A 72,089-nucleotide genomic window follows, 5' to 3' on the forward strand; every position below is an offset into this window, starting at 1 on the left:
GTGCTTTGTCAATTCTTGACTAAGTGCAGACTGTTCAAAGGGATGTGGGTAGGAAAGAGGATCCATGCGTGTGTGTTAGCGATCTGGGGTGTGGGTAGATGGACGTTCCTACTGGGGAAAGAAAGTGAGACACTGTTGACCTTGGTTGACAAGAATGAAAAAACTGGAAAATTTACTCCCGGATAGAGAACTCATATTGTATAACAAGTTATTCCACAAATTAGAATTCAAGTGAAGAGTTCAGAATTCAGTTTGATTTAGGTTCAGAGAAGAGCTATGCTGCCCATTCGAATGCTCATGCCAGCTCTTCCCCTGATGGTTCTTCCATGCCTTCTTATCCTCTTGTGGTTCTCACTGAATGAATGTGTGATTTTTAAGTAAATGGAAGATTCTTTCCTCCTTACCTATGAGGTTAGAAACTAACATAATTCCCTGAACCTGTGTCAAACAATACTGGGATGGGACATACTGTCTCTATGTTAAACAATAAGCAAAAATGCCTTATCTACTTGCTCCAGAAAATTAATATCCACTCCTGGAAGATAAGACTATGAGTCATGAAAAGAGCTTAACCATTAAGACTAACAGCTTGCTCACAAAAACTGGCTTCAAGTCTCTTGCTTCCTTGTGCCCACCAATCTGAAGCTATTATGTCGTAAAACTCTGCCCAGTGCCAACTGGTTTCTAAGATCTGCCCTAAAATAACCAATATCAGTTGCTAAAATCCTCTCCTACTTCCTTCTTCTGAGACTCTACTGAGACTCTTTAGAAGTATGGTCTCCTTTTCTGTGATACATCTAATAACTTGGCCTTTGCATGCGTTTCAGTTTCCTAGGCTTCTTAGAGCAGATACCATGAAATGATTTGATTTAAAAAGTGGGACTTGATTTGCTTATGGTTAGAGTCTGGGAAAATGCCCAAATCAAGGCATCATCAAGGCAACGCTTTCTTCCCAAAGACCAGCTGCTGGCCATCCTTGGCTACTCTGCCACATGGCAAGGCATGTAGCAGCATCTACTGGTCTCTCCCTCCTCTTCCAGGTTTCACTGATGTCAATTTTTTGCTTCTTTGCGTCCGCTCTCACTCGCTCGCTCTCTCTCTCTGTCTCTCTCTCTCATTTCTTTTATAAAGGACTCCAGTAATAGGGTTAAGATCCTACTTACAATGAATTTACACCCATAGGAATGGATCAGATTTAAGAACATGTTTTTCTAGGGTATATACATCTTCAAACTGCCACAATATGATCAACAGGTTTTTCTGATAGCCTCGTGATAAGCCAAGTTGATAAATAATGCATAAGAAAAGTGGGGTAAAGCAATGAAATAAATCTTTTTCTGTATAGTCAGGGTTATCCAGAAAAACAAAACTAATAGAAAAAAATATACATATACATATATGTGTGTGTGTGTATATATATATAGGAATTGGCTCACATGACCATGGGAATTGGCAAGTCTGAATTCTGTAGGGTATGGGAGTGGCCGGTGGGGAGGGAAACTAAGAAGAGGAAGGTGGGGAGAGGGGGGATAAAGACAAAGGAGAAAAGAAAGGACAGGAATGATGGAAAAAGATAAGAAGAGAAAGAAATAGAAGGATTCAGAGTAGAGAGTTAACATTTATTAAAACTTAGTGTGTAATTGGCAGCTCTTGGATAAAGCTCTTTCACACATGTGTTCTCTTAACTGTTACAGAGGCCTAGAAAATAGCATAGTATCTTCAGTTTGCAGATAAAGAAAGTGAAGCTCCCAGAGTGAACCAGAGATCACTTTTAAGATCTCATACTTAGTAAAAGATGTGGAAGGGATATAAACACAGACTAACCTGATTTCTAAGTCCATATATTTTCAATCATGCCACATGATTGAAAAAGGAGAGACAGAAAATCTGTGGACAAGGAAGGAATAAAGGAAGCAGCATATTTGGTTGGAAACTGAGTTGGAACCTTGTTTGGAAGCCACCAACCATGCTTTCAGATTCTAAATGGAAAAGGGATCTTGACTTATTTACTGCTTTATAGTTCTTATTATGAATACTCCACCATCAGCTCATGCCATCAGTGGTGTATGTCTTGGTGCCACTGGCTGGATTACACAGCCAAACATTCTTTCAGAGACTCTTAAGATTCAAATCATACAATAGAAGCTGCAAAGGACGGGAACAGTGGCACTGGCTTTCACACAACTCAAGGATTCAGCAATAGATCTGCATCACAGTCAGGTTGCTTCAAAGGCATTCTCCAGGACAGCTGAGGATCTGAATTTTTTTCCCTCTCTTTTGCCAAGAGAGAGGCACACTAGAAATTGCTCATAATATTGACATGTGACTACATTAAGCATGGTGAGTGAAATTTTTAATCACCCAAATGTCAGGAGTCTCAGAATGAAGGTTTGAGGGAAAAAAGGGAAGGAAGAACTACAATTAAGTGCCTGCTATGTGTCAGGCATCATGAGAGATTTTGCAAACATTTTTTCCCACAAATGTTATACGTTACTATTAACTATATCAATAGAAATAAAATGCCTGATTTTCTAAATTTTTACCCAATCTCACTGTTTTAATCCTCTTTTCCAAGGCGCTATATGGATCCAATTTTCTGGAAACAGGTTGCATTTTAACAAGATCTCCAGGAGATTTGCATCAACATTAAATCTGAGAAACAGTGAATGATAATCATTATTTCCCCGGTGTTGGAACAGATTTTTTACCTGTCATAGTCAATTTTATATGTAAATTTAGCTAGGTTATGGTGTCTTGTCATTTGGCCAAACATTGACCTGTATATTGCTATATATTGCATATATATTTTATTCTGTAGATGGGATTAGCATCTACAATTAGTTGACTTTAAGTAGAGGAGATTAGTCTGATGACTGTGGGAGGGCTTCATCCAATCAACTGGAGGACTTAAGAGCAAAGAACTGAGAGTACTGGGAAGGAAGTAAGAATTCTGCCTTAAGACCCTCTACTCCTTCTTGAGTTTCCTGTCTCAGGATTTTGGACTCAGGACCTCACCATCATTTCTACCAGAATTTCCACCCTCCGGCCTGCCTGGGGTAATTTGGACTTGCCAACTCTCATAATTGTGTGAGCCATTCCTTACGCTAAATCCCTTTATATCTATATTATACTATACCTATACCTATACTGCACATACATACATAAACATACACATAATCCTGTTGGTTCTGTTACTCAGAACCCTGATAAATATGCTACCCAGCCTTGAATAACTCCTTAAATTCTCTGTACCCAATGGTCTCTATCTACGCAAACGTATGTATTATTTAATCACCTACTGTTCAAAGATTTTGTAAGGATTAAAAATAACACCAGTGAACTCTAGAGGAAAGATCCGCATGTGTTTTTATAATCTGACAGGGAAATCTTGGACTATGTTGGTGGTAGGGTGAGGTATGAGAGTCCTGTATGATGTTATATATTTGTTTTGTAAGTTCACAACTATTACTGTACACTTAATGTTTATGTATGTTTATGTGTGAGTGATAAATGTCAATAAATTTTAAAAAACAACAAAAACACAAAACAAAAATAAAACACCTAATGTATACTAGGGACCATAAAAAAAAAAAAACACTGCATAGACAGATCTGAAAAGAAAATTCTAAGCTGGAATCTACAACTTTTCTCATGCTTACAGGTCTGTTTCTTTTTTTTTTTTTTTAAGAATGTACACACATGTGCAAGCTTGGCATTTGCTCTTAAAATCTCCTAGAAGACACTCTACCCTTTACAATAGAAAGCAGGGTGCTTTGTATCTAATGGGACTAATTCTTAGTCCAAAGATATGGTAAATGCAGAAAAACCTCAGCCAAAGAAGAGAAATGTACTTTTCCCCTAAGCCCTCTGGTCCTTGGTCATCTGACCTACTTTTTTTCTCCCATGCAGCTTGTGACAGCAGCTCCTGTTGCAAAGGCAGCTGCCAATTCCAGGCTGTTCAGGTTATCTCAAGTTTAACCAATAGCTGACTCATCTCCCACCTCCTTAACTGCTGGTAACTGGAGCAGTGACTGCGACAAACGGTTTCACTGACTAATGGGTGCAAGGTAATCAGGGTCCACTTTGAAAGGCAGCCTTCCAGTTTTGCAAGAGCTGATGTGATGGAAATGGGAAGGAACTGCTATTTGTTTAAAAGAAAAAAAAAGAGGAAATAACTCTAGTTACTTCTATATTACAATGGGGAAGAGATAGGCAAAAAGAAATGAGCATATTTAAAAAATAATAATAGGGTGGGTTGGGGGGAAAACACACCAAATATAAGATAGGGGCTATAATCAGTAGTAAGATTTTGACAATATTCTTTCATAATTTGTAACAAATGTTTCATGACAATGCAAGGTGTTGGTGGAGGGTTGATGTATGGGACCCCTCTATGATGTTATGTATGCTTGCTTTGTAAGTTCACAACTTTTACTATACACTTAATTGCTTATGTAAGCTCATAAATAAATGATGTAAAGATAATAATAATAGAGTGGGCTGGGGGAAAATACTTTGGTTAGCAGTAATATTTTGACAATGCTCTTTAATCATTAGTTAAAAAGATTTAACCACAATGCAAGGTATTGGTGGTAGGGTGAGTTATGAGAGTCCTGTATGATGTTATATATGTTTGTTTTGTAAGTTCACAACTATTACTATACACTTATTGTTTATGTATGTTTATGTATGAGTGATATACTTTAACAAATTAATTTTTTTTAAAAAGTGAGCAGTGTTTTCCACTAGAGAATTTATACTATGGTCCTTACCAATAGAGAAAGGAGATGCTTTCCTGGGCATGGTCTGGAAGAAGAGGATTACATTAAAAATAAATAAATAGTAGAGTGGATATAGCTCAAGTGGTTGAGTGCCTGCTTCCCACATACAAGGTCCTGGGTTCAATGCCTGGTACGTTCTAAAAATAAATAAATAAATGCAAAAGTATAGCATATAATGAAGCAATAAGTAATTAGGGAAATAAACCATTTGTGAAGCTTTAGAACTCAACAAAGTGTGAGAGGGCAAATGGGTCCTGGGGATAGTGGATCACTAACAAATAAAAATAAAAAAGTTCCTTGACACCCAGAGCAGTGTGGTAGTAGGGAAGGAAAAGCCCCAAATCTATATTTTGAGAACCTAGATAGTGGTGATGCCTGCTATCTTTACAAAAGAGTAAGTTATGTGATAGATGTTGGGTTTGTTACTTCTACTTCCCAAATTCATAGAGAGAAAAAGTCAACTAATGTGGTCTGGAGGGAATAGAGATGTCAGAATCTGGGACCAAATATCACGCTCTTTTTTAGAAAGTTGGTTGAAGAAGTGCTCCACCAAAATGAAGGAATAAAGAAAACATAGGTGGGAAAGGATGTGGCTCAAGCAGTTGGGCACCTGCCTCACACACAAGAGGTCCCGGTTTTGGTTTTCATTGCCTCCTAAAGAAGAAAAGACAGATGAGGGAATGATCTTGGGGGCAGGAGGAATAAAAAGAATTTTTTAATTAAAAAAAAAAAGAAAGCAGCAGATACATTAATAGTCAGTTGCCCCAGAAGGATGGAGGGCAGGCTATGGAAATGAGCACTCCAGGGGAGAAAATGAGTAGGATCTCGATAGTATATCTAATTGGTGAGAAAGTTTGGGAGGGAAATCGTGACTGTGATTATGACAGTGCAAAAACAAAAGAAAGGAAAGAAAGAAAGACAGTTGGAAACTCCAGGAAAGATTAAAAGGTAGACAAAGAGGAAAGAAAATCTTAATGATAAAATGAATCTTCAGTGACCAATTTTTACCTAATATAATAATGTCAATAGCACTGATTGATTCACAGCCTTTAGAATCAGTCTATACACAGTACATGAAGCACTAAGTTATATTATGGAAAAGAATGTAAATAAATATAAAAGTAAACAAATAGAAGATGGAAGGACAAGGACAGCTGAAGGAAAGGAGAGGGTTCTTAATATCTTCTTTTGATGATTAGGGAGTCAAAGATCTGGCCATAGTTGATGAGCAAAATGTTTATAAATTATTAAAGCTACCATCGTAACCTAACGAGAGACTATAAATAGTGATATAATTTTATATAATGGGGGAATGAAGAAGTGGGGGTGGGGGTAGTTGGAGCAGAGCTCAATAAACAAATTGGTAAGTCACAGCAGCAGTAATTTTAGAGTTAACCACGAGAGGAAATGACTAAACGAATAAAAGATGATTGCCTTCACAAGGCAGGATAGGAGATTAAAAGGCTATTGTTTTTCAGCACAAATATCTTAGTTCTACTTGGTTTGGGAAAAAAAAACTATCTGCCCGTAGTATACCTTGAAAAATATTATATTAAAAAATCTGGGGAAGTGGACAGGCTCAACTGATAGAGCATCCATCTACCATATGGAGGGTCCAGGGTTCAATCCCCAGGGCCTCCTGACCTGTGTGGTGAGCTGGCCCACGCGCAGTGCTGTAGCGGTGCCCCACACGCAAGGTGTGCACCCTGCAAGGAAAGCCACCCCGCGTGAAAAAAGCGCAGCCCGCCCAGGAGTGGTGCTGCACATGCGAGAGCTGATGCAGCAAGAAGACACAACAAAAGAGAGATGCAGGTTCCCAGTGCCTCCAGATAATGCAAGTGGATGCAGAAGAACACACAGCAGACACAGAGAGCAGAAAACCAGGGGGAAGGAAAGAGAAATAAATAAAATAAATCTTAAAAAAAAAAATCTGTTGCATGAATGAGGTTGACAGGATTCTTTTTTATTATTATCACATCCCTCATTTCCTTAAAATTAACTCCAAAATATATTAAAGGTGTTTATGAGTAGGCTACCATTTGTGTAAAAGTTGGGATATATACACTTGTACATGCAAAAAAAAAAATGACTGGAAGGCACATTAGAAAAAATAAAGCTAAAAACTTTACCTGTGGGGAGAGGAACTGGGTGTTTTAACTGCATACCCCTTTGTATTTAAAAATGTTGAACCTTGGAATTAAAAGACCTATTCAAAATATAAAATAAAATACATCTGTTAGTTCAATAAGGCTTATTATGTTTGATTGTCCACTAGTTGATATTTTTGCATTATCATTCCATAAGGAACATATGACTAAAACATAAAGTTCTGGAAAAGCAAAAAATCATCAAATGTGACCAAAGTTGTTTTTTATAGTTAACTTTTAATTTTGAAATAATTTTAGACTTACAGAAAAGTTGCCAAAAGAACAGTGTTCCCATAGACACTTTACGCGGCTTCCCCTTATGTTAATACTGTATATAACCATAGTATTAACACAATACCCAGCCCAGGAAATTAACATTAGTACAATATCATTAACTAAACTAAAAGGAACTATTAGCCAAAGTATGTATTCACCACCTCAATATCCACGTAAGAGTTTATAGATTTCTTTGATGGCTGAAAAAAAGACCAAAAGTGAAAAATAGGCTGGAACATTTCTAAACATGCCTTTGTCAATGGAGCGCCTGAAGAAGTTTCTTCAATTGTCTGGGATGGGGTAAGGATGAATTGTGCCATTTCTCTTGCTCTGCCCCCCCCCCCCTTTGCTGGGTGGAACCCATTTCCCAGATTTCTCATCCCTCCTCACCACAAGCACTTCCATGATTTAAATCTGCAGTTTGTGTCCAGCCCACTGGGGCTTCTGGTTTGAGCGCTATCCAGGCGTGCTGCTTCCTCACCCCGGCAAGACCCAGCCTGCTCTCCAAGGCCCACAGACCCTTCTAAGTCTATCTTCTCTGGCCAATAAATAAATATGAGACAAGATTTTGGTACTGGATGAATGTGTTGCTTTAAGGGGAATTAACCTGGAATTTGGGAATTGTGTCGGCAGAGTGATACAGTGGGATGGTGTTTGATGGGGGTGAGCACAGGGTCAGAAAACCTGAGTGTCTGCAGAACGGTCACTAACAAATGGGTGGCCTTAGCCAAGCTACTCAGCTGCACGGGGGCTCATTTTCCTGTAAAACAAGAGTGAGGCTAGATGCATACTTCTTAATATTCTTGGAATTTAAGACAGCTTTGGAAATGGGATGAAATAAGTCTGTACATCCATCCCCTCAGAAAAAAATGCACATTTGTGCCTAAACATTTCTGTCCCTCTCATTTTACCTTCTGAACAGGATTCTGTATTTGTTCTACTTTCCTCAGAACCTTTGTTATACAGATCAGGGTGATGTGTGGAAAGGAGAATTGGAAGTAACAGGAGAGGCTAGATTGATTTACCTTAGAGAGGTCAGGGCGCTAATGCAGAAGTTAAGTAAGACTAGATCTGGGGTAGATAAATTATACTTCATCAAAATTTTAGAAGTTTGAGCTTCAAAGGATAACATCAAGAATGTGAAAAGACAACTCACTGAACAGGAGGAAATATTTGCAAATTATATATCTGGTAAGGGAATAGTTTCCAGAATATATAAAGAACTCTTACAACTCAAGAATAAAAAGACAGATAACTCAGTTAAAAAGGAGCAAAGAACTTGAATAGACATTTCTCTAAAGAAGGTATACAAATAGCCATGAAAAGACGCTCAGTTTCCTTAGTAATTAGGGAAGCGCAAATCAAAACCTCAAGGTACCACTTCACACTCACTAGGATGGCTACAATAAAAAAGATGAACTAAATAAGAAGTACAAGGATATGGAGACATTAACAAAAAAACTATGCATGAATGTTCACAGCAGCATTATTCACAATAGCCAAAAGGTATAAACAACCCAAATGTCCAAAAACTGATGAACAGATAAACGAAATGTACTATGCTCATACAGTGTAATATTATTCAACCCCAAAAAGAAATGAAATACTGATAATGCCACAACCTGGGTGATCCTTGAGAACATTATGCTAAGCAAAATAGGACAGACATAAAAGACCGCATCTTATATGATTACATTGACATGAAGCATCCAGAATAGACAAATCCTTAGAGATAGAAATTAGATTATTCTCTGCCAGGCACTGAGGAGAGGGAATAATGTGGAGTGTCTGCTACTGGGTAAGAGGTTTCTTTTTGGGGTGATGAAATTGTTCAGGAATTGTGGAGTGGTGATGGTTACACAACTAGGTGAAACTACTAAATTACAGAACTGTGTAGTGTTGGGGATTGAATCATGTCTCCCACAGAATGCATGTTCAGGTCCCAACCCCTGGTCCTGTGAGTGTGAACCCATTTGTAAACAGGACCTTTGATGATGTTATTAGTTAAGGTGAGCCCAAACTGAACGAGGATGGGCCTTGTTCCAATATGGCAAAAGTCCTTGTAAGCAAAGGAAATTAGACATAGAGTAAGCCACTGCGAGAAGCTAGAAGTTGGAAATCAATGGAACCTGAAGGAGAAAGGAGAGAACATTGCCATGTGGTGGAAAAACCAATGAACCCCAAAGATTGTGGGCCAGACAGAAGAAACCAACCCTACGAGGAAGCAAGCCTTCTAGCCCCTGAACTAGTGAGCCAATAAATTCCTTTTGTTGAGGTAACCCATTGTGTGGTATTTGCTTTAGCAGTTAGGAAATTAAAACATTCACTTTAAATGGATGAATATTATGAGATGTGAATTATATTTCAATTAATAACAAATATATAGCTCTGGGTGGAGAGCGGGGAGAGAAGAAAGGAGGGAGACAAGAGAGCCAGCTAAGATGGCATTTGGGAAAGGAAGAGGGAAAAAATTCCAGGTACCTGCCTTGTTGTATGGATGTTGGGGAGATGGGTGGGTAAAAAGGATCTTGAGGAAGTTTGATGTGTATTTGGGATATATCCACCTCCCTCTTTTGGAAACTTATTCTAAAAATTCCAGAAAACACACATTTTGAAACAAACCTCTTGAAATTGGATTTGTGAGTTTTGGAGGATGTGACACTGAACTGAGACTGGTCCCAAAGTAATCCATTTATTTTGAGGTTACACAGTCACTGAGTCAACAAATGTTTATTGAGCAATCCCTGTCCTGTGGACAATGGGGTACAGTGAAAAACAAGACAGAAGAGGTGCTGCCCCCCTCCCCCAGAGTATATAACCCAGTGGGGTGTGTGCATATGTGTGTGTACTGGAGCTTGGGCTCAGATTTGATGAAAAGGTAAATATATACAATAGTTCCAAGTGGTGATAAGTGCTATGAAGAAGTGGAATGTATAGAAAAGCAATAAAAAGTAACAGAATTCTGAGGGCTACATTTTGGGGGTTCATGAAGTCCCTAAAGCTCATGAGTTCAGAAATCCCAGATTCCAATCCCTGGATGAGATCATATCTGAATATCCCCTTTATAAAAAAAAAGTTGTAATTCGTGGAATATGTGAGAGATGAAAAGTGACAAGCACTCCAAACTAAAAGTAGGTATTAAAATATGAATATTTTGAAATCTGCCAATTTGGAATTTGTACAAAGAGGGACTCGGCTGAGATTTAGATTTTTTTTTTATTTTATTTTTATTTTATATCTTCCCCCTCCCTCCATTGTCTCCCTCTGTGTTCATTCGCTGTGTGTTCTTCTGTGTCTGCTTGTATCCTCATTAGGCAGCTCCAAGAACCAATCCTGGGAACTTCCGGAGTGGAAGAGAGGCAATCATTCTCTTGCACCACCTCGGCTCTCTGGTCTGCTGCGCCTCCTATTATTTCTCCTCTGTGTCTCTTTTTGTTGCGTCATCTTGCTGCAGCAGGTCTCCAAGTGGGCCAGCACTCCTCCAAGGGGCAGTGCTCCACATGGGCCAGCTCTACACACAGGCCAGCTTGCCTTCACCAGGAGGCCCTGAGCATCAAACCCTGGACTTCCTATATGGTGGACGGGAGCCCAACTGCTTCAGCCACATCCACTTCCCAGATTTAGATTTTTATTATCAGTAAAGAAAGAGTTCACAAAGTAAACAATATTAAAGTCAAACACTTAACTAACTCCCTCAATCAACTATTAGGCATTAACTCAAAGGTCAACTGTGCCTATGGCATAGAGAAAAAACCTTCACCGATCCCCAAACTAGAAAGATCTAGATGGTCTAATAATGACTTCAATCCCTCCATTGTACAGAGGAGAAAACTGATATTCAGAGGCTCAGGTAACATGGCCAGGTTTCCACAGTTGGCTAGTCGTAGGGCTGGGATTACAGTTCAGGTGCCCTAATTGCAGGTTCAGTCAGAAGCATTCATATGGAAATGTTTGATATGTTAATGACAGGTTGTCAATTTACTAAAATGAGGACCTAAAGTTCCCTCTGAAACAATCTGTTTCTTCATTCTTCTTAGTCTTAGAACTTGTTAGTTCTGTCAAATAACAATAATGAAATAATATTTTATTTGTTGACTTTTTCATTTATTCAGGCTCTCCAACAACATTGCATTGTTTCTTACTTTTGACTCTATCAGATAACAATAATTGATTGGTTTTCCATTCTTTCACCACTGTGCTAGAAACCATTAAGATACAAAGGTCATTCCATTTCAGCACCTGACCTCAAAAAGCTAAAAGTCCAGAAAAGGAAATAGGACATGTTCACAAATAATTACGATGTAAAGAGGATCTTGATGACACCATTAGATGGTACCAGGTGTCACAAGATTCCAGAGGAACATGATCATTTCCAACTAGGGGAAAGGAAAGCAGAAAAATATATTCTGACTTTACAAAGCTTCAGAGAAATAGTTAATGGAAACTGTTCTTGGAAAAGTCTTCGGGCAACAAAAAGCATACAAATTACAAGGGAAAAGCAGCAATTTCCTTAAAAGCACCTAAACAAACTTTGTCTAACCACAGGGCATGTTTTTAAAATGGGTTTCTTAGATTTTTAAAACAGATAACCAATACTGCCAGCAAATATCTTGGCAACTTCATCTATAATTGCACATGAGTTGACCTCAGTTATATCTACCCTTAAAGTTAAAGTACGTTTATCAGAAATTCATCTCTCTCTAAATTGATAACTTTAGCCTTCATATTTTACGTTGGCAGCTGTGACTGTGTAAGGACCTACACAAATGACAATTATGTGTTTTTAATGAGGCTTATAGTTTTCAATGTAATGAAAGTTTTTTAAAAAGCTGTTTATTATCATTTATATACAGTAATATTCACACATATTAGGCATACAGTTCTATGGAATGCTCCTGAATTTGTTTCCCACAGTTAGCTATTAACATGCTAAAGAACTGCAGAATCAAATAGAAACAGGGTCAGTAATAACATAGAGCAAACATATCCACCTGCACTTTGTGCTCAGTCACCAGGGCAAGCCCTTTACTGAATAATTTCATCTGCTTTCACCAACCCTGTAGAAAACTTCCTTTTATAATCCCTACTTTATAGACAGAAACTGCAGCTTGGAAAGGTGAAGTCTCCAGGTGAAGTCTCCAGGTCAAGGTCACACACTCAGGAAGTGAGGGGATCCCAAGCTGAGCTCTCACCAGGCAGCTTTACTGCCCAGGGAGAATTATGCCCCTTTCTTCCTTCTGAACGAAGTGGTTTTGTGATTTGGGAAATTCATTCTGCTTATTAGGCTCCGTTTTCTTCATCTGTACAAAGAGAAGATTGGACTAGCCTTCTGGTCTCCAGGTTCCTCTAATTCTCTACCAGAGCCCCACATTATTGTTCACGGGTGGAAATAAAATGTCCTGACCAGCAAGGGCCCCAGAGCTGTGAGTCTTATACAAACATCACCAGAAGTTAAAGAAACAAGTAGAAATGCCACATGCACTTGGACGTAGCCCAGCCTGCCCCCACACAAACCCTTCCCTGTTTCCCAGTTCGTGCCGCTGGCCTGGAGGATGAGTACAATGCCATCTAGTGGAGTTCAAAGAGGCTAAAGAAACATGGTAGGAAGTTCACTGGGCCTCAGGCCAGTAGAACAATGTGGCCTCTGTCTTCTGTCCTGGCTCCTCTGGTCTTGTCACATCTTCACAGAACACAAAGATTTGAGTTGGCTGAGTGAGCCACTCTCAGTTCTTGTGATTGCCAAACCATCCTTACTTACATCACATCACCCCATTTGTTTCCTCCTCCCACCCTCTTTCAACAGTGAAAGTCCTCTATTGTCAAGCAGAAGGAAGCATAAAATGAGAATAGGGAGCTGAGTACAATAGGTGCGACTCTTCTCTCTGTCGCAGTACAGTAAAATGAGCATAGGGCCTGGAGTCCAAAGACCTAGTTTCAAAGGTCTCTGCCACCAAATGGCTGCACAAATTAGGGTCCTCCGTTGTCCTTTTTCTGAGGTTCAGGTTCTACATTTGTAAGATGTGATTTATAATACGGTTGGAATGCTGCTGTGAAGATCAGGAAAGCTAATTTCCATAAAAGCCATGTGTAAATTCCAAAGTATGGCTTCCTGTCCATTTTTACTTGATGGCAGTCAGAGTAAAGCATTGCATATGTATAGTAGATTGGAGTAAATGGACAAGGTGGCCAAGAGGGAGCTCTCACAGCCCCAAGGGCTCCAGCAGCCCTAGAAAGTCCGAACACACCAGTCTGCAACTGGTCACCCCTGGGATGAGGGGATGAACAAATATTTCACGACACCTATAATAGCTGTGCGTCAAGACACACCTCTTGAGAACTTCAGTAATAAACTTAAATACAAATGTACAGAGGTAATGGAGTGGTCACATCGATGTGCGTGAATCATTTTAACTTCCTTTATTCAGTTGCTGTAGGGGACACTGCCCATCACCTGGACCATGTATCATTTATAAACCAATATGATGACATCTTAGGGCAAATGGTGAAGGTAGGATTGCTTTTGGTTGAACACGACAGAAACCTGGATTGACCTCACAACAGGGAGACTTGAGTTAGTCACTGAAATTGGTTCAGGGCTTATTGATGCCAGGACTTTGGATTGTGTCATTGTATTCCATTGGCTTGCCCTTATGGTTGCAAAATAGCCACAGGGAGCTCCAAAACAACATCATCACACTGTACAAAGGTGGGACACAGAAGTCTCTCCTTGTGCACCAGCCCCTTATGGAGGAGAAAACTTCCCAGAAGCCCCTAAGCAGATTCACTTATACCTCACTGGTCAGAACTGGGTCACATGGCAACTCTTAGCTGAGAGTAAGACTGAGAAGCCAACTATGCAACCTGTTTAAGGGGAGGCCAGCCATAGAGAAGGGGGTTTTAAAAAAATCCAATCAGTAGTGTATGTCTCAATGCTATGGAAAGCATTTCTGTTTGTAACTGAAAGGGAAAAGCAAGTCTTCCTTTCCCAATATTATCCAAACAAGACTTCCTAACATTAAAATATGTAAACAAGATAAAAAATAGTGCATCTACAATTTCTACAACACCTGTCAATCCTCTGTAAATATTTGACAGCTTGGTCTATAATGGTTTTCTAAGACTTCTTCAAACAGGAATCTTACTTTCCCTTTTGAAATTTCCAAGGTTCTCTCAAATACCTTCACGTCTTAAGTTCATGTGTTCCCTTGTAAACTACCTTTCCCCCTGCTCTGTAAAAGCTACTCTTCTCACTAATTACTTAACATGGAGACTTCTTCTGCCTTTATATCTCAACATCTTATTGGTAAAACTAGTCTTTGAATACAATATTAATATTTTGTATTATTTAAAGAGATATACATAATTAAAATATATTTAAAATATAAAAATCTTTTTAAAATATTTTAATGTTATTATATACAATGATTATTAAGTGAAATAGTCCTGGTTTATAATGAAAAGCAGTGGTCTCTTGCCTCACCCATACCCATCCTCAATTCCCACACTCAGAGGCAATAATTTTCAATTCATTTAGCTTTTTCTTTACATGTTTATGTCTATACTTCTAAAGTACATTCTTAAACTGCCATTTCTGGACTTTCCTATTTTGTACATTATCTGTTGGCTTTCTTCTATACATTAGGAGGATTTGGCTCCCTCACATTTTCCTGCACCTATTTTCCCCATCCCCCATCATCCCAATATAGTTATGTCATTTTCTTTGCTTCTAAATGTTCCTCTTTATACAGCACTCTGTTCTTGTTTCACTGTTGCAGAATTATCTCTTATCTCTCTGAGGATATAAATGACCACTTTCCGAAGTTTTCTGTTGCTGTCTCTATCTCTCCCATGTCCTTGTTTAGTGATTCTTGGGTGTCCCTTACTGTTACTAGAAAGCACTGTGTCAATGGGCAGAGCTTGCTGATTGGTGGTCTCACTATATTGTGATAGAGGGGGACCCATAAGGATTGGAATCTGTGGATATTCTCTCTTGGGTTGGTTAATTTTCCCAAAGAGGTATCCTCCAGTCTCCTGTTGGGGAACTAGAAAATTGGCTGCTCCAGGATTCTAGAAACCTAGTAGGAAGGGAGCTGTGGGATTTACCACTCAAGATGAAGGTTTTAACTCAATCCTCTCTAAAGGACCTCAGCACCCATCCCCCTCAGTTGAACCTGGTGTTCTAGAACTCAGAGCTTCTTTAGAATTTACTTAAGTAGAGGATGGACTAGCTACAGGTCTTGGGGCAGGGACCCTCGGAGTCTGACTGCCCCTTAAGGAGACTTTTGCCTATTCATTGGTTTTGATCCCTTCTATACCTAACTTTCAGAGAAAGGTGATAATTTCCATGGCTCAGCCCCTCTGAGATCTGCAGTGGGAATCAACTTGTTTCTTATTGGACTCCTCCCCTCAACTTCCTCTGGCTTTAGGTTTCACTTTCTCTGCTCTGCCGACAGTTACTTCTTGTCCATCTGTTTTCCACTTTGTAAAATAGTATTGACATCACTGTCTTTTCTTACTCCTCTCCTGTTCTACTTGGCTTTTTAACTTTTTACCATTTTTATTTCTTTATTTTTATTTAGTGGAGTTTCATGAAGGGGTAAAGATAAATGCAAACTTCAATTTATCATGTTTAACTGAAAGTGACAAATATTAAAAATTTAGGTACTCAATTTTAGCTGGGCATACAGCTATGTGTGGATAGGTATAGATGTGAATGGGTTTCTTCAGAAAGTCAAGAAAAAAATAAATCTGTCATGTGAGAGAGACTAGACTCCCAAGCTTCTTGCACCTCGTTGTGGCATGTGACTAAGCTCAGGTCAATGTAATGGAAGTCGAAGTGCTGCGCCCTGGCCTTAAGCACCAAATCTGCTGCTTCTTGGTTCTCTTTCTGCTTTTTTCAATGAGCTGGAATGTGGATATGGCTACAACTCGCTTCGACTGTGCAGAGAAGGACAACCTCCTAGAGGACGATAGAGCAGAAAAGAGAAAAGGAATTTGGTCTCTGAATGAACCAAGAGAAGAACCACCCACTTTCCTGGACCATTCACCCCCAGATTATGATGTGAGAAAGAAATTAACTTCTTATTTAGGCCTCTGAAAATTTGGGGTCTCTTTGCTGTAGCAGTTTAGCCTGCATCTGAGTGCATCCTATTTCAGTGGTTCCCAAAGGAAGTCCATGGATAAGCTGCATATATATCACCTAACCCCATCCTTAGAGATTCTGAGTCATTCAGCCTGGGGTAAGATGCGGAAATCTGTTGCTGTTTTTTAACTACCTAAATTCTTCTTACACATCACCAAGGTTATGAACCACTGTTCTTGCCCAATTTACTGTAAAACATTTTCTTTAAATACCTGTAATTTCTCTTTCCTCATTCACTTTTTTTTTTTTGTCTCTCATATTCTCTTCCTGACTCCTTTGTTAAAAGTCACATGTAAATGTTATTGTATTGGATGCATTTTTTTCCCCCAGAATCCATTTACCCTGATATTCCTTTGGGGAAATATGCATCCTCTCTTCTCAGTCCATGAGACTAGTAAACCAGCCAGCCCCATAACACACCACTTGACCACACAGCCCAGCCCAGAGGCCAACTAGCATATTCCAACCAATAGGCCACAGTGATAGTCCAGGGGTGGATGTGTGACCTAAGTCAGTTCCCAACGAACCCAATTCCAGGAAAAAGCACAGTTGTTTTTCACAGAGGATGCTGACCTGGTCAGATGTGTGCCTGCAGCTGCTGGTGCCCATCTTACCACTGTGAAGGAAGTCTGAAAGTTAAGTCAGCACAGTGGAGAGAAGAGAGGGGAGATGGATTCAGACTGAGTTCTGCTGAAATCATTTGAGCATCTGGATACATACCTGAATCCTTGAACTCTGCAGCTACGTAAGTCAGTACTTTTTTTTTTTTAAGATATATTTATTTATTTATTTCTCTCCCCCCCCCCCCCCCACCCCGGTTGTCTGTTCTCTGTGTCTATTTGCTGCATCTTCTTTGTCCACTTCTGTTGTTGTGAGCGGCACGGGAATCTGTGTTTCTTTTTGTTGTGTCATCTTGTTGTGTCGGCTCTCCATGTGTGCAGCACCATTCTTGGGCAGGCTGCACTTTCTTTCACGCTAGGCGGCTCTCCTTACGGGGTGCACTCCTTGCGCATGGGGATCCCCTACGTGGGAGACACCCCTGCGTGGCAGGGCACTCCTTGCGCGCATCAGCACTATGCGTGGGCCAGCTCCACACAGGTCAAGGAGGCCCGGGGTTTGAACCGCGGACCTCCCATGTGGTAGACAGACGCCCTAACTACTGGGCCATGTCCGCAGCCCCAGTACTTTTTTTTTTAAAGGAGAGTGTCCTGACTATTAGAGTTACTGAAATTAGAAATTAATTATTTAGGTCAAGTTTTTCTTGCTTTTGCCAAAGGTCACTATGAGTTCTATAGAATAAACATAATTGTGTTTATATATGTTTATATACATACAATGTGATTATAAAATTAACTATCAAGTTCAAAGGGAACAGAGAAAGTTTCTAAGGGAATGAACAGGCAACATTTTAGAGACTCTTTTCAAAACGAAGAACCATTAGACCAACATATCTGGTATGCCACTATCCTGTTTTAATAGTACTTAGGGTAGTTTTATCTCTGAATTTTCAAGAATTCAAAGCAAACAGACCTTTCAACAATTCTATAAATGTCTGGGCTACAGTATTAATGCTGTCCCTCTTCTGGTGACAGGTCTATACTCATCCAGACTTTCTTTGTGAAAGGTCTGACCCAGTTTTACAGGCAGTACAGGGCAACTTAAAATAAAACATGTAAAATATATCAGTCCCCTGGCCTAGGAAACCAGCAGTACAGATTTTCTAAGTTAAAGGTATCTGGTAAACTCCAATTTGTTCATGACAAAGAACATGAATTGGGAGCAGAATTTTCTTGTTGCTCTCAGGAAATTAAATTGGCCTGATAGGTTGAGCTTCTGTTATCACTTTTCAATGTTCTATATCCAAGGCACACAACCTATTTATGGCAGCACTATTGGCTGGCCTCCCAAAGCTCTTCGTACACTTCTCTCACACTACAGGGCTGGAGTTGGCAAACTACTGGACAAATCCAGCTAGCTCCCTGTTTTTGTACACCCCAAGAATTAAGAATGTTTTTAATATTTTTTAAATGGCTGAAGAAAAACCAAAAAAATAATAATATCTCATGAAAATTATATAAAATTTTAATTTCCATCTCCTTGAACAGAGTTTAATTGGAACACACCTACATCCATCCATTTGCCTATTATCTATGGCTGCTCTTGCATTATAATGGCAGAGGTGAATGACTGCACCAGAGACCCAACAGCCTGCAAAGCCTAAACTATTTACTATCTCAGTCTCTACAGAAAAAGTTTTCTGACTCCTGCCACAAGAATGGAAAGTCAAATACTAGACTTCTCTAGCGATATTTGTAGCCAGGGGTGAACCATGTGGTTTAGTTCTGACCAATGAGAAGTATAGGCAAGTTTGCTAGAGGAATTCTGAGAAAGAACAGTGTCCTTCCCAGTAACGTAAAAGAGGAGAGTAGGCTTCTTTCTCCTTTTTCCTGCCTAAAACACAGATGTGATATCTGAAACTGTAGCAACATTTTTGCTACCATAATGAAACAAGCATGAGGCTGACAGCTTTCTTGAGTCTCAAGAATTAGAATTGATTTGAGGCAGTTTATAATTTCTCTAAACCTAGTCTTAACAATGGTCATGGGGAAGAGAATAATTTATACAGATGCTTCTCATGGGAAACTTTCGGTTTCTTTGGGAATTTGATTGTGGTCACATAACCCCAGACTCGAATGGAAGGGGGTTCAACCTCAGCCCAGATTAAATCTGTCAAGGTACTTGAGGTGGGAGGGATGTACAAAACAAATTTAAGAAGCTGTTTTCCACAGTTAAATAGTCATTTAACTGTGAGAATGATGCACACCATCAACAATTGCTAGCTCCTATTACTCAGTGGATCTTCTGTACAAGAAAGATGATTTTATTGATGTAAATGAATCCTCAGTTGGAATTTACCATACTTATATTCAATTCTCAGTTTCAGTAGGTTTCATAAATGGCAATTGAGACCATTGAGTCTAACAGAGCTATTCCACCTATGGTTCTTTTGGGAACAAGATGTAAATAAATAGAGTAAAATAAACATAAATAACAACATGTAAAAGAACAAAACAAAATGAAAACAGTACAAATGTTCTATAAAGATCTGGGCATTTCCTAACGTTACAGACCTGTTAAGTATATTTTGAGTTTTAAAAATGACAGGGTCTAAGCACCCCTTCATGGAAAATATTTTAGAAATTCATTAGAGGAGAAAAGTCTCTCCTCATAGAAGCGAAAGTCCAGAAAAGATGATCCCAGAGCAGACCTTCTCCGTAAGACCCAGACTCCGAGGGACTCGTTCACTGTAGTTACCTCTAAGACCACTCGAACAAGAGCATGCACGAGGGGAGACACACAACAAAATCTCAACCAAAGGGATGGAGCCCTTCCAGCCTCAAGCCTGTCGTTCACATTGCATTCCCAGTCATGGAAATTTCAGAGTATCAGAGGATAAACCACTAATTTAGAATTAGTGATTTTCCAAAAATTGTTTAGATGCTGTTCTCTAGAACAGTAAAAAAAAAAAGTCTCCCTACCATCTCTCCCAAAGATGGAGACCTGCTTGCTGGGCACTGGATGCCTTCAGCCCTAGGGTGACCAACTGTCCCAGTTTGCATGAGACTGAGTGGGTTCTAGGATGTGCACTTTCATGGCTAAAATCCGGAAAGGCCGGGGCAAACCATGACAAGTTGGTCACCCTATCCTCGCTCCTTTGCCCGAGTTTCCCTTAATGCTCACCTCATCAGCCTCATCTTTGCAAGCCCAAGGCAATGCCTTTTACTCTATGACTCTTTCCAGATCTCCCCAGCCAAAACTCAACTCTCCACGTGCCCAAAGCACGAGGTTGGCACTTCTCTTATGATACTTGGCTTCATGCTCTCTCCTATTAAGCACTTTTCTAAGTCTGAGCCTCAAGAGGGCAGCATACAAGTCCCATGTCTTGGTTCATGTCAACAAATCAGCGCTTGATCAAAACTGTCCAACAGAAAGGCCACTGGGAGAAAATTCAGAACTGGGTCCTGAGCTTCCTTCTCCAGGCTGCACCTGGATCTCTTGCATTTATTGGCAGAAACACACCTTGCTGCCCTGACCCAGACCCTCTTAGGGTCTTTGAATCACTGAGAAATGCAGGAAATTCCAAATGAATGGAGTAACCACAAACAAAGCTGAAAGTAATTCTTCAGCAGATCCTTGCCAAATAATGCTGGCAGAGAAATAGCCCTGATGGAACTCAGTGAATTAGCAGAAAACATATTACATACCCCAGATAGACAAACAGACTGAAGTCACTGTATCCCCACATTTCACACACAAAAAACTAGAGCCCAAAGCAAAGAAATCACAGGCAACATGGAAGAGAACTTTCTCCTTTGAACTATGGCCTCGGGGCAGATTTTAAGTCTATCAAGATGTGGAAAGGGAAATAACCTCTGCAAGAAAGATAGGCGAAAAGGATGTGGTAGCAACTTCAGAGAAATTCAAAAGTTCAATACTGAGAGTTCCTTATGAAAAGTGTTTTCTCTGGCCACAAACGACTGGTGTGTTGCAGCATACTGTTTTGCACAAGCTTGGTCTCTAAACATCTAAACTTAACATTTATAGCAGAGGCCTCTTGATGGTTTGTTTCATAGAACTCCCAACAACCCCTATAAAAATATATAGTTCTAAGGGATACATTGTATATGCAGATTTGAACGAATGCAATTTCATTCTTCTATTTTCACTTGCATATTTGATCTTTAGAATATTTAGTAGACTATCACCTGTCCACTTGGCATAGTATTGGGGAAAAGTTGGGATTTGGGGTCTCCCATAATTTTTATCTAAGATTTTCTGCTGTCTAGGTTAGAGACAGTGGAGTCATAACAATAATTGGGTCAACAGCAAAGGTTCTTACTATAGGGGCATGGTAAGACTAAGAAAGAATTAAACTGCTAAAGCAGGAGTCACTCTGCCATTAGAAAGATACACCTCTCCCCAACAAGAGGCTATGTATATCTTCCTTCAGCCAGGTGCCCTATCAGAGGTAAGATTTCTCTTAGGCAGCCCAGACGGGCCCCTGCTATCTGCGACGGAAATGACAAGGACACACACAAGCTCTTGAAATGTCAACAATCACACCAGGGAATGGAAGGTGAAGGGTCCATTAGCATAAAGCTCATTATGCTAAGATGTCTTCCTCTTCTCTTCTTCTGCCCTTCCTGCTTGTTGGAGTCTGGTCTCTTTTCCCTTCAACTCTACCCCACTTTCTTCATCCTTGACCTTAACCTCGGGCTGAAAACACAAGTATCTCAGTTGCTTCTTGCAATAGGACTTTCCCTGGTTCTCCTCTCTTTCTTTTAGTTTTCTGGTTCCCGAACTATTGACAGAACAGAAACCAATGTGAAGAGAAAAATTAAATAACAGAGAAAGGTAGAAAGAAATAGGAGGGGTGTGGGTGGACGTCTCCTCAAGGCTCTCCCTAATTGGGAAGTTTACCCATTCTCTTTTCTTTTTCTTTCTTCTTTTTTTTTTTTTTTCAGTTCTTGTTTTTGTTTTGTTTTTTACTTTTGCATCTTTTTCATTTTTTCATTTTTCTTTTTTGTTTATTTTTTCTTTTTTCCCACTCCCTTTTGAGATGGACAAAGTGCCCTAAGGCAAGGCTATGCTTGTGTCCTGTTTGAAACAGTAAAATACATTGCTTCCTACTGAGACATTGTAAAGTGTCAATATGTCATACCCCCTGTGCTTATGTATAAGCACCAAGTTCCATCAACCATACATTATTTAAAATAGAAATCAAATTGCACCTTTAAAATTATAGCTGGTTCCCAAATGAGGCACATTTTTATTTCCAGTAATTTAAAATTTCCTTTATCTGGGTATTATTTCAATAGCAATAAAAATATATATTACTTTTCTGCAGATCCTGCTAAAGTTCTTTGTTATGACTTAAAATTCTATGTTCATTTTATCTACATGTAGGCTGTATCATAAATTGGATTATTTAAATTAACCTGATATTACAAACTGTTATAAAATCAACCAAGCGAAGAGAGATTATAGCATTCCTTCATCTCCACACCCCACATAAAATGCCAATTTCAAGGTCAAACTAAAAATCGAATTTCCTTTCAATCTAAAATGTAGATAGCTTAGAACAGGCTCCCAGCCAGGCAGAACCACAAAGAACCTTAGCAGTCACGTCCCACCCTCCCACCTACTAGGTAAAAATTACAAGGTCACTTACCCAAGAGTCTCACGGCAAGGCAGTGACAGAGATGACACAGACCCACGGACTCCTGAGTCCTACACCCATGGGACCTGGCATCAAGTCCCAGCTGCATCAGTTACCTTCAGGGTCACCTCAGCCAAGGTCCTCAACCCCTCTGAGCACCAGTTTGCAGAAGGATAAAAACATAAAAACAGTATTACCCTTATAAAGTTGTTTGTTTTGTTTTGTTTAGGTACCAGGGCCAGGGCTTGAACCTGGGACCTCCCATATGGGAAGCAGAGGCTCAACCACTTAAGCCACATCTGCTTCCCTTATAGGGCTATTTTAAGAGTTAAATTACCTAATGTACACAGAGCACTTAGCCCAATATATGGCACATTGCAAGTTCTCAGTAAATGTTGGCTAATCTTTTTATATGATCACATTTACTAATCATGAAACTACAGCACTAATAAAATACTGGGAAAACTGAAATCAAATAGTATTTCACACATTAATAAAACAGCATGTTCTTTATGCAATGCTTAAAAATGAGCATTGAAAACAATTATTTAATGGTGTTCAGTATAAGGTCTCAAAAATCAAGACATAAACTTTGTATAATAAGCTGGCATCTAGAGAGACAATTTCATTCTTGACATATAAAAGAAGGAATTTTGTTTTTAGCTTCTGACATTATTTTAGCAATTGTATAATTGACTTGATTTTTCAAAGCAGCTTTGTTGAAATATATTTCACTTACCATAGAATTTACCCATTTGTACAGTACAGTGGTTTCAATATAGTCACAATTGTACAACTATTACCACAATCTTATTTTAGAGCATTTTCATCACCCCAAAAGAAATCCCATATTTATTACCAGTGACTGACTTCACTTGTAATCCATACATATTTTCCTACCAATATATGGAAACTTCAGAATCAGAGAAACTTCCCTCAGATTATAACCATACAAGACCATTCCAGTTTCTTGACTCTGATTCTTCCTGTCGACCGGTTTCATACCTGTATTATCTGTAGTTATCTGTCAGCTCAGCCCTGCTTTATGTTTTGTCTTTTATGCCCTCAAGAGAATTTTGAATACTGACTCTTCAGTATGAGAATTTCCAAAGCTTATAGAGCATTTTGTTGCCTTTCCCTTGCTTATTATATTCATTCCCAAGACTAAATACATTCAGCCTTGTCAGGGTGCAGAAAATGAGAACTGTTCTACCCAGGTTAAAAAAAAGCACATCCACACATTTATATCTTGGGCATAAAAACACATTTATTGTTCCAAACGTTACAATCTGGGAGCTTTTAAAAAGCACACAGCAACACTGCATACAATCTAGAAAATATAAAAATCACCGTCTCCTCTAAAGATTTTAACACATAATGGACTGTATTATTCCATGGTTTTAAATGATATAAAAGAAGAAGCCTCTTAGATAAATTTCTCCTACTTTCATTTTGAGAATTAAATTATTTCTTAGAACTATCATGCGTAAAATTCACTGTGACCCTCTAGAAATTTCAGTAGGAATTGTGTTTTACTTTACAAAGAAAGTGAGACAATCATCTCAGAATACCACGTTTCTGGACAAACAGAATCAAGTAACCATGGTAGAGAAAGAGGAAAGTCATCAGATAAATTACATTTCCAACTAGATGTCATTACCACCATCTAGGAAAAAGGCTAGACAGAAACCATAGTATAGATGGAGCAGAAGGGACTCTGGAGATCATTCAGTCTCAGCTTTTTACATATGAAGGCTCAAAGCCTTCAGAAGCTGAAAGCCACTAGCCCAGTCCCTTAGTGGAAGGGAGGGGCTACAGGACTATTTGAAACAGAAGCCTGGAGAGGAAAAAACAATGAGGCAGTTAGGTGGGACATCACTGTACATTCACAATGAGGGATGTGGAATCCAACCAGGATTTTAAGGCTCCAAACTTGTCTGGAAATGAAGCAGGAGAGAATTAGGCAGCCTTTGGGAACAGAGAATAGGGTCAAGGTTAGCTCTGCTCTTTGGAGAGCCTGTGATAATTCTTAACCAGAATCTAAGAGCTATAAAAAAGCAGCAAGCAACAACCCAGCTGGGTGAGGTTGGAGCCAGAATGGATTCTGGAGTTGGGGCTGTGAATGAGGGGATAGAAGCTCTATTTCCACCCCTGTTCAAGTAACAGCATTGCTTTGGCCTGCACAAAGATCTCAATTCAACAACTCTTCAATGGTCCAGGGCATAAGGCACCTTGCCTTGCTGCTCCAATACGTAAGGCTCTAGTGACTGGGGCTAAAATCATTGCTGAGAACTTGGGCTTTGCCCAAGACACATTACTAAAATAGCCTTTGTAAAAGGGAAAATCAACAATGTGGTATATTGGCCTCAAAAAAGAAACATGCTCTCAGAATTGTTAAATCCTTTGCTTTAAGTCAGGAGTTCTTAACTTTTTTTGCTCCATGGACCCCTCTGCCAGTCAGGTGAAAACCACGAACCCCTTACTAAGTCCACACTATACTGTGTATTATTTAATAAATCTATCACACCCGCACCAACACATCCCCACAATAATGATTTTTTTTTTAAATTTCAAGTCAAGCTCTCAGATCCCTTAAGAGCCCCTGCTTTAGGTGTATTTTAAATTCATACTCCACTTTTTTTACATTTCTGTCTTAGAGCAGGATTCTTAAGTTTGTGTAGTCAATGATCATGGAATAGCAGAAACTCCTGTTCAATTGTGGGCAGAGAAATAGGAGCACAAAGCCAGCTCCAAACCATATAAAACCTCGCTGGGTCTCAACTCGACATCTGTAGAAGAACTAGACAGACTATGAAGTCCCTCCTAGCTCTGAAACTCGGGTTTTATGACACAGTCCATCAAGCTTCCAGGCTAGCACCACAAGCATTTATTGAGAGAAAACTAAAAGTCTGCATTGTCAATGCCAGGGTCAAAACACAAACAAGACAAATTCTTCTATTAAGGAAAGAATTATCCTATGGGTTAATGCTGGATTGATATAAAACTTTCTCCTCCTATTATAAGATATTGAGGCACTAAACTGGAACTATTTGGGAAGGATTCACTAAAATACTCAAAATATGGGCACTAGAGAAACCCCTTTGTTTCAAATATTAAAAGGTAACCACAACCCTTTTGAGTCATCCTAGAGAAACTAGGTCAACTAGTTGGTTATTTTAAAAGTTGACCTGCTTTTCTCCCTCAAGAGACATGTACAGATTCCACTTGAAGTAACTCCCCCAGTCACACAAATAGGTATTTTATTACTTAGTTTAAAAAATAAAAATATGAGAACTAGCAATCTTGGGCTATTAGAAAAATAACAACCAATCAACAAACCCCATAAATACTATCACTTGTCATAGGCAAAGAAGACAGCTAACTCACCCAAAAATCATTTTCAAATTTACTGTCAACTTTGATATTCAGCATCAGTGAAGCAGTTTGGAAAATATTTACAGTTAACTTAGAGTGGGCATTAGGAGGCTTCCACTTTCCACCTCACATTGCCTCCAGGGACAGAAAGACACCTAGTTAAAGGAGGGATTTTCCTTTTAACCTTGTGCATATAATAGAGGCTCACCCACTAACCCTGAAAGTTTCACACTTTGTTTTCATAGAGGTGGTGAAGGGTTTGCATTCGATCAACCAGCTTTCTTTGCTCCAGTTTCCTTTGGGCCAGAACAAGACAGGCTGGCTTTCAGGAGCATTGATGTTGCAACCTTCAACATGAGCACAACGGAGCTAACTGGTTACTGACAATTTTATGTATCTATAGCTGCTAGACAAAGGAAAATGAATGTGCCTGCACCCACTGTGCAAGAGAAACAGAGGGGAAAGAAAACCCAACTTAACCAGCATAAACCCATATTTCCTCAAGGCTATAAGCCCTGTTTCTCTCACAGTGTTTCAGCTTTTTGTTGTTGTTATGGTTTTGCTTTTCTTTGTTGTTTAAAATTACATGCAATTGCAGAGTAGATAGACACCTTTAAAAATTGGTATCTATCTATGCATACTAGGGCATACACTGTATGACCCTGTTGTAGCAAAATTGAATATCAAAAAATTACTTTGCAGTCTGTAGGACTGTATGGAACTTTGAATATATAAAAGGATTTCTGGCATGTCAGGATTAGGACCCCTAGAGACCCTATAAAGAGATACCCCCCCCCAAATGTATAAAAATAAGATTTTATTTCTGCCAAAATTAAAGGTGTTTCTGTCTAGATTTTTAAAAATTTTAATGGCAAAATTCTGGATAAATTCATCAGGGCAGAACTTTTCTCATTTCTTAGTGCCCCTGCTTTAAGCATGGGTTTTAACTGATAATCCAGTTGATGCTGGGTGGCACCCTGTGTTGGCCTGAGTTATGTACCCCAAATTTAGACATGCTCTTGGTCTTCATTCATGTGGGTGTGAAAGTACTGTAAATAGGATCTCTTGAAGACATTAATTTCAGTTAGGATATGACCTAACTGAATGAGGGTGGGCCTTAATCCAGATTACTGTAGTCCTTTATAACAGAAGAAATTCAAAAGTAGTAAGGGAAAACCCCGGGGATGAGCTGGAAGCTAGAAGTTAAAGAAACAGGGAGACAACATTGCCATGGGTATTGCCAGGTGCCGGGAAAGCCAAGGAACCCAAGGATTGCCAGCGGCCAGAACGCTACCCAGCCCCCGAGGAGGCCAGCCTTCCAGCCTGCAACACTGAAACTGTAAGACAACAAATTCCCATTGTTTAAGTTCACCCATTGTGTAGTATCTGTTTTAGTAACCAGGGAAACTAAGGCACTCCCACACTACTAAATGGGAGATTATGATTCATATCTCTGTGAAACTGCAAAAGACTATATGCCACAGGCCTTTAATAAGCGTTTCCATAGGAATGAAATCATGGGCTTTGTGACAACTTAAAGGCCTTTAGTTGTTGTGGTTATTTGTGCTGCACAATTTTGTTCTGAAGGACTCACTTCTGACAAACTGGGGTATAACTTTATTTAAATGGCACTCCTTTTACTTTATTTCGGTATTGAGTAATACCAAAAAGGACTTTATCATAGAATTTTCTGCATCGATTAGAATATGTTGTCCCCATTCCTCTGCTTTAACAAAAAAATTGATCTAATTTTGAGGCCATGGGTCAACAGAGTCTTGGATTGTGCAACCAGTGTGCAGCCAAAGGGATGGAGGCCAAAAAAAATCCTTCTTTAGAAGAACTGAATAGGTTCACTTTTTTGGGTATGAAATGCTTTCCTATTCAAGGGCAACATCCGGTACAATTTTGTTTTGCTATTGATAAACCTGATCCGGGATCTAGCCCAGGGCTTCCTGTTTTAAAAACCAGAGGCTGGAGGACATATGATCAGTAAGTTAAGAGGCAACTCAATGAAGTTGCCCACAAACATCTACAGTGGAAATCGTTTAGAACCTGAACATCCTCCTCACCTACTCAGTAAGTAGTTATGTAACACTTAGTGACTCTCAGAACCCTCCCTCTGCCTTGCTCCCCATGAACCTTATTGATTACGGGGGCAGGGCATCAGACATAGCAAATTGTCTCCTTCACAAAGTGGGTCTTGTCTTATAATAGGTTTCATCCTATGTTATAGTTTTAAAAATTCTTGCCCCTATGGCAAAATATGCTTGTGTGTTCATCTATAAATGCATTTATTAAGTATAGTGTATGAAGCTATTTATATTACCATGAAAACCTTTTGGAAGTTCAATGTTGCAAAACATGTGCAAAAGCATGTCTTCTAAATAGACCTTCTTGTTTATTGCAGATGAACATATTTCTAAGCATGAATAAGGATGAAAAGACGTGCTTTTGTCCACATGGGTTTCCATATGGCAGATTCATTCTATCTCCAAAGCTATGCAAAAAATCTGCAGTATTATATAAAAATGTATTGGTTGGCAAAACCTAAAGGATCAAGTTATCTAAGTGTTTAAGTATTGAAATAACATTATTTACTAACAAATCGTCTGTTTAAACAAAAATATATATCCATACATATGCTCTAGATTTATATGGGAAATTATTTTATACACTGTCTCCTATATGTTCGGGTTATACTGAACAACTATCACATTTAGTGAAACAACATCTAAAACTACTGTGATACTTAGTAAAAGGGTCTAATTTTTGAATTGTGGAACATATGCAACACAAGATTTGGCACTTTAATAAATTTCAAGTCTAGAATTCAGTGGCATTAATAATAATTACAACATTATGCTACCATTACCACCATCCATTACCAAAACTTTTTCATCACCCCAACAGAAACTCGGTATTAAAGGATGTAAATTTTTGGGTAGCTGTAGTTGTTTTTGGAACACATGAATAATTCTAAAGCTTTTCCTAACCTGTAAAATAATTTAGATTTCCTAAGCAAGAATGATTATTATGAGTTTTATTTTCATCTCCAGCCTTATCCTATAGTTATCTACTGTATTTTTATTTACCACAGATAAAACATCAACATCTGTCATCATAAATAATTCTTTTCAGCTATAAATTTGATGCCATAGTCAAAGAAAAATCTAAACATATTTAAAATATTTATTCTCTCAAAAGGGGTTGTTCTCTTGTTGTTCTTCATGCCTTCTGAGAGTACAATCATTTAAAAATGAGAGTTTTGTCTTCTGGGATACCATACTTCCCTTTATGCTCATCAAATAATTTCTGTAGCTCCTTCATATAGGTCTGATGCAACTCCTCAATCTGCTCTGGTGTTGGATTCTCAGTCTGATGAACAGGGATTGGGCAGCCAACTGCAAAAATAGAGAATACATCATCTATGAGAAACCCAAGCCACTCCACCACAGACTACTGCCTCTCAGAGAGAGCTCTAGAAAGATCTGCCAATCAGAATATGTTCAGGCCCACTTGCTCCCATCTTTTTTTTTTTCCCATTTTCTTGGCTGCCTGGAGTAGTCACACCATCCCACTTGATAACAAATAAAGAACTTTCCTTCTCAGCAGACACGGAATGGTCAGTGCCCTGGTGGTTTTGACTTGGAGTCAAACAAGCTACTGTGCTGACTGCAGCTGTGAGTATGTGGACATAGCTGGGTGTCCACGTCACCAGCATTCTCCCTCTGCTACAGCTGACAGCCAGACCACAGTACCCTATTATTGCTGACTGTGAAATCTTTGACTCATGTAGTATCAGCCCTCCACTCTGATGCTTTTTAAGGTCTTTCAAAAATCTATATATATTTTTCTTCACAGCTAAGTATCTGTATTAAAGAAACACATGCAATTATGAGGATTTGTGTTTGTAACAGTAAAAACTGAAAGCCAAATAAAAGTCTCAATAGAAGAATTATGAAAGAAAACATGGAACAATCATTCAATGGACTCCTTGGCAGCAATTTTTAAAAATACATTAACATAATATATATGTGTACACATACACCTATATAGAAGTTTAAAAGTGGAAGGAAGCAAACTAAAAAAAAAACCAGTATGATCCCATTTATGAAAAAAATTCAAATTCCTAAGTGTGTATATTAGCATTTAATGAATAGAAAAATGGTCTGGAAAGAGAGATAACCAACCCATTACAGTGGTTCCCTCTAAGGAAGGCAGGGGAACTTTCACTTCATCTCTATTGTATGAATTTTTTACAATGAGATTACATTTGTGTTTTACCTGTATGATTACAAATAAATTTAAAACAAATCTGGCAATTCCTATACGTATTTTAAAATGCATTTGCATAATAAATTTTATCTCACTTGTCTTGCATTCTTAGAGAATACAAAAATACAACATAGCTTTGGCACCTGCTCTCCTGGGGCCTCTCTGCTCTCACTGCGCCCCCTACTGGTATAACATTGCTACTGAATGCCAAGGCTTGAAAATGTGCCGGATAAGCAACGACACCCTCTCCACCCCCCACCCCACCACCCCACTGCTTCTTCTTTGATTAGTTTGGACATGAGGTCACGTACAGCTCTAGGTGACAGAATGGAACTCACAGTGGAGGGGGTTTCCCTTGTCCTGCCATGAGTCACACCACAATACATGGAAGGCTCAGACAAAATGTGGTTAGTTAAGGGAAAACCCAGCAAGTAATACGTCACAGAGAAGGAAGTGATGAATGACACTTGTATGGGAAACGGAGGAAGTGATACACACACGCATGCACGTATACATTACAATATATCCTTACTGCAACATAATATTCTCAAATTGCAATGTATTAATCCAAATATAGCCTCAAGAAGCTCATGTGCAATTTTCTTTGATAGACTGGATTTCAAATGTATATTTAATAAAAATTAGCCCTTTCTAATTCAACTTAAAGAACTAGAAACATAATGTCTTGTCAGTTGTGGTTGTGGAAGAAGATCCAGTATGTTGGGCCTAGCTTACTTTAATTAGGATGTGTGAATTCTAAATTACTAATCGAGTCTTCTTTTCTAGGAGCTAGTCTACAGCTAATTTTACTACTGTTATTTTCTTATTAGGAGTTTTTAATATTTCAAATGGGTTCTTCCAGAGAGCTCAAAATGCCTATAAATACTGAATTTACCATCATAAGATATTTTCTCTTTCAACTGTTTGATGGACATGGTAATACCTGCCTTTTTCTTACTTATATGTAGAGAAACCAAAGTGCTGAAAGCAGGTGAAATTAAGATTTAAACTCAGCATTCCTGCTCCTTGTTCCTAAATTGATAAACTGGATGAAAGAATGCGAAACCTTTCTTAGCTGCTTTTCAGCGGTAAAGGCAGAGGTAACAAAACATGATCAATACTTTTATCAAGGACCCAAGGGATCATACCTCATAGAAAGGAAGTTGAAAACCCCTAAGCTATGAGGCAGAAAACAATCTCCTGTTGTGCATTCAGTTCCAATCTAGCTCCTTGGAGGCTTGCACCAATATTGGAAATACAGCTATTATTAATTGAGGGTCTACTAGATGCCATTAAATCGGAATAACCTAGTAAGGCAGCAGTTACTGGTCCTGTTTTACAAATGAGGACAACAAGGCACAGAAAGATTAGTTTAACCAGCCCTGAGCCTGAGTAGCAGTACCAGGAATGCAAAACTCCTCAGGGAATGGGCTCAGGCAGGCAAGGCTGTGAATGAGGACATGGAAGGATCCACGGTCACTTTGCCTTCTGGCGAGGGAAAGGCAGGAAGAGAGCACAGAGGACCAGGGCACTGGCCACTCGGGCCCTGTCTTCCTTCAAATTCCAAGCCAAGGCAAACTAGCTCTATTCCCTTAGGTTATCACGCAAGGCAGCCTCAGGTGGCATCAAAAACCTGGTGTATGATAAGCACCGTCACATTTTAGCTCTTGCTATCATTGGAGCCTCATGGCCTTCACTTGTGAAACCAGGATACAAACGTCCCTTCCTTACCCAACTTCAGTTTATGAGGATGAAATAAAATGATCCACCTGGAATTCAGTTATTGCAAATCAGGATATTCTGAGAAGGATCCCTGCAGCCCTAGAAGACAAGCATTCTCTCTCTCAACAAAAATGAGATTTTTGCTACTAAACAGAAGGAAAAAAACGTTTTTAACCTAAGACTAGACGAGATGCAAACTACCTTTTACAACACAAAGGAAAAAAGAGCTGCATCAGGCTGCAATTTTTTTTTTTTAATTTCTCCCCCTGCGCCCCAGTTGTATGCTCTCTCTGTCCATTTGCTGTGTGTTCTTCTGTGACCGCTTCTATCCTTATCAGCAGCACCAGGAATCTGTTTCTTTTTGTTCTTGTTGTGTCATCATCTTCTTGTGTCAGCTTTCCGTGTGTGTGGCGCCATTCTTGGGCAGGCTGCACTTTCTTTCACGCTGGGTGGCTCTCCTTATGGGGCACACTCCTTGCACGTGGGGCTCCCCTACACGGGGGCAACCCCTGCATGGCAGGGCACTCCTTGAGTGCATCAGCACTGCGCATGGGCCAGCTCCACACAGGATTTGAACCGCGGACCTCCCATGTGGTAGGCAGACGCCCTATCCATTGGGCCAAGTCCACCTCCCAGGCTGCTCTTGAAAATAGAACTTCTTGCCCTGGAAAAACGAGCCAACACTTACTTGCTGTGTCAGTCAGGAACCAGAGCTCTTGTTTATGTTTCACTGCTTTTTATAGCTGGACCGCTCATTGGTTCCATTTTCCAAATTCCATCCAACAATTCAAAATTAGTTATATATTAGTAATTGCCTTACACAGAAGTCTTATTCCAATTTCTATGAGAGTTATACTGCATTTACCTAAGATGAAGAGTGAGCAGCTTCTTGGGCTGTAGTATAAATAGCCAGAGAAGAGGCTGGAAATGGGCATTGTTTTCTTCTCATTGGGGCAAACTGTAGACCTTTCACAATTTAAAAAAAAGGCTTTTTTCTATTTTTCTGTAATTATGAAAATTCCATAGACAAGCTTTCTAATGGTGTCACTCAGGAAATACTCTTTTGCAAGATAGTACATAGTTGTACAATCAGAGAAAGAAAAGGCAGAATGTTGTATAGAAGCTTAGGCTCCAGATAAAATGTAGGTTCAAATCCAACCTCTGGCTTATGGTGAAGGCTTGACAGACACCCATTGTAAGCATATGTGTGTGTGTGTAAATGTGTGCAGATATCTATATATACACATATATATACACATGAACATTTACTGAGTGCTTAAGACCAGCATCATGCTTATCCCTTTATACCCTTATCTCCTTTAAGCTCTACTTTACAAGACTTAATTAAGTCCCCCTCCAACCTTCCATTTCAGAGAATCTCTTAGTTTGCTTTTACATTTAAATTTTTTTTTTAATTTTCAAATCTATAGAAAAAATAATACAATAAACACTTGTATACCTTTAACCAGATTCACCAATTTTCAATATTTTAAAACACTGGGTTTCTCTCTCCCTCCCTCCTCCTCTCCCATCTCTCTCTCTCTCCATAAATGTGAGTGTGTTACTATTTGCACTTTCATAGAACCTTTTGAAAGTAAATTGTATACATCACGTGATGTCATCATGTGTGCATCACCTCTAAATATTCCAGTGTGGATCACCTAAGAATAAGGATACTATCCTATATAACTACAACCCCACTATCATACCCAAGAAATTTAACACCTATGCAATATTATATTATATTCAATCCATATTCAAACTTTAAAAACTGTTTCAATTATATTCTTTATAGCTATTTTCTTCTCCAGTCCAAGACAGCTGTGGTGTGACTTTAAGGCCCCCTCCTTTTTTGTCTTTCATGATTTTGATATCTTGAGAGTCCAGGCCAGTTGTTTTATACAATGATCCACAATTTGGATTTGCCTGATTATTTCTTCACAGTTTGATTTGGATTAACATTTCATCAAGAATACTTACACAAGGATATTAGAACCCATTTGAAAGATCTCCACAATCTGGTCAGGACAGACTTCTGCTCTGTATCCCAATCCCCATTCACCTAGTACCAGGTGTTTATAGCATGATTTCCCAAAGCTCATGTCATCTGAACCTCAAAATAGCCCAGAGAGAACACAGGACAATTATTATTATTCCTTCCTCACCATTGTAAAATCTGAGGCTCAGAGAAGATATATGAAACATCCTAAGTCACTCAGAGTCAGACCTCAAACAGTTCCTTCTACATATCTGGCTGATGAGATGATGTGGAGATGATTAATGTCTTCTAAAGGTCAAATCTATTTGTGTGTGAGTCATTGGTGCCCTACTGTTACCCACCACAGTGGGCCTACAGATGGAGAAAACCAATTTCTTGATGGTATGGCTTGTATTTCCTCAATACTGACTTAAGAGTAAAAATGGAATAAACACTTCTATCACATTCATAATCAGAAGATGGGCTCTGGAGTTAAGAGAAAGTCATTAAGGCTAGAAGAGATAAGATTGGAGACCTTTCTATGCTACCTGCAAACACAGATGATAAGTCTGTTGGAGTATCTAGAATTCAAAGTAATCTAACACTGGGAGGAGGGAAAATTCTTCTTTAAAGTAAAATGACAACCAATAAATGGAGAAGGAAAGCTAGATTTAGACGACCACCATTTTGTAACCACGACTGTAGTACTAGATTCCCTCAAGAATTATCAATGCACACCAAAACCATCAAGTCAAAGTTTGGTGAGAAATAAGATGATTACACTGTCTTTCAAGTAATACTCTCCTCCCATTTATCTCTTAATAACAAAGAGGACAAGTGGTATCTTCATAGTAGAGCAATTTGACAAATACCACCTTATCCCAGTGGTCAAATGTAACATCATCAATACAACGACAAACTGACGTCATGTACCTCCTTTTTTGATGCATTGAGAAGGACACAACTTATTTCTGTGGACTTCCTGACAAAAATATATCCGGAATATAATCATGAGGAAACATACCAACCCAAACTGAGGGACATTCTATAAAACAATTGGCCTATACTCTTCAAAACTACCCATGCCAAAAGACAAAGAAAAGTTGAAGAGCTATTCCAAATTAAAGAAGACTAAAGAGTTGTGAAAATCAAATGTAACATATGGTCTTACTTAGGAGATGTCCCCTTCCCTCCAAAAACAAACACTGGGAAACGGATGTGGCCCAGTGGTTAGGGCATCCGTCTACCACATGGGAGGTCCGTGGTTCAAACCCCGGGCCTCCTTGACCCGTGTGGAGCTGGCTCATGCGCAGTGCTGATGCGCGCAAGGAGTGCTGTGCCACGTGGGTGTGCGCCCGCATAGGGGAGCCCCACGCACAAGGAGTGTGCCCTATAAGGAGAGCCGCCCAGCGCCAAAGAAAGTGCAGCCTGCCTAAGAATGGCGCCACTCACATGGAGAGCTGACACAACAAGATGACGCAACAAAAAGAGACACAGATTCCCGTGCCCCTGACAACAACAGAAGCAGACAAAGAAACAAGACGCAGCAAATAGACACAGAGAACAGACAACCGGGGTGGGGGGGAGGGGAGAGAAATAAATAAATAAATAAATCTTTAAAAAAAATATTTAAAAAACAAACAAACACTAACAACTGACAAGGAAAGTATTGGGACAATAGACAAAATCTGAATATAAATGGTATATTAGATATTAGTATTGAATCAACATTAGAGTTCTTGTATTATATTGCCATCTTATGAGATATATATGTAAAGTTAATTAGGCGCAAGGGTCATGATGTCTATGCTTATTCCAAGAGTGCAGTGATAATAATATTAATAATAATAACAATAATAAGTAAAATTATTATACCGTTAGAGAGAAAGAGAAACTGTAGCAAAATGTTAACTAGTAAGTCTGGAAGAAAAGTATACAGGAGTTAATTTTACTACTCATGAAACTTTTCTGAATGTTTGAAAGTATTCAACATAAAATTTTTAAAAATTAAAAGCAAAACACATTATGAAATGTGAAATTCCCTCTTTTAAAGAGCAAGTTTTGCTTCTATTTTTACTCTCTTGTCCCAACAAGCAACTTCGCATCATACCACCTATACTGGCTTTCCTAGCTAAACTTACAATATTTCTTTCAAATTTTTAATGCATACTTGTTGATTACTGAAAACCTAATAAGAATCACAATCAGACAGGTATGACTAAAAACTAACTTGTTTATTTACAAATGTTTGTTGAGCTCTTACTCTGTGGCCACAGGGAATAAAGCAGAGAACAGATGAGATAAAATCCCTGCCTCACAGAGCTCAGCAATGCAGGAATAAAAGAAGGAATGTTTTCCAAGGAACTGTGATTCTTTTCACATTTTCTTAAAGTCTGATCATATTTCAATTGTCCCTCCTGGCTGTCATAATGGATGTGACATTTAAATCCACTTTTCTCTGTTACCATGTGAGAAAATCCAACGGATATAGACATTTCTTGTTTTTGATAGATCAATAACATTCAGAAAATATGTAAATTACATACTATTTGTGAAATGTGTGAAGAAAAGATATAGTGACTTCTTTACAAGTTACATCCATTGAGAATGCCCCTCAGGAAGGAGAAAAGAGGGTTTTGATGGATGCAGAGAAACCTGATGATTGAGCAAGATCTGGTATAAGATATACGTCATAGATGGTAACGCTGACCTGAATATGCCACTTTGGAATTAGTGAGAACACATCTTTAATAGAATTTAAAAGGATATTAACAGACTCCACTATTATAGGGTTAGGGAGAATCCCTTAAAATTGAAAGGAACACGCCGATTGAGGTCACTGATGAAGAGTCATCTGGAAGATGTTTGGGAACCTTTACAGGATGCAGAAGTCAGCCACCTCTGGACACGAGTGAGTGAGAGGATTACAGCTAAAGTCACATTTAGAAGGAATCCAGCTAACACGTATGGACTTCTTAAGGTGTGCTGAGAGGCAGTGCTTCTTTACGGTGTGCTGAGAGGCAGTGCTTCTTTACGGTGTGCTGAGAGGCAGTGCTTCTTTACGGTGTGATGAGAGGCAGTGCTTCTTTACGGTGTGATGAGAGGCAGTGCTTCTTTAAGGTAACAAACTTGAGTGAAGGGGCCACAGAATAACGGACTGCTCTGCGTGCTGCCTGAATCCTGCCCAGGGTGAGACAGGAAGAGCTCTGGGCCAGGGAGTCCACAAAAACAACCCTGGGTTTCAAGTGCATCAGTTTAAAATAGAAGCACGCAGAGTAATTGAGATCACTGTTTTGTTTTGTTTTTATTTTATCTTTTTTTTTTTTAAAGAGAGAGCCAACCACTCTTTTAATATCATGCTATGTTTTATTCTCTGTGGCATTTGATTAAGAAATAACTTTATTTTTGCTTACGAAATTGTAAATATTCTCTCCTTAACCTGTGTTACTACAAGTAAATATATCTTTAAATGCACATAGTTTTGAGCATCTGGTTCCCACAAATCAGGATGCCCTCAGTCACTCTGACAAGATAAGCTCATGGCAACTGCATTGTTGTGCATGCTCATATTCTTAGCTTCATTTTTAAAATCCTTCAAACAATAACCCAATCCCTGTTCCTTTCTTTCCCCTTACCCTGTTTCACCACCGGGTAACAGAATACATACTGATTTGTCGGTTTTGAATGAGCTATTAAACGAGTGGGTGAGCAAAGTCTTTCTCCCTCTGTACCCCTCTCTCTCTCCAAGGACCTTGTTCATGGATACTGAGGATGCTGCAGCTTATAAATGGTATTTCTGATATCATCATTTTGGAGGGGGACGGAATGAATCACTGTTCTTTTATTCTCAATCTTTAAGAGAAGCATGATGGGTGGAGATGAGTGAAAACAAGAGCTGCATTTTTCTGGTCTTTATAACTAACTCAGATTCAATAATTCCCATTTGACCCTTGACCAATCAATGATTTCTGTCAGTAGAAGTATACAGGCTACATCAGATGGCAAACCATTTTACTTCTTTAAAAAAAAAAACTTAGCCGGAAACGGACTTTGGCCCAGTGGTTAGGGCGTCCGTCTACCACATGGGAGGCCCGCGGTTCAAGCCCCGGGCCTCCTTGACCCGTGTGGAGCTGGGCCATGCGCAGCGCTGATGCGCGCAAGGAGTGCCCTGCCATGCAGGGGTGTCCCCCGCGTAGGGGAGCCCCACGCACAAGGAGTGCACCCCTAAGGAGAGCTGCCCAGCGCGAAAGAAAGTGCAGCCTGCCCAGGAATGGTGCCGCCCACACTTCCCGTGCCGCTCATGACAACAGAGGCGGCAAGAAGACGCAGCAAGAAGACACAGAAAATAGACAACCGGGGGAGGGGAGGGGAATTAAATAAATAAAAATAAATCTTTAAAAAAAACAAAACAAAACAAAACTTAGCCAAGGGAATAACTGTAATCATTTAACTCATCAGAACATACTTGCTTTCAACATTCACAAGTTATTTCATGTGTGATTATGAGTTTTTTCATTAGACTCTTAGTTCCTAAAATCATGTCTTAGAATTTTCTTTCTATCCCCCCAAATACCAACTGCAAATATAAAGGTTAAATATGATTAATTAATATGCCAAAGAAATGTAACCCACTTATTTTGACACATATGACCGCAAACAAATTTATCTCAGTATTCCTGTGACATTAATACTCAACAGGCTGCTAACATTCCACTAGAGTTAAATATAGCATTTAAAATGTGTGACCATGTGAGGAATGCAAAGCTCGTATAATAGCAAAATCCTAAAACAGACAAAAAAATATTTGACTCTCTCTGAATGTCTCTTAATGGGCTATCCATGGTGAAAACATTACCTCCAGTTTCATAGAAAGTATGTAGTTTTGCTATTTCTGCTCTCAGCAACAGCTTGGCACAGTCTCATTTTCGGTATTCCAGCTACCTCTTTATTTGGCTCCTCAGTCCTCTTTACCAACATGATCTATAACCCTCCTCCGCCTAGCTTGATCATCCCAAATACGCAACTTCTAAAAATAAAGTTAGCCCGTATTGGAGTACACATAATTATAATTAGTTCGCAAATGATTAGAGATCACAAAGTTCAAGAAGTGGTTTTGCTCTAGAAACTGATGTCTACGTGAATTGAACAGGATGAAGATAGGTATTACACAGAACATTCCATCTACTAACAGACTCTGATACCTTGTTAGTCAAAGAATTGTTACATTATAATCTGCTGGTGAAGAGAAATAGATTTGGTAGAGAGAATTAGAAACTTGCTTTCAAAAATCAGATACTACTTGTAGCTCAGTAGCAGTATTCTTGAAAGTAGTCAATTCGCATTCAAATGGAAAATATAGTTATTTCACAAATAAAAGGTATACTGTCAGTGAAGCTCAAATAACATCTATAGGATTATTATTTTATGAAGTTCTTATTCAGAGCTACTTCTCAAGCTTTAGCAACTCAGTCAATAACAATAAACATTGCCCAAGGTAAGATACATCTGCCCATTTTAACATGCCTTTAGTTTCTAATGTACATACCCACAGTGTGGATAGGTTTCCTATAGGGCATTAGGCCAAAGTTGTACTGAAAAATTCCTCTGGCATGAAACAGTGGCAAAGCGAACCCCATGATCTTCTGTAATTTCTCCTGAACAGCTCGAAGCCATGAGCCTTCGGGGTTGTTAACTTGCTTAAATAATTCATTTTCACCAAAAGAAAACACTGGGACCAAATAGGCACTGCAAATAAGGAAGGATAAGTATCAGAATTTTAGATGAAAAGGATTTACTCTTTAGTCTGTCCATATGACTTTTGCAACTAATTCCTAAAAATTCCTAGGGAGCAGATGGTGTAGCTCAGTGGTTGAGTGCCTTCTTCCCATGTACGAGGTCCTAGCTTTAATCCCCGGTACCTCCTAATTTTTTTTAATTCCTTAAGGTCCTCAAACCTCCCTATATTGTTAACTTCATGGTTCATGCATTGAAACTTCCCTGTGCTTGAAACCTCTGGGGGAAGTACTTTGGCAGTCTAGCTATTTGTGGAATTTTATTTACAGAATATCAGGGTTCCAGGAAGTTTCTTTTGCATCTATAGCTTTGACCATTATTAGTTTGTTCATGTGGCTGGAAATTTACCCTCTGTCTACAAAATTTGGCATGTTTTTTGCTTCTTTGTTTGTTCTGCTTTTAGAGATAAATTTAATTGCACAATGCCACGGCACTGAGCTACCTTAGGCAGATGGTTAGATTCCATTCCCTAATCACATAGACACCTGTTTTTATTATGATTGATTTGGATGAGGTCTGTCTTTAAGAGCTAGAAAAATTACTTTATTTCTTTGTGTTCATTTAATCATGTCATAACTCCACCGACCCAGTTACTGGAAACGAAAAGCCACTTACCCATGGGTCAAAGCCATTTTAACAAATCCTTTCCGTTGGCGGATAAACAGAGTGAAGCTTCCAGGATGGGCATCTAGTGATTCTTCTGCACCCCCGAGGACAATGACTGAAATGTTTCCACCTCCTTCCTTGCTCAGCAAATGGGACACACTTTTCTTGGAAACGGAGACAGGCCCTTAGTGGATAAAACAGGAGGTGCAATTAATCATTCTTTTTTTAAGTTAAAAATCTTTCAGTCATAACATTCTATGACATTGGCAAACATTCAACCAAATTTCCTATACTGTTTACATTTGGAGCTTTGTGTGGCCATGTATGACATAAGATCTAACATTTGACAGGTGATGGGTAGGTTTTTAAAATGTGAAGCACCCTTTTCAGGTTGTCAAATGCCACATGATCTACCATGTCCACTGTTTGTCTGGGCAGGTTGTGCACTGCTCAACTCTATGGGACCCTGTTCATACCAAATTCAAAGTAAAAGTTGCCCCTTTGAGTTGTTCAGTGCACAACTGGCATGGCCATATATGATGGCCTTGATAATTAATCTGGCAGATCCTTGCTCACAACCAAAAATTATATTCTTCAAGAGGTTGCAGTAGATCAGATAGTCTATATGGCTTCTTGTTTTCCAAACTTGGACTTATAATGTCAGTGACTTCAAATAATTTGGACATTTGACAAATAAACAAGATCACTTGCCAGATCTCTACACAGATCCAAAATGTCTAGTATGACTTTGCTAAATGGTTTAAGTTAAATGTATAGCTGTTCAGTCTTTGACTAGGCTTTCCCATGTAAAAATAACTTTAAGGATTTCTCTTCTGATTGAAAATGAGCTAGGAACCCTCAGTGGAAAATACAGAAAAGAATAAAATCAAAACTACAAACCAGCTCATGACCCACATTTCAGAGATATTTTAATACCTTGTTTTTCCTTCCATTCTTGGTTTTACCCATCCTTTTAATCATAACAGAATGTGTTCAACAGTCTGTTTATAAAGACATAATATACCTCATCACTTGGAGGAAACCATATGCTAATTTTACCATGGGTTCCTAATTGGGAGAATTGTAAATGTATGACAAGATTCTGAACAACCAGTTACCCTCTTAAGGGAAGAGGCAGGGAGTGGTGAGTCAGAAGTTTGAGAACCTGAGCCAAAACGTGATTCTTTCTTTTACATCTGGACATACAAAATGCACTAACTCATTCTTTCACGGAACAAATATTTATTGAACTTTTCTATGTTTCAGATACCATGCTAGATGCTTGGGATGCAACAGGGGGAAAAAAGAAAAGAAAATGACACTGTCTATGTCCTCCCAGTGATTGCTGTCCAGTAGGGGAGACAGGAAACTGCTACACAGCATGCCAAGGGTCAGACGGGAGTAAGGACACAGGGCTTTACCATTAGCCCGACGGCATGTGGAAAGAGACATTCAGCCCAACCCTGCTGCCCTCTACCACTGCAGAATTCAGGATCCACGTTCACTTACCACAGCTCATCAGATATTCTCTGAAGAAAGGACACCAGAACCATATCGAGAGCACATGGAGGTATGCAGTAAAGCCGGGAAAGAGCTTCTTGAAGTCCGAATAGTTCGTACAAAAATTTCCAAAGGCTCCAGCAACCAGTACTCCATGAGGGTGAAACCCAAAAATGTAGTTGTGACTTGGATCCAAATCTGAAGTCTTGATGAGCTATAGTGTATTTATAGTGAGATGAAAATATAAAATGGTCCCTTAGTAGCTTACAATGAGAAACAAAAGAACTCATGATTAGTTCTTAGGCTACAAGGAAATGGAGAACATGACTCCTTATTTCTCTGAGTTGAAGCTGTTTCCAAATTTCTAAACTAGCTCTTGAACCAGAGACCCTTCACACGTAGCCTTCTAAATTTTGTCCATTTAACTTAGAATCCATTTAATACCTTGTGCCTAAGTGCAGGCTTTTTCCTTCTGAAAAGGAGAAAGCTTGACATACATGTGATGGAAATAAACTTCCACTCAGCTCAATATATAGTACTGTGTGAACAATTGAAATAGTATTGTAATAATATTCAATATATATAAATATAAATATATAAATGGTACTATATAAAACAATTCTACTCACATGAATTGGAAAATAGTCCTTAAAGTACCTCCAAACCGTCCAGCTTCTGATCCAGTGGGATCTCCTGCCGCCTTGCTCAGGGGTACGGCAGTCGAAGTAAAACCAGGTCAAATATGGGATGTAAAGGAACCAATAGTTGTATATGATCAGTAACACAAAGATTCCAACGCACACCTGTGCTGGAAGAAAAGGACCAGACCTCATGGAGTCAAGGTCAGTTAGTCTCTGCTCACTGTACTATGTGATCATTGGCCTAATATAGGGGGATTTAACACACTTGGGGTACACCAAACTGAGCCCCAGTCAAAGTAAGGAAATATGATGAGAGACTAGTGCTATAATATTATTTAACATTTATTGGATGTTAACTAGGTGCCAAGCATTATATTTTGGGCCCTGCCCAACCAGTCTCATTTAATCCCCATTACAGCCTTAGCACCCCTAAAGTAGCCACAGTATTTGGATTCTCCCTTCTCAGAGAAGAGAATATAGAGACTTACATTAAGTAAGTTGCCCCAAGTCACCCAGCATGTCAGTGGTTGATCTGAAAAACAAATCCCGGCTGTCTGACTTCACTCCCTTCACTGTGACCTTCCACTGCCACCTCCATCCTAGATGGAGAGGCCATCAGTGACAGGAGAGAGGCAGAGGGTCTCCTACCATGGCTCACCATGACTGAGTAGCCACTGTCCATGTGCTCCTGAAGAGGAAGCATTAGAGTGACAAACTGTTTTCAGGACTTGGTTGGCAGAGAAAGCAGTTGCACAGGAAGGACTCTTGAGCTTAATTGGCAGATCACCTCTTGCAACATTTCACAATGACAGACCAGTCCTGTTTATGTACCTAACATCATAGCTTCAAAATACATGAAGCAGAAACTGATAAAATTCAGGTGATAGTTACAAGAGTGTTTTTCAGCATAATAAACTAAGTAAAGCTACTTAGTTTTGTGTCTGCGCTGTGTATTACTAGAAAAATTTTTTTCTACAAAGTCAAAAACATCAGCTAGAGAGAGAGAGAGTAATAGAGAGAGAGAACAAAGAGGCTAGCACAAAGTAAGTGCACTATAAATGCCAGTTTTCACTACTACTTTAACTGGGGCCTCTTTTCCTTCTGTTAGGAGCTGCTGTCTTTTCTCTAGTGCTGACTTCATTCTCCTATATAAACAGAACATGTATTTATATTTCTGGCTATATATAAATCAATAAATTTTCCAGTCTGGTTTTGAGCAAAGCATGCAACAATGAACTTAGTCCAAGGGCTGCCGTGTTGCTCTCTCCAGAGTGGGTTACAGGTTAACAGAGTGGGTGAAAGGGTAAGGAAGTCTGGGCCCTCCATGCCTCTGGGGTGTTCTCTTGCATTCTGGCACTGTCGAGCAAGTGTCCATGTGCCCAGAAGCAAGGTCAAAGTGTGCCTTCTGCACTTATGTCTACCAGGATCATTCTATTTTGCTTTGTTTGCTTACCTCCACCCAGGTCTGAGTGCTGACAGTTTACTGCCATTGGTTAATTTTCTGTTTATCTTAGTAAAATATGCAATAAAGAATTCCATGACACCAAGGTAGCCCTCATTCTTCTGTACTCAAAGCTGAATCAGGATAGCTAAGCACCAGTAGCTTATAAGTATTTACTACAAGTGCACAAGCAGGCTTATAAGCATAAGGTTTTGTTTTCCTTACTATAATACACAGTGGAGAAACTGAGACTAAAACCAAATGGAGGAAGCAGACGTGGCTCAACTGCTAGAGTGTCTACCTACCATATGGAGGGCCCAGGGTTCGATACCCAGGGCCTCCTGACCTGTGTGGTGAGCTGGCCCACACAGTGCTGCCACGCGCAAGGAGTGCCATGCAACGTAGGGGTGCCCCCGCATAGGGGAGCCCCAAGGCAAGGAGTGTGCCCCACAAAGAGAGCCGCCCCCCATGAAAAAAGCGCAGCCCGCCCAGGAGTGGTGCCACACACACGGAGAGCTGACACAGCGAGATGACGCAACAAAAAAGAGACAGTTTCCAGTGCCGCCTGATAATACAAGCAGATGCAGAACACACAGCGAATGAACACAGAGAGCAGACAATGGGGGGATGGGGGAGGGAAGGGGAGAGAAAGAAATAAAATAAATCTTAAAAAAAAAAAAACCAAATGGACTTTATTTCACTTGCAGAGTGAGTCAAGAGCAGATTCAGAAATATAATCCACAGCTACTAATTCAAAATTCCACTAACCCAAACACACATAGTTAATTGAGTACATGTCAGGTATGTTTTTAACATCTATAAGATGTTTTGCATGTATAATAAATAAGGCATGAATCTGGATTTGGACTGCCTAACCCAGGCAAACAGTGGAAACAACCCCTGACCAACCCCTAGGGTAAGTTCCTTTACCTTCTGTGCCTCAATTCCCTCACCTGGGAAATGGGCTAATTACAGCACCTGCCTCCAAGGGATGCTGGAAGAATAAATGATGTAGGGATGCCACAGGGCCCGGCTCAGAGCAAGCACGTGCCATATGGGAGCCATTGTTACAATGCACATGTTACTATCATACATTCAGAAAATGCAGCAAGTACAAAAAGACAAAATATGGTCATATTCCTATCACCCATCCAAAAATTACTGTTAAGATTTTCTGTGTTTTTTTCCCCCTATGAACAGGTTATTTTTCTTTAGCTTGATTGATCACATATTTTTTTTTTCCTATAGTTTATCATCGCTTACAATTATATCACATTAGTAGTTTGGTATTATACATTGGATGTTACAACCTCTTCATAAATGTTATTTTTATTGATTGCTCAATATTCCATTGATTGACAGTGTTAACTCAGCCACTCCTATATTTTTCAACATTTGGGCTTCTAATAGATTTCCCTTATAAATGTAATCTTGTGGCAAACCCCTCTGTATATAAAATTTACCCACATTTTGATTTACTTCCATAAGATAAAAAGTGAAATACTGGATCACAAAGTACAAATATCTTTTTCACTTGATACACTTGGATGCCTTGTTATTCAAAGAAGTAGTTCTAATTTAAACTCCCATTTCATACATTGCAGCCATACTTTTATATTTCTTACTACAAACAACACCAAAATAGTTTTTTAAGCCCTTGATTCTAAATTCGATCTAAAGAAGAAAACACTGAAAACCTACGTGACTAGTTCACTCGTATTTTCTATTTTTATCCTATTAAGCTATCCCAAGGTAATTCGATTCTTCTAAACTGGAGGCCAAAGTGGAAGAGGAAGATACAAAGCCTACTCCAATACACTGCGCAGTTCTCAAAACTGATATTGACACCTTTTACAATTATATAGGTTCATAAGCCAAGTTGCATTGAAGGCCAGAATTTCAGGTGGCTTTACTTGAGTACTTTCTGTAGTAAAAGTCATGAGTCTGCTCCCTTTTCTTACAAAATTCCCAGAGACTCTATTTTCTCTACGTCAGTGGGAAATCTATCCCCCACTCATTTCTAACAGTGCTAACGGTCAGAAACAATAAAACTTAGCCAAAGTATAGGTCATCCTTAAATTTCAGCATCATCAAGAATAGGACAAACTGAGAAGGAACACCCTATCAATTATGTAGTCATCTTGCCAAATATGTTTAACCTGAATCCAGTCATGAGAAAACAATTAGGCACATCCAGATTGTGGGACATTCTACAAGATATTTAGCCAGGCTGGTTAAAAAATATCAACACTGCAGAAGATTTTTAAAAAATAAGTAAAAGGTACAGGAACTGGTCTGGCTATAAAAGAAATCTGGAGACAATTAGGGAAGTTTGAATATGAATCACGTATTAAATATGATTATTGGATGACTGATAAATTTCTAATGTTGATAATGGAATTATGACTACATAGAAAATCATTGTTTTTAGGAGACACATGCTTCAGTATTTACAGATGTACTGTCATGATGTCTACAGCTTAATTTCTCACTTTCAAGAGGTTCAACAACAACTGAACAAAGTATATATACACAGAGAGAGAGAGAAAAGCAAGCAAATGTGGCAAAATACTAAGTTAGTGAATCTAGTGGCTCAATCTATTTTTTCAACACTTCTGTAGATTTGAAATTTTTCACAACTAAAAAAATGGGGGAAAATGTATGAATTGCATATATAATTGATAATAATACATAGCAAGTTATTTACTGCTACCCAGATAGGAAAGAGACCTACATTTGCAGCCAAATTTTAACCTTCAATCTCATACTCAGAAAGGGACTGGTTGCTCCAACGGCCTGCTGAGCTGCCTTCATCTATCCCTAACCTTACAGAAGAGATATGTTCCAATAAAATCAGGGATGTAAACTTCATTTTTCCATGAAACTAAGGCTTTTTGCAAGGCTTAGTGGCCAGGTCTATGGCTTTTGGGTGGTGGCGGGCCCTTCAGTGCTTAAGTGGAATCTTCTCATCCTCCTTTTCCTACCTCCACCCCTCCTGACTCCCATACACCCACCTGAATATTTACAATAAATGAAATTGTGCTGAACAAGAACGTACAAATGAAAATGAGCCATGCAGTGTCTGACATATGGTAAACATTCTATTGATGTTAATAGAATTTGGAGAAGAAAAAAAAAAGAATCCTAACAACACATCATAGGTGATAGGTGCTTCTTCAAAGACATGATATATAGAAATAGACAAATTATCTTATGTTTTAGATTTCAGTTGCCATACATTGTAGGTGTTTCAAAATTCAAAACAGTAATATTCATAATATGGAAAAAATAACTGGTTTGTGAAGATGAAATAAAACAATACTCAGAAAGGCTTTAGAACAATGATTTTATATGGGAAGCTCTCAGTAAGTGTTAGTTAATAGCAGGTTGAACCATATGAAAGTGCCAATATTTCACTGTTTGTGACCTAGAAAAACACCATTTCCATGTGGGTTCAACCCAACATGTCATGTTATTTGTTCTCAAGTGCATAGATTACTTTGAGAAAAATAATTTTGTGAAAATAGATACATAAGAAGAAAGACAAATGACAAAATATTATCAATAGTTATAGGATGGGAATAATAATAATCTGGAATGGAATATGAAATTTTCTAGTCTCTTCTAAAAGCTCTCCATTTTCCAATTTTTCTAAAAATTAGCATGAAATATTTTATAATAAAATTTATTTTTAAAAATAATAAAATGTCTCTACTAAAAGAAAAAAAAACTAAATAGAATTTTTCAGCACAAATCCACTTATATAAGAATATTCCTATCTTTAAAACAATTTTCCACGAGCAATCCGTATCAGTAAAACATTGTGAAAACTATTGAATTTATTTACTTTCATTAAATAATGACCAATAACACATAACTTAAAATATTTAACTTGTATGTGTTTCCTTCCCATTCTCACCCAAGAAGTTTTAATCTCTCTCCTATAAAAACAGTATTTGTATCAACATTTGAGTATGCAGTACTTAATTTAACAATTTAACTAGCAGAGAAAGAAAATAGAATTCAGAGGCAAATAAAATCCATTAGCACATTCTTTATTTCTGCATTGTATGTGAACATATCAATCAGTGCCATCTCTGACTACAACAATACAAGTGGAACATTCTTCTGATTTTTAAAATTCCTACTCTAAGAGAACTTGCCTCTTAGGGTCTCTTAAGATGGTGCTAAAAGACAAATCTCGGGCACTGCTGCAGAATTTTGCAGCCTAGTTTTCCCCATATGTGGGTTCCCCACTGCTATTATAAATTGTTACTTGTAGGGACTGCATTTTCCTGTCTTAAAGTAAATTCATTATTGGACCTACTACTTTGCCTGAAGAGGGCAGGGATCCAGCTGAAACAACTCTTTCCACATTGTGAATATTTTAGAAAGGTTTCCAAGTTTAAGAATAAAGTAAGCACAAGTACTTTGTATAGCTGCAAACTGAAAACCTTGGAGATAATTCCCAAAACAGAGGCACAGTAGTGTCCATGTCCGTGAAAATCCAAGAATCTAGTGTGAAGCATGTGAGTGAATATTCAACTGCCCTCCCTCAAAGTCTTCCTGATTAAAAGAGACTAAAGAGACATGACGAATAAATGCGACTCATGGATTCCTTTGCTAGAAAGACATTAGTTGGGTGATTAACAAAGCCGGAATAAGGTCTGTGGATCAGAAAGTATTATGCATAGGTGCTATTTTCCTGATTTAGATAATAGTACTATGGTTATGTAAGAGAATGTCCTTGGTTTTAGGAAATATATACCAAACTATTTAGGCATAAAGGACATCATGTCTGCAACTTACTTTCAAAGAGTTCAGAAAACAGTAACACAGGTGTATGTGTGTGTGGAGAGAGAGAGAGAGGCACAGAGAAAAAGAGAGAGAATGATAAAGGAAACAACATGAAATATTAACTTCTGGGGAACTTGAGTGAAAGAATATGGGAACTCTTTGTAATGTTTTTAAACTTTTCTGCAATTATCATTTCAAAGTAAAAAGTTACCAACAATATTAACAGTCAACCCTGAGATCTACAGAATCAAAATTTCTGGTAATTTATATTTTAACAAACATCCCCAGATGATTCTTAAATATGCTGAAAGTTTATGTATGCAAGTTTCTTGTGCAAGTTTATGTATGAAAGTTTCTTGCGTAAGAATAAAAACTTCTTCCACAAAGTAGAAGACTCCACGCTGTTAAGATACCAGTTCTCCCAGAATTGACCTATAGACTCAAAGCAATTCCAATCAAAATCCCACCAGGCTTTTTTTGTAGAAATTGATCAAGCTGATCATAAAATGCATATGAGGCGGCGGACTTGGCCCAGTGGTTAGGGCGTCCGTCTACCACATGGGAGGTCTGCGGTTCAAACCCAGGGCCTCCTTGACCCTTGTGGAGCTGGCCCATGCGCAGTGCTGATGCGCGCAAGGAGTGCCCTGCCATGCAGGGGTGTCCTCCATGTAGGGGAGCCCCACGCGCAAGGAGTGTGCCCGTAAGGAGAGCGGCCCAGCACCAAAAAAAGTGCAGCCTGCCCAAGAATGGAGCCGCCCACACGGAGAGCTGACACAGCAAGATGATGCAGCAAAAAGAAACACAGATTCCCCTGCCACTGTCAACAAAGAAGACGCAGCAAATAGACACAGAGAACAGACAACCGGGGTGGGGGGAAAGGGGAGGGAAATAAATAAATAAATCTTTTAAATAAATAAATAAATAAATAAAATGCATATGAAAATACAAAGAACCTAGTATAGTCAAAAAGTCAGAAAAAGAAAAGAACTACATTTGAGATCTAACATTACTTGACTTCAAAAATTATTATAATGCTATAGTAATTAAAACGGTATGGTACTGGGAAGCTGATGTGGTTCAAACAGTTGAGTGCCTGCTTCCTAAATGGGAGGTCCTAGTTTCAGTTCCAGGTGCCTCCTTTAAAAAAAAAAAAAAGAAAGAAAAGAAAAAAAGAGCGGAGCAAATGAAAAACCAACTCAGTGCAGCCAATGTGGCTCAGTGGTGGAACACTGGCTTCCCACATACGAGGTCCCGGGTTTAATCCCTCCCCCCAGTATCCCCCTCCCCCCAAAATCAGTATGGTTCTGACAAAAATAGACACACAGATTAACAGAACAGAATAGCGTCTAGAAATAATTCCACAAATATATGAACAACTGATTTTTGACAAAAGCACAATGACAATGCAGTGGAAAAAGGAAAGCTTTTATAACAATTTGTGTGGGAACAATTGGATATCCATATGCAGAAAAAAAAAAGGAACTCAGACCCATATCTCACCCCACACACAAAAATTAACTCAAAAATGGATCATTAACTTCTATGTAAAATCTAAAAATACCAAATTTCTAGAAGAAAACATAGGAGAAAATCTTTGTGACCTTGGGTTAAGCAAAGATTTCTTAGGTATGACACCAAAAGCACAAGTATAAAAGAAAAAAAAAAGGATATATAAGATTTCATCAAAAAATTTAAAACTTAAGTTCTTCTGAAGACACCATTAAGAGAATGAAAAGACAAGCCATAGACTGAAGTAAAATCTATGTGAAACATATCTGATAAAGGACTGTACCCAGAATATACAGGAAGAACCTTCAAATTCAATGATATGAAAAAACAGCAACCCAATAAAAAGGGGGGCTGGGGTGTCCAATCTAAATAGACATGTCAACAAAGAAGATGTATGACATGGGAAAAGATGTTCAAAATTATTAGTCATTAGAGAAATGCAAATTAAAACCATGAGATGCCACTAGACATCTATTTATATTGCAAAAATTAAAACCATACTAATTGACAGTATCACTGATGGCAAGGATGTGTGAAGCACTGGAACTCTCTTACACTACTGGTGAGAGTGAGTATAAAATGGTATCACAGCTTTGGAAGAAAGTTTGGCAGGTTCTTAAAAAGTTAAACATACATCTACCATATGATCCTACCATTCACTCCTTGTTTTACCCAAGAAAAAAGAAAGCACATGTGCATACAAAGATTTAAAGTTCACAGCAGTATTATTCATAATAGTTATAAACTAAATATCCATTAACAGAGTAACAGACAAATTGCAGTAAATCCATATAATAGAATGCTACTCAGAAACAAATAGCAATGAATTATTGCTACACAGAGGAAATAATTATGCTGAGTGAAAGACCAAAATGAGTACATATTATGTGATTCCATTTATATAAAACTCCAGAAATGCAAACTGATCTGTAGTTACAGAAAGCAGATCAGTGGTTGTTTGGGGATTAGGATGGAGAGGAAGGATTAACAAGAAACCTCTGGGGGTGATGGGTATGATGACTATCTTGATTATGGTGATGGTTTCATGTGTATATACTTATGTAAGAACTTAAAATTTTTTTTCCTTAAATATATGCAGTTTACTGTTTGTCAATTATACCTCAATAAAGCTCTTTAAATAAATAAACCCCATTCAGTCAAAGATCAGGGTTCCACTACCAACTCACAGGTTCTCTTCAACAAGTTACTGTATCTTTTGAGCTTCAGTTTTCTCATCTAAAAAACATATAATCTCTGCCACATGGGACTGTAGGTAGAAGATGCTCGATAAATGCTGGCTTTCTCTTTTTCAGTTTTCTACTTTTCAGTTAGTAGAGTGGTGGTATGTAAGACTCTAATATTTCCATTTCTTGAATTTAAAGATTAGATGTCAGGTACCTAACATTTATTTCAAGGAAACACAGTTTCATTTCATGACTCAGTGAAACAATTTGCTATTTTTAAACATATCCCAAGTGCTAACAGCTTAGACTCTGTCCTGGTGGTGGCTGGGAAAATCCATTCCAGGGATTTGATTTAGAGATGCTCAAAAACAGTTACTAAAACCTCTCTTGTCACCAATGGAAGTAGCTATTAACTAACTCCTTACTTGAAAACTGATTATTAAATGGAAAAAAAGTAAACACTTATCCTGGCTTTCCTTTAAGAATTGAATTGTAGGGTAGTCAAGTGGATCTAGATGATGAGAAAAAGTTCTTTGTTACAGAATTTCCAGTTAATAAATGATGAGTGATAGAATTTTTACAAACCCTAATAAAAGAATTAATTCAGGGGTTGAATGGGACCTCATATTTTTCATAATGTAATTTAAAAAAATAAATAAATAATTTTTAAAAATGGTAAAAAAAAAAAAAAAAGAATTAATTCAAGCCATTAATGAAGGCTTAAGTCACTAGTTAAAAAATTGCCAGGGAATGTTTGTTTTCAGGGTATCCAAGTTATTATCAGTCTCAGACAACCTCCTGGTTATATCGGAAAAATCACTTCTTTAGAATGGGAGATCAGGGGTTCATATCTGCACCCACTGATCAATCCTTGACACTATAATCAGTGAAACACACAGAAGTACCCAGGAAGAAGTCTTGCAAAAAAGATTTCGTGTAAATCTAATCAAACTTTTGAGAATGACTTCCATTTCAGAAGAAATACAGAAAACGAGTTGAGCAATTAGACAAACCTGGAAAGTGAGACATCTTCCAAGACAGATCATCTGGCTTCTTCAAAGTGTCACTGACAAGAAAACCAAGGAGGGTGTGTACACTCATTTAAATTAAAAGGAACGTAAAAGCCAAATACAACATGCAGGTCTTGTTTCGATCCGGATTCAAACAAATCACCAGTAAAACTGTATTTGAGGCACAATTTAGGAACTCTGAATATGAACTCCATTTAGATATTTTAAAGAATTTATTGTTAATTTTGTTAACTATGACAATGGTACTGTGATTATGCAAAATACTTCTTTTTGAAGTATGAATACTAAAGTTATAGGGTTGAGATGTCATAATGTGACTTATTTTAAAATACTTTAACAAAATAATAAAATAAATATGGCAAAATATTGAATAATTGTAAGCCTAGATGAGTGCATGGGAGTTCATGCTCTACTTTTCTGCGTTTGAAATTTTTCATAATAAAATTTTCAAAATATATGATAATAGGAATTAGTGCACAACTAGTAACACAGTTGTCAAATGTATGAAATGAGATCATTTCAATGTATTGCCTGCGTAGCCACTGTAGTTCAATTCAAATGCGGGATTATTTATTGAGCAACTATCATGTCTGAGTCACTAGTCCACTTACAAGTGGCACACATGGCTCTACCACTCACTTCCGAACTGTGTGACCTTGAGCCATGTACCTCATCTCTTAGTTTGCTCATCTCTAAAAGGGCTGCTATAGGGATGCACTGGTTAATGGGAGCATGGGAAAGTGTGGGGTGGATAAGCTTCTTCTTTTCTGCACGAGGGAGGGCAAGTTGTTATTCAACAAGTGTAAAGAATGCCTTCCACGGGCCAGCGAATGCTGGGTGCTGCCCTAACTGAGCGTGCAGACTGGGATGGCAATACCAATGTCACTTAAATAGCCACAGACATGAAGAAAAGTACAGAGGTGTGCTGAATGATGGATGCAGCTCCAAGTTGAAGCTTTTGCAGGGGCAGCAGAGCGGTTAAAGCAGGGGCTTCGGGCAGACTACTTAGATTTGCATCCAGCTCCTCCACCTCTTTTTAGCTGTGTAACCTTGATGATCAACTTATTTCACTCCTTAGTTTGCTCACCTGTAAAATGAGTGCAGGACTAGGCCCTACGTTATAAGAGTGTTGGAGGACTATGTGGTGGGTTCATATGCATATTGTGCTTAGAACAGCACCTGGCACATACCAAGCTGCAATAAATATTATCTATTATTATCTCTGTGTCCCTTTGGTCCAGAGTAAAACGCCAGTGTAAGGTCATCGACGTGGCCCGACAGGGCTTAATGAATAAAGACTTTGAATTTCCTTTTTAGGTAAACGTTAACTGCACAGTAGGGTCATTTGGAGAGTTCTTTAAAAAAATAAAAATAAAAATTCTGATGCATAGGCTCCATTCTGAAACAAATGAATTAGAAATTCTGGGGCTAGAAACTGGGCATCGGTATTTTTTTTTTGGAAGCTCCTCAAGTGATTCTAATGTGCAGCCAGGGTTAAAAAAAAACTGAGCTAGTCATCCATGTGTAAAAACCGCTTAAAGGGTAGTAGAACTCTACAGTGCAATGAATTGGGTTTTTGTTGTTTTTTATTTCTTTTTTTAATTGTATTAGACCTCATTGGCCACAACAACATACAATCCATGGACTCATAGGAGACAAATGATGATAGCCTTCAGAAGAGTTTAAATTCCCACAGTAGGGGTTCCCAATACATGATCTCTCCCCACCCCCCACCACCCCCAGTTACTCCAAGAGCAGAAGGAGCACGCAAGGTGGGGCTCCCGGTGCTCTCTTGGTTCAAGGCCAGGCCTCACAAGGCTGACGCTCCCATCTGCAGTAATTTGGCTCGTGTGCGTTTCTCCAGTGGGCTTAACCTGGAAACTGGAGTGAACACACTCAAGAGATCAAACTGTTTCCAGTAGAAGCCAACCCAGCCCCACGTTTTGGTTCAGTCTTCTTTGCAGGTACACCTTCCTGCATCCGTGAGCCCTTAAACACGGAAAAACAAACAGTGCTATAGAGCGTGAAGGTGGGGAGAGTAAGGAGTCAGGTTTTATATACGGCAGCACTGGTGTGGTTTTTTGTTTTTTTTTTTTTACATAAGTGAATCGACACTATGAGAAACGAGTTTACCAACTTTAGGACTAAAGTGCAGTGCTCTCTAGTTCTACAGTCGGTGGTGACATTTGGCTGTATATATTATCAAAAACTTATCGAGCTTAAAATCTGTGTATTTATTGTAGAGAATCCATCAATTTAAAAAATAATAATAAAGGAAAAAGAAAGTTCGTAAACAGGTGTTCTCTACGAAGTTCCCGTGGAGAATAAAAACCAAAGAGGAGCGTCCCGAGTTAGCTCCACGCGCCCTCTCTGACCTGCCTGCTCTGGCTGACAAGGGAGCAGGGGCAGGAAGGTGTCCCCACGTCCTTGGGCAGCGCCTGGCCAGGAGAGAGGAGACGGTCCCCACGCCCGCGGGCTTTCGCCTGACTCTTTCGCGGCCGGGAGCGCGCAGGGTCCTTACCCAGCATCAGGAAAGAAAAGACCCACTGCAGCACCGCCGCCGTCTGCAGCCGCCGCGCCAGCGGGATGTTGAGCGGCGCAAACTCCACCTTCATGATCCCGCCCGGCCGAAGACCGCGCTGCCCGCGGCCGCCTCGAACCCTCGCTGCTCCGCGGCCCCTGAGGGAAGTGTGCGCCGACCTGGGGCCCCGCGCGGGGCGGAGAGGAGGAGGCGGCGGCCGCGGAGCGGGCGGGGACTGAACTTCGCCTGGGGCGTTAAGGTCGCGGCGCAGCTGAGGCTGGGGGCTGCCAGTCACGCGCCCGGGGCGCCGGCGCTGGCCGGGAGCGCGCGGGCCCCTGGGCAGCTGCCGCGTCCGGGGCGCATGGCTTGGCGCGCCCGGGCGCCGGCGAGAGCGCGCCACGTAGGGCGCAAGGAACAGCGAGTGGGGACGGCGGGCGCCGGCCCGAGCCCGGCAGCGCGGGCTCCTGTCGCCTTGCCCGGGACTCTGGTTTTCCACCGGGATCTGACCTTTGTTCGACTGATTGATCGGCCGGTGCGCGGGGCTTCAGCATCCGCCTTTAAACCCACCCCTTCCTCCAGTCTCTTGCTGGGGTAGTTTGGGGCTAGGAATCGCGCACTAGCTGCAGGAAGGACTTGGCCTCTTGGGGGGTAGTGCACTCCTTGTCCTTTATAGCTCTTGTTAAGTCCACACTACCCCTAAGCTCCTAGAGGGCGGGAACTTGCCCTGCTCTCTCTCAAGTCCCCAGATCTCTACACAGACCCTGCAAACATTTTGTTTATTCATTCATTCAACAGACATTTATTGTGCACCACCACGTGTCAGTCACCATTCCGGGATCTGGAGATACAGCGGAGAGCCAAGTTATCCTTGGTTTCTGAGAGAGTACAGGTTATGGAGAAGAAAGGCATGAGCCAAATAACACAAGATCTTATAAGAAAGAGTGGAAGATGGTTCTAGGAATTAGACTGGAGGGAGAAGTTTCTGATAAAATGGTATTGACTTGAACTATCGCCAAGTTAACAGAGAGAGTCATCGAGATAAAGAAAGCACAAGCACAATGGTCCAAAGGCTGGAACTCAAAGGCCAGAATGATCTGAGCTCAGGGACCAAGGAGGAGATTGGCCTGAGATGAGGCAAACCGAGCGGACCCTGCCTTGAAGGCCGTGTTTAGGGTCCCAGCCTTTCCCCTAAGAGCAATGCAAGCCCCTAAAGGGTTTCAATTATGATGAGCTACACAGACGACTAGAATCTAAATAGGGCTTAATCTTTGTGAGCACCCACTGCATTTTATTCATAGATATTAATTACTGTGGAGTTGAAAATATTCCAAGTGGCAGGGGGCTGTCAAGTCATTGCTAGAGGAGATTTGGAGCAGGGTGAAAAAACAGAGTTGACCCTTCCTGCCAGGTCCCTTTCTCCTTTAACATTTCGATACACAGAAATTTAGGTAAAATTAATACAAAGACCAGACCAAGGGAGTTGTTTGTTACTTTTTGTACAGAAAACTTGTGGGGGTTTTCCCACATAAGCTACTTTCTTCTGTCCTCTTCGATTTCTTCTCCAAGCCTTCCCTCCCCGTTGGTAACCCCGAGGGCTCTCCTACAGAAAACTACGCATTGGCTCTAGTTTTGCAGCCGAGGAAATGAGGGCTCAAAGTCATGCTGCTGCTAAGTGACAGAGAAGAGTCAGAGACAATTTTGTCTAAAATTCCATGAGGCAAGTCATTCCTTCATCAACTGAATCAAAGACTGAACAGACATTTACTGAGTGCCTGCATTGTCTTTGGTGCCAGTGACCCACAAATGAATTAAGACAGGGTCTCCGTGCCTTTGAGGGTTCACCTTCATTTATTCATTGACAATTTATGGAAAGGCTTCTTTTGTGGTAAGTTCTGGGTAGGTGGGATGGCTGGGTGGATGACAGTGGTGATTAAGAAATTTCTCTGTCCTCCTGGGGCTCACTGTCTAGTGGGAGAAAAAGAAAATAACCGTTTATGTATGAAACCAAATGTGTGATCATGCTCTGAAAGAAACATACTGGTTCCAGTGATAGAGAATAATATGCACTTACTTAAAACAGATTGGAGGTGACAAGAGTGGAAGTACAGAGACCCTAAGGACCCTATTGTAGTACGAGAGGATGGTGGCTTGACCTACTCTGGTAGCAATGGAGAATAGAGAAGAATTTATATAGGCTTGGGAGAGGAAAATGGCAGGGTTGACAGATTAATTGAATTTACAATCTATTGGAGAATTAAAAGAGAAAGACACCCAGGACTTCTGATCCTAAACTGTTAAAGCTTACTGTACTTTATAATGCTTTTGTCACATTTTCTGAGAGCTCATCTGGCTAGAAAACAATTGTCATATCCCACCACAGCCCGATGAAGGAAAGCTCAGACCACAGAGGCTCAGTCACCATTTTACCAAATCAAGGAACCATCACCCTTTTACTCAATCAGTGACCTCATTCACTCATTCTTTTGCCATTCAACACGTTTGTGTGCATATTGTATATCAGGTTATTGGAATTAAATGGTGAGGAAATTTAATTAATCAAGCTGTTCAAAACAATTCTTTTCTATGAATCTTCATTGTCTCAAGAATTAAAGCTAACAGGAAACCTTAGACATTATTTTTCCAAACTAGACATTTCATGGATTAGAGAGCTAAGAGCAATGAAGTTATATGATTTGCCAAGACCACCCAGCCAGTTAGTGGCAGGGAGTAGACCTAAATCTCTTTAGAGCCTTTCTAGTTTTCTAGGCATTAAGAGTATGGTGTACGATCGTGGTTTTCAAACTTTTCTTTTAGTAGAGAAGTCTTTTCAAATATAATAATTGTCAAAGAACTCCAATTTATTAAATAAAGCCAAGCTGCTCTGGTAGAAAAGCATAAGGGAACCTGGGTACCACATTCTCAGCATCTTCCTCCTTCTCTAGGTGACTGTATTTTTAGCAAAATGATATCCTTCTCAGTTACAGAACCTCTAAGGGCTCAGCAAAACCTACTCTGGAAACCACTGCTCAGTCTGCTCTTTTTTTTTTTTTTTTCCTTTCTCTTTCTTTCTTTCTTTTTTTTTTTTTTTTTTTTTTTTTTTGTGGGCAGCCCAATATTTGGGAAAATACAAAATTGGATTCAAGGATGCAGTTAAAAACTGTATGCAATATATTAACATTATTGAGCCCTTATCACCTCCCAGGTTCTGTACCACGTGCCTAGTGCTGTACATGCCATGACTAATTTAAACCTCACAACAACCCTATTGGAATGTACTATCCTTCCTTTTACCAAAGAAAAAACTGGGAATAGAGGTCAGTCTAATTGTTCACTTAGTAAGTAGTAGAACGAGGTTTCTGTGATTTGAAAATACATTTGTCTGTTTCCAGAGCTTGAATAAGTAACTGCCATACTATGCTGTTTTGTGGACAGAATTATAAGGAAGCAAAGGAGTGTTGTCAAAACAGAGGAGCAAATCACTGAATGGTGAGTAGAAGGATGCTGAGGATCAAATTTATCATAGTTTAGGTTGGAGTTAGTTATCTAGTCGATCAATAAATATTTTAGTAATCATGTCCTAAGTGCTAGGAATTAGATATAAATGAGCAAATAAAACATATATAAATTTATAATAATTGGACAAAATTTTATTAAGCACCTCTCCTGTGCTGAGTCCTAAAGAGGGCTGGGGATACATTGGGGGAGGGAAAGCAACGCAGTCCTGCTTGAAGATCTGAGATAACACTGGCTGCGTTTGCTTCCTCTTTCCACTTCTCATCTCTAATTAAGGCGGTGATAGTTCAGATGGCCTCATGGATTATGAAATACTGCTCCTGGAAATGAATAATTAAAAGTCACTTCCTGCTTTATTTTTCCCCTGTGCATTTAACCACCGCTAACTTTTACTAGCAAGAAGGTGACTTAATGTTTTCCTTTGACATGACTTTTTATTCTACCGTGACACATTCTTGTTAAGTTAAAATGAAATACAGAAAATAGTATTATTTATATATTGAGAGTCTTTAGAGGGACAGTTTAAGACAAAGGTTACAGTTATGAATTTCATAAGGTGCATTAATCACAAAAGTAAACACTTTCTCACTCACACACATGCATACACACACAGCACCCAAATATCAGGGTTACCATAACTCATTCAGAATAACCAGCTATAGTTAAAGTGAAATAAAAGGCCATTATTTTGGTAGTTTTAATGGAATGTCCTTTAAAAAGTTCTATTTTCAAGATTCCTTTGTAAAAAGTTCATGAAATTTGCTCTACCCTTCTGATTTCTGATTATTTTCTTAAGTAACCATTTTATCAACTTGACAGGGCTTGGGTTTGTTTGCGATGGGCAGAGTTGCAGGAGCTTTGCCTGAAATAGTGAGGCTTTGTAGCTCTCAGGATTATGGTTCCAGATTTCCTCTCCTTTGTTTTTTCGTTGCTGTAGGCACATGGGAGGCCTCAGACCCTACACGCTATGCCTGCCTCCTTCCTTTCACATTCTCATTTGAAAGCTCCATTAGAAGAGGTTCAATTGCTGCCTTGCCATTAGTTAATTACTGATAGTATAGGATGTTTGCTCTACAAAATATGTGCTTGGACAATTGCTCATTTTAACTGATCATAACACTACGAGTGATTGCTCTTAGAAATTATTATGGGAGTCACTTATATGTATTGGCTGAGAAACTACTTGGTACTTCAGCAATCCAGGCAGAGGAGGAGGAAAGAGATAGGGACTGAGAAGGTCTACTGCAACTGACCTGGGTGCAGGGTAGGCTCTTGAAGGAGGTAGCCAGCAACTCAAACAGTGCTATCCTAGAGATATCACTCCGTTCCAGTATCTGAGAAAGTCCAGTCCGTAGACTGGAACTCTTCCCGCTTGTTTATGGGCCTGTGTCTTTCAGCTTGTTTAAGATTTTTTTGTTGTTGTTTATGATCTATTGATTATTCTGGTCTATTAGTATTACTTTTTTCCCCCCAACAAATGGCATTTCTGTGGTCCTTGCCATTGTCATTTCTCTCCTAGATTATTGCAGCCTCCTAACTTTTCTCCCTGCCTTGAGTTTTGCCCTCCAAACTATTACCCTTAATCCCTTTCCACATGTGCCCAATGTGATCTCTGCAAAATACTAAGTTGATCATATCATTTCTCTGCTTAAAGTCCCTGAACTCCTTCCCATTGCTATTGTGATAAAGTCCAATGTGGTTTTGGACTCTGTACTATACGATGTCTAATTACTTCTTGAGTCTCAGCTGTAACACTCCAACCCTAACACTCGAAGTTTTAGTCCTTCCATACTTCTTTCTGTTGAACATATACATTTTGGGAAAAGGAGGGAGATACCTGGATTTCAAGAACAACCAGGGATTTAAATGCTCCTAGGGCTCTTTTTCTCTCTGCACTATGTTCCTCTCATGGTGTCAGTGGTGGTTTCTCTCACTGCAGATTAGCTTCTCCATGTGGTAGGAAACACGGTCCCCAGTGGCTCCAAACGGTACATCTTATAGCGTCTGCCACGAAATTAAATGGACCTCAAGTTCTCTGTGTTCTCAAGACAAAAAAACAAGCCTGGACCAGGTGTCCACCCCTGAACCAATTTGCTGATGTGAGCTACAGGGTCCTATTGTTTTCATCTGGTGACTCTTAGGTTTACTTTATGAGAGAAAAGGAAGGCTGGGAAGATTATCTTAAGTGTCCACAATATAACCAATGAAAAGAGAGAAATGAGGGAGGAGAAGTTAGGTTTACTTTATTATTTCTGGCTTGGATAACTCACTGCATGATGGGGATATTGAAAAAGATAGGGAGTATATGAGAAAAAGCAAGTTTGGCAGGTAAGAGGAAAGTTCCATTTTTGACCTGTTGAGTATGAGATGCCAGCCTGTTTGACATGCAAGTGCAGGTGTTCAGAAGCTAGTAAGAAATATGCGTGAAAGGGAGTTAGAGGCTAAAGATCAGAAGGAGCCACCAGTGTCTAGGGGTAGTGGAAGCTGGGGAATCACTCAGGAATAAGATCGCCAAGGACACAATTTTGGAGAGCGTCCTACACTGAGGGCCGGGAAAGTGTAGTGTAGGAGGGAGAAGCAGCTTTGAAAGCGTTAGTATCTGCCAAGTTTCATGATGTGCCAAACCTTAAAGCAAACTATTTCTCTTAAAACTCACACATCCATCTTATGAGGTAAATTATTACCTTTATTTTACAGATGATGAACTGAGTAACTGGCCCAAGTTTGCGTTTACTCAGTCATTGATCCAGGATTCTGATCGGTGACTAACTTAGGGGACTCTTAACCCTGTAATGTATTGCCTTCGCAAGTAGTGCCAGCAGAAAAATCCAAGGAGCCAAACAGAGGCATCTGGAGTCTTGAAAACCAAGGAAGGAGAATTTTAAGAACAAGGGGACTATGCATAATATAAAACACCTAACGTGTTTATTTTAAAAAAAAAAACTAAAAATGACCATTGGTTTGACAATTGGAAGTCCATATATTTTTTTAAAGATTTATTTATTTATTTATCTCCCCTTCCTCCATTGTCTGCTCTTTGTGTCCATTCACTGTGTGTTCTTCTGTGTCTGCTGTATTCTCAGTAGGTGGTTCCAGGAACCGATCCTGGGAGCTTCTGGAGTGGGAAGGAGGCAGTCATTCTCTTGGGCCACCTCAGCTCACTGATCTGCTGTATCTCTTATTCTCTCTTCCCTGTGTTTCTTTTTGTTGTGTCATCTTGCTATGCCAGCTTTCCATGTAGGCCAACACTCTGTGTGGGCCAGCTCACCACACAGGCCAGCATGCCTTCTGGAAATTCATATTGATCAACCTGATTTTTGGCAGGTCTAGCAGACCTCCTTGGTTCTGGATAGATCTGCCAACAGAATACAAAGAAAGGTTAGGATGATCCACGAAATTTACAGGAAGGGCATAGAAGGTCTTGGTTAGAACAGACCAGTTTTCAATACACAGAAAGTGAAAACAAGGCCAGTTTCAGCAAATTGTGTCGTTTATTACAATGTGTTTACAGCACTGCTCATCTTCCAGGAAACTGAAGCTAGAGTTTTACTAAGCCTAACACCAGAGAATTTATATTCTCAGATCACTTTGGTTGTTACCTTGAATAAAATATCTAGTATTTAAATGGCACTTGGCGGGTTTCAAATTGTTTCCATTTATCCTCACAACTATCCAATGAGGTACGATCTCTGCTTTATGGATAAGAAAACTGAGGCTATGAGTAGACAATGTTTTTAGAGAGAAAAGCACTACACATAATACCAAGGCCCCACATTTAACCATCTGCTGCTCTGGCTTAAAATGTCAGGCACAGTACTGCATTTTTAGAACCTTTGTAGGAAGAACTTCAGACCCGACAGTAACTCTTTCCCAATCACTGTCCAACCCACAAACAATACAGGAATGTGGTACAATCATTTGAGACGATTTCTCCACACATATTACACATTTTACAGGCAAAAACAATCACAATGGCATAGATATATGCAGGCTCTTATCTTCTGTGGCAATGACAGAGCTGAATTTTCTACCAAAATCTGGTTAAGGGGAAATGGACTTGGCCCAGGGGTTAGGGCATCTGTCTCCCACATGGGAAGTCCGCAGTTCAAACCCCGGGCCTCCTTGACCCGTGTGGAGCTGGCCCATGCACAGTGCTGATGTGTGCAAGGAGTGCCCTGCCACACAGGGCTGTCCCTGCATAGGGGAGACCCACGCGCAAGGAGTGCGCCCCATAAGGAGAGCCGCCCAACGCGAAAGAAAGTGCAGCCTGCCCAGCAATGGTGCCGCACACACGGAGAGCTGACACAACAAGATGACGCAACAAAAAGAAACACAGATTCCCATACTGCTGATAACAGAAGTGGACAAAGAAGAAGACGCAGCAAATAGACACAGAGAACAAACAACTGCGGAGGGGCAGGGGAATGGGGAAGGGGAGAGAAATAAATAAAATAAGTAAATTTAAAAAAAATAATCTGGTTAGGCAAGGAAGAGAACTGATTTCATTTTATAATAACCTTTGCTTTTTCTCATAATAAATGTAAAACCTGATAATTATGATAATTCTGGAAAGAATCTCACATCCAAAGATAACCACTGTTAACACTTTGTTGTACAGCATGCCAGCTGTTTTATTTTTGTCTGTATTCATATACATACAATAGAAAATTGATCACTTAAAGTATGTAGTTTGGAAACTTATTTTCATATGTTATAGGCTTTTGTTCCATGTTAAAAAATGTTGGTCTCCAATGTCATCTTCCCTACATCCCCCCAAGATGGCTTCCTCATCTGTTTGCTCACTGGTTTTGCTTGTTGTTTGCACTCATTAGCCTGCTCATTGTTTTTGCTCATTTTCGATTGGTTTTTTCATTGGAAGCACCTGAAACTGAACTTAGCACCTTCCACGTGGGAGGTGGGCACTCAACTACTTGAACCACACCCACTCCCTACTCATTTGTTTTTGCTCTTTGTCTACTCATTGTTTACTCATTGTTTTGCTTGTTGTCTGCTCAGTTTTGTTTTGTTGTTGTTTTTTTTTTGCTTGTTGTCTGTTCATTATTTTTTCTCATCTGCTCATTGTTTTTGCTTATTGTCTGCTCATTGTTTTTGCTTGATGTCTGCTCATTGTTTGTCTTCTTTAGGAGGCACTGGGAACTGAACCCCGGACCTCCCATGTGTGAAGCAAGTACTCAACTGCTTGAGCCACATCTGCTCCCTCCAAGGTCATCTTTAATGTATGCACAGTATTATATTATTGGAGGTATCATAATTTATAATTTATGTAATCAAGACCCTACTGTTGGACACTTAAGTTGTCTCAAAATTTTCTATATTATAAACAGAAGAATTTTTTTTAAAAATTTATTTATTTATTTCTCTCCCTCCCCTCCCCCCCTACACCCCAGTTTTCTGTTCTCTTGTGTCTATTTGCTGCGTGTTCTTCTTTGTTCACTTCTGTTGTTGTCACGGGAATCTGTGTTTCCTTTTGTTGCGTCATCTTGCTGCATCAGCGCTCCGTGTGTGCAGCACCATTCCTGGGCAGGCTGAACTTTCACGCTGGGCAGCTCTCCTTATGGGGCACACTCCTTGCACATGGGTCTCTCCTACGCGGGGACACCCCTGCATGGCACGGCACTCCTTGCGTGCATCAACACTGTGCGTGGGTCAGCTCCACACAGGTCAAGGAGACCTGGGGTTTGAACTGTGGACCTCCCATGTGGTAGACAGACGCCCAAACCACTGGGCCAAGTCCGCTTCTCTGGAAGAATATTTTTTGGGTTTATTTCCTTAGAATAATTCCAAGAATGGAATTTCAGGATCAAAGAGAACATATTTAAATTTCTGATTTATATAGTCAAACTGTTAATTATTTTCCCAACAGCAGTGTCTAAGAGTGCCAGCTGGACAGAAGCTTTGAACAACCAACAAGAACTGGTAGAGGGAAGTGGATTTGGCTCAACTGGTAGAGCATCTCCTACCACATGGGAGGTCCAGGGTTCAAACCCAGGGCCTCCTGACCCATGTGGTAAGCTGGCTCACACACAGTGCTGATGCATGCAAGGAGTGCCGTGCCATGCAGGGGTGTTTCCTGCATAGGGGAGCCCCACGTGCAAGGAGTGTGCCCCATGAGGAAAGCCACTCCATATGAAAAAAGTGCAACGTGCCCAGGAGTGGCGCCACACACAGAGAGCTGACACAGCAAGATGACACAACAAAAAGAAGATATAGTTTCCCAGTACCACCAACAAGAATACAAGTGGACACAGAAGAACACACTGCAAACGTACACAGAGAGAGACAACTGGGGAAGGGGGAAGGGGAGAGAAATAAATTAAAATAAATAAATAAATCTTAAAAAAAACTGGTAGAAATATCTTTCTCAAGGCTCCAGAAAATAGTTAAAGAACTGCATTAACAGAGCAAGAGCCGAAATCAAGAAAAAGGCTACTTAAAGTGGTAGAGTCTAATGGCATTGTCCCAGTTTGTCTTTTGTGGACCCCAGAAAATTATGTTCTTAAGGTAACCCATTCCTGTACCAGTAAATGCAGTGTAAATGGGGCCTGTTGATTAGATACAGTTATGGGAACTTCAGTTAGCTCACTTTTGATTAGATCACTTTAGGGCCTTAGATTGGACCATGTCACTGAGGCGCATGACCCAGGTTAGGTCTCTGCCTTCTTGCTGGGGTCTTATATAAGTGGAGAACTAAAAGAGAAACATACATAAAGACAGCCACCATTTTTATCCTGCCATGTGAAAGAGGGCTCCAGAATCAGCTGCAGCTGAGAGAGAGGCTGGAGGCTAGAATCAGCAGAGCACAGAGGCATGGAAGGAGGCCTCTGAGAGGCTGAGCCCATGGAGCAGCTCAAAGCTGAAGATGAGCCATACCATGTGCTTGGTCACCTACAGGTGAACTTGAGGAGAAGGCAGCCTGGAGAAGGCAGAGCACAGATGGACAGCCACCATTTTGCCTTGCCAAACCTTTGGTGAAACAGCATCTATGGTGGTGCCTTGATTTTTACATTTTCACAGCCTTGGATCTTTAAGTTTTTACCCTTTTCTGGTAATTTTACATTGGTAGCCTTTGGCAAACTTATGACAGTACCCTGGCTGGCCCTACCTCTACTAGTGTGCCATGGAGCTGATCCACGCTCCAGTGTGTGCTTCCTGGTCCCAGTTCCAGAAGGGGCAGAGTAACACTCTTGTGCATATTGGGAGCGTGTATGCCTGGTTCTATCTGTCTAGTGGTGACTTGAGGGATTTGCTATCCCAGAGCTTGCCCTGTGTGTAAAAGGTGGCTTACAGAGCTCTCTTACCCAATGCTATGGCTGCCTGGAACAAGGGATTGTTAGCTGTAGGACATACAGAGCGGTGTCCAGGACTGTGAGGAAACAGTTTCCTAGGGAAGAGGGAGATTTGAACCATGTAGAAGGGGGAATTCTTAGGACCAAACACACATGCCCAAGACAAGATACATGCACAGAAAGGATCAGGGAAGCCCCTACACTTTGGCCTGGAGGTACTCTCTAAATTCGTTGCATGGATAAGCCCTGAAGGAGAGCACTTGCAGTCTGCAAAGACTGGGAAAAGTGTTTTTTTTTGTTGTTTTGTTTTGTTTTGTTTTTGGTTATCTCCTTGGTTTCAAGGAAAATGTTGAGATAACACTAGCTAGATACAATCTTAAGGAACAGATACTTCAGAGTCTAAAGTCTAATGATAACATATAAAAATATCAAAAAAGTCCAGATCTCAACAAAAGACTACAAAACATACAAAGAAACAGGAAGTGATGGCCCAGGCAAAGAAGACTAAAGCATTAGAAATCACCAGGATCAGACTTAGGATTTTCCAAACCAAGACTTTTAAAAATGCTCAAAGAGTTAAGAAAATACAGACAAAAAACTTAAGGAAATAAGAACTGAAAGATGAACACAAAGAGAAAATCAATAGAGAGATAGAAATTATTAAAAGGAACCAAAAAGAGATGAAGACCACAGTAATAGAAATTAAAAATTCCCTGAGAGGTAGACATGGCTCAAACGATTGAGCTCCCATCTACCATATGGGAGAGACAGGGTTCGATTCCCAGGGCCTCCTGTGAAGGCAAGTTGACCCACACAGCAAGCTGGCCCAAGCAGAGAGCTGGCACAGCAAGATGATGCAACAAAAAGAAACACAGAGGAGAGACAATGAGAGACACAGCAGACCAGGTTGCTGAGGTGGCACAAGAGATTGGAGCACGTCTCTCCCACTCCAGAAGGTCCCATGATCAGTTCCTGGTGCTGCCTAAAGAGATGACAAGCAGACACAGAAGAATGCACAGCGAATGGACACAGAGCAGACAATGGGGGGTGGGGGAGAAGAACGAATGAATGAATAAATAAATAAATATATATATATATACCTTTTTGAAAAAATCCCTAGAGGAGTTCAACTGCAGCTTGGAGCTGGCAGAAGAAAGATTCATTGAGGATAAGACAATAGAAATCATTCAATCTAAGGAGCAAAAGAAAGAAAGAATGAAGAAAAGTAAACAGCAAGTACACCAAAATATGTATTGTGGGAATCCCAGAAGGGAAAGAAAGAAAGAAGCAGAGAGAATATTCAAAGAAATAATGGCTGAAACTGCCCAAATTTGACAAAAGACATGAATGTACACATCCAAGATGCTCAATAAATTCCAAACAGGATAAGCCCAAATAGCCCCACAACACACCATGTTATAATTAAACTGCCAAATAAAGAGAGAGAATTCTGAAAGCCACAAGAGAGAAGCAACATGTCACATACAAGGGAGACTCAATAAGATTAGGTGCCTATTTCTCTCTGGAAACCATGGTGTCAAGAAGGCAGTAGGAAGACATGTTTAAATGCTAACAGCAAAAAATTGCAAAATAATTCTATTTTTTCCTTTATTTATTTATTATTATTTTTGCAGTACCAGGGCCAGGGATTGAACTCAGGACCTAGTAGGTGGGAAGCCAGCACTCAACCACTGAGCTACACTGGTTCTGCAACCAAGAATTCTATATCCAGCAAAACTGTCTTTCAAAAATGAGACAGTGGTTAAGACATTTCCAGATAAACAAAAACTGAGGAACCACTAAACCAGCTCTACAAGTAATGCTAAAGCAAGTTTTGCAGGTTGAATGGAAAAGATTTTTAGAAAATTGAAGCCACATGCAGAAATAAAGAATTTTAGTATTTTTGGCTTTTTACCTTCCTATAGGATTTAAAAGGCAAATATATAAAATGTAGTGATAACTCAATGGTTCTGGACTCATATAAGTATGTAATTTGTGACAAGAACTACATAAAGGTGGAGGGATGGAGGAATATGGGAACATAATTTATGTATGCTATTGAAGTTAAGAGGTTGTTATAGATTTAGGATATTAAATTTAAGCCTCATGGTAACCATATACAAATTATCCAAGAAAATGAAAACTCATAGAGACAAAAAGTAGAGTACTGGTTACCAGAGATGGGCAGAAGGAGCAATGGGGCATTAACACAGAATGGGGTTAGAGTTTCTGGGTAGGGGTGAAAGGAAAGTTCTAGATCAGATTGGTGGTACGGCTACTGCAACATGTGAATGTGATTAATTCTATTGAGTAGTATGCTCAGGAGGAGTTGGGATGGGAATATTTATGTTGTATATAAACTAAATATTAAATTAAAAAGAAACTAAAGAAATAAAGACAACTAAATGCAATACATGATACTGGATGGGATCTAAGAATGGAGAAGAAACGGTTCAAAAGAACATCATTGGAACATAAGAAAAATTGGAATCTAAAATGTAAGTTCATATCAATGTTAAATTTCTTGAACTTGGTTACTACAGTTAAGGCAACTACGTAGGGGACTATCCTTGTTCATAGGAAATGTAGATGGGAGTATTATGTGTTCAAAGAGTATGACGTATGCAACCTTCTCTAAAATGTTCAGAAGATAGAGGATAGACAGAGTTTAGATAGAGAGAATGATATGGAAAAGGTGGGAAAATGTTAAAATTGGTTGATCTAAGTATCCGGAGGAGGTGAAAGAAGTATACTGGAGTTCTCCACATGGGTTTTGCATTAGTTTTGCAACTTTCCTGTAAGTTTGAAGTTATTTCGAAATAAAAAGGAAAAATAAAGGGTGCCAGCTGCCCCAAAACTTTGCCAACACTGGGTGGTGTCATTTAATCTCTGCCTGTCTTTCTGGAGTAAATACCACTATTTTCATTACTGTTTTATTTTGTACAGCACCTCACACCCTACACTCCTGCATAGCTTTTTATTTTCTTGGGTTTTGTTTTGTTTTGTTTTGTATGCTGTATTGGCTATTCATTTTCTTTGTCCATTGTTTAAATTGAAATACCTTTTTTAAAAACTATAATATGCCAAGTATTCCCACCACTAAAAGAAAACAGCAAGAACAGACATAGGGACCTATGCGATAGCATTGACAGTCCAGAAATGAATTCTCATATCTACAGCCAACTGCATTTTGACAAAGGTGCCAAATCCAAGCAATGGGGGAAAGAATACTCTCTTCAAAAATGGTGCTACAAAAACTGGATTTCATATGCAAAAGAATTAATTTGGACCCTTACACCATATACAAAATTAACTCAAAACAGATCAACAAGCAAAATAAAAGAGCTAAAAACATAGAACTCTTAGAAAAGCACATTTGCATGTCATTGGATTTGACAATGGATTCTTAGACATGATACCAAATCATGAGCAACAAAAGAAACAATATATAAATTGGACTTCATCAAAATTAAAAACTTTTGTGCATCAAAAGACATTATCAAAAAAGCAAGGGAGTTCTATGAAGATGGCATTGGAGAAGGCAGGCAGGGATCAGCTCTCATACAAAAACAATGGAGAGAGAGCCAAAATCTGCCTGAAAGATCTGTTTTGGGTCAGCAGACCAGGACAGTGCTGTGCAACCCCCAGGAGGGCAAGGGACAGAGAGACGAAGAGCCCTAAATGACAACCATGAGTTACTAACCCCTGCAGCAGCCTGGACAAGCATCAACCCCACACATGCAGCCTGAATAAAAACCCATGGCCCACTGCAGTCAACTGAGAGGGGAACAGATGTCTTCCTCCCTGGGAAAAGGGAGGATGCAATGAAGGGAGGAGAGTGGTTTCTTTCCGGTGAATTTGGACAGCAGAGTCCACTTTGAAACTCGGTTCTCGCAAGACCAGAAATGTGAGCAAGCTGAGGTCAACAGAAGCACCTCCATGGAAAGGTTTGCCAAGAACCATCTGTTGGTCAGTCCTCAGTATATCTCTGTCATCTAGCATTTTGCTATAAGCTGCAAGCAGAAGCCAAGCTGTAGTCTCCGGGTTTACTTTGGAAATTGCTTCAGCTAAATGCCCAGGTTCACATTTTCAAATTCTGCCTTCCATAAAACACCAGGAGTTAATCTTGCTAAATTCTCCAAATCTTTAAAACATGGATCGCCATTCCTCCAGTTTCCATGATTTACTATTATGTTTCATGATTTACTCCTAAGGCATCATAAAAGTCTCTTTAGCATTCATATTGCTATCAACAGTCTCTTCAAAGCACTGTAGGTCTTTTCTTCCAAGCATCTCACAATTCTTCCAAAAATACCCTTTACTCATTTATATAACCATTCCAGCATTCCTTAGCACCAAATTCTGTATTAGTCAGCCAAAGAGGTGCTGATGCAAAATACCAGAATGCTGCTAGCTTTTATAAAGAGTATTTATTTGGGGTAGGAGCTTACAGATACCAAGCCATAAAGCATAGGTTACTTCCCTCAACAAAGTCTATTTCCATGTGTTGGAGCAACATGGCTGGCAATATCTGCCAGGGTTCAGGCTTCCTGGGTTCCTGTCTTCCCAGGTCTTGCTTTTCTCTGGGCTCAGGTCCTCTGTTTTATCCACAAGGTCAGCTATAGACTATGAGACTTTCTAGGCTGTGCCTCTCTCCACAAGGTCAGCTGTAGAATATCAGGCAAATGGCTCTGTCTCTCTCTCCCTGGGGTTTCTGCTGTGCTTAAGGAGCTGTCTCTATTCCTCTGTGTTCTTCTCCTGGGTCAGGGTTCCTCTGTGATTCTTACTTTCCAGGGCTCCAAATCAAAACTCCAGTATCAAAAGACTTCAAATCTGTCTTTTTATCTGTGAGTCCCCACCCACCAAGGGGTGGGATCTCAACACCCTAATGACATGGCCCAATCAAACTCTAATCATAACTTATTCATGCTCAGGTACAGACCAGATTACAAACATAATTTAATATCTATTTTTGGAATTCATAACTATACCAAACTGCTACAGGTGCTGATGTAAAATCCCACAAATCTGTTGGCTTTTATAGAATATTTGGGGTAGAAGCTTACAGTTACCAGGCCATAAAAATAAGTTACTTCTCTCACCAAAGTTTGGAGGTCATAAAGTGTAAATTACTTCCCTCACCAAAGTCAGCACATGTTGGAGCAAGATGGCTGCCAATGTCTGCCAAGAGTTCAGGCTTCCTGGGTTCCTCTCTTCCCAGGGCTTGTTTCTCTCCAGGCTCAGCTGACCTGCTTTCTCCACAAGGCCAGCTGTAGACTATCAGCCAACCAGCTCTGTCTCTCTCCCCAGGGCTTGAATCTTTCTGGGTACAGCTGCTCTGCTCCTCTCTGTGTTTCCTTCCCTGGCTCCAGTTTAAAATTCCAGCCTCCCTTCTCTGAGGTGTGACCCTACTGACATTGGCCCAATCAAAACCTAAATCACTACTTAATCAAATAAAAGTAAAACTTCTGAATCCAATACATTCTAATGTAACCAGAGGAAATGGCCAGTTTACAAACATAATCTAATACTTCTTCTTCAAATTCATCAATAATATCAAACTGCTACACCAAGCCTTGTGAAAAACATAAATATCAATATGCAAGAAGAACAAGACACCCCAAATAAAATAATTCTGAATAAACCAACTCCAAGACACCTCCTATTCAGAATGACAAATATCAAAGATACAGAGAGGATTCTGAAAGCATCAAGAGAAAAGCAAAGCTTCACATACAAAGGGATTTCAATAAGATTAAGTGCCAACCTCTCATCAGAAATCATAGAGGTGAGAAGACAGTGGTATGATGTATTCAAGGTACTGAAAGAGAAAACCTACCAGTCAAGAATTCTGTTTCCAACAAAACTGTCCTTCAAAAATGAGGGTGAGTTTTAGTATTCACAGACGAACAAAAACTAGAGAGTATGTTACCAAAGACCAGAATTACCAGAGATACTAAAACGAGTGCTGCAGCCTAAAAGGAAAAAAAAGGATGAGAGACTTGGAGGATAGTGTAGAAATGAAGTTTATTAGGAAGGGTTCATTAAAGGGTAAAAAGATGAACAATAGTAAGATATGACAATGGAAAGCCAAAGGATAAAGTGGACAAATGCAGTAATGCTGTTATAGCAATAACATTGAATGTTAAGCTTGAACTTCCCAATCAAAAAACACAGACTGATAGAATGGATGAAAAATATGAGCCACCTATACACTGTCTACAAGAAACTCACCTCAGATATAAAGACACAACCAGGTTGAAAGTGAAATGTTGGAAAAAGGTATTCCATGCAAATAGTAACCAAAAAAGATCTGGAGTAGGGATACTG

General features: G+C 39.6%; 1 protein-coding gene across 2 annotated transcripts; it reads right to left on the reverse strand.

Moving 5' to 3' along the window:
* Positions 1–28,966: 28,966 nt before the first annotated feature.
* On the reverse strand, positions 28,967–55,456 carry MOGAT1 (monoacylglycerol O-acyltransferase 1). 2 transcript variants are annotated; one of them, XM_004453106.5, is made up of 6 exons: positions 54,940–55,456; positions 42,445–42,623; positions 41,825–42,029; positions 40,325–40,499; positions 39,462–39,661; positions 28,967–29,342 (listed from the first exon to the last, which is right to left on the reverse strand). In XM_004453106.5, exons 1-6 carry the CDS (start codon positions 55,031–55,033, stop codon positions 29,188–29,190), a joined length of 1,008 nt encoding a protein of 335 aa, XP_004453163.1. In that variant the 5' UTR covers positions 55,034–55,456; the 3' UTR covers positions 28,967–29,187. The 2 variants fall into 2 exon arrangements, with proteins under 2 accessions (XP_004453163.1, XP_004453165.1); XM_004453108.4 differs by lacking the exon at positions 54,940–55,456 and adding an exon at positions 52,401–52,454 and having other exon boundaries at positions 42,445–42,618.
* Between the last annotated feature and the right edge of the window lie 16,633 nt (positions 55,457–72,089).

The sequence above is a fragment of the Dasypus novemcinctus genome, chromosome 7 (genome assembly GCF_030445035.2).
Source record: "Dasypus novemcinctus isolate mDasNov1 chromosome 7, mDasNov1.1.hap2, whole genome shotgun sequence".
Taxonomy (NCBI): Eukaryota; Metazoa; Chordata; class Mammalia; order Cingulata; family Dasypodidae; genus Dasypus; species Dasypus novemcinctus.

Excerpts from the sequence above, each read along its gene's own strand:
- MOGAT1 (XM_004453106.5), bottom strand. The coding sequence starts at position 55,033 with ATGAAGGTGGAGTTTGCGCCGCTCAACATCCCGCTGGCGCGGCGGCTG. Across the intron at positions 42,624-54,939 it reads CTTTTCTTTCCTGATGCTGG|CACAGGTGTGCGTTGGAATC; the intron begins GTAAGGACCCTG and ends CTTTTCTTCCAG. Across the intron at positions 29,343-39,461 it reads GAAACCTATCCACACTGTGG|TTGGCTGCCCAATCCCTGTT; the intron begins GTATGTACATTA and ends CTATTTTTGCAG.